This window comes from Polypterus senegalus, chromosome 17, assembly GCF_016835505.1.
Source record: "Polypterus senegalus isolate Bchr_013 chromosome 17, ASM1683550v1, whole genome shotgun sequence".
NCBI classification, from domain to species: domain Eukaryota; kingdom Metazoa; phylum Chordata; class Cladistia; order Polypteriformes; family Polypteridae; genus Polypterus; species Polypterus senegalus.
The window spans coordinates 91,559,867-91,631,955 of record NC_053170.1 but is presented as its reverse complement, the minus strand read 5'-3'; the positions used below and the strand labels follow the sequence as shown (position 1 = coordinate 91,631,955).

The window sequence follows — 72,089 nt, the reverse complement described above, 5'->3', positions numbered from 1 at the left end:
CTTGGCTGGGAAGCCCAGGTGACAAATAGGAAAGAAAAGAGACAGGAGGTTCCCTGCCTACACAAGGATCTGCGCATAGGATGCCATCCGAAGAGTGGGTACGTTGGCATCCCCACAGGATTAGAAGGAGGAACGTTACCTGACCTGGAGGCCAGCTTGAAGGCAGGACAGATGTAGATGACTCCCCCAAACTGCTAGGTGCACCAATGGACACCCACAGGGCATGCTGGGAGTTGTAGTGCAGTACAGCAGCCCTGTTGAGGTCCCTGGGTACCACCAGGGGGTGCTGCGAGGAGCTCTGCTCCGTGGTTTTTGGAACTCCCGACTGACCCAGAGGTACTACCCATCTGGCTATGCCCTGGCATCGGAAGTGCTCCCGGGTCCAAGATAAAAGGAGCCACCCTGGCACATGCAGGAGAGTCGGAGTCAGGAGGAAGGAGGACTCAGCTTGCCTGGAGGTGTGGAGGAGAGGAAAAAAAGAGAAACAAAAGAGGAATTGTGTGTATCGGAAGTGGCATTGTTGAAGGCATTGTTGTTAATAAACCACTTATTGAACCCGGGACTTGTGTTTGTGTGGTGATGTCTGAGGTTTGGGAGGCTGCAACGCCCTCTACTGGTCACACTGTCTAACCCAGAAACAGGCGAGCAGAACCAGGCACAAAGAACATTTCACAAACTGTAAAAAGAAATAACGTTTCTAGAAAGAAGACATTAGATCAGGCGCGGCAACGGAAACTGGAAAAATGGGATTTGGAGGAGAACGTTGAGTTTGCTGTAAACATTTTAGAATGACAAAATAAAGAGGCGCGTTTTTGACTTATTTCATTTCTGCAGAACAGCGCCATCTGCCAGGAGATACGAGGTAGTGTCCCACTTGACCCTAATGTAGAAACGCTGCTCGACAGTAGAAACACTTGATGGATGTCCGCTCCGGGAGACCCCTCCTGCCTTGAGCGCTGTGCTTTCTGGGAGAGGAGCCAGCTGCTCTGAGACCCCACTGAGGACAAAGTGGGCTTTAAAAATGGACAGAGGGAGTGCAGTAACGCCGTTTTCTTTGTGTAGGTTAGGGTCCCTACGCATTCACCCGCAGCACGTAATGGCTGCATGTACACCGTATATACGCCTCATGTCCAAACGGGGGTCCTTAAGGGTGCAGGTTAATCACCGTTATTACAAATTAATGAAAAACGCAGGGATGAACGGATGAAAAAAGATAGCATCAGAGGAATGCACAATCTCCAATAATAATAATAATAATAATAATAATAATAATAATAATAATACCCTTTAACGGGAGGAATCGGCGGCAGCCCGCGCCTACCTACCAACCTACCCATTGGCAGGACGCTGCAGCTGCGGCCGTCAAGGTGTAAATTAGCAGCGAGGCTGATGAATAGCAAAGGGGAGATTTGCTTTCCAAGAGCGCGGCGACACAATTCCAAAGGCACCTTTTAAATGCAAGAGCCGGCAGCTCAAAATGCAGAGGTGTCCATCAGTCCGACGCGTGCGGGGACAGGAGCGGCAAAGGGGGAAGGCAGGCTGCCGGCACAGGAAGGGAACTTTAAGGCGAATTTCCTTCGTGAATCTTCACAGACAGACAGGGGGTGGCTTCAAAAAACTGCTACGAAAGAAACATCTGGCATTAGAAAATCAAACAATAAACGACCCCCGTTATCTAATCGTAAATGAGCACCTGGAGCTTTTCTTCATGAGCACATACGCAAAGAAAAAAAAAAAAACAGAAAATAATCAACCGCCCCATCCCATCTTTCACTGGGACTGGGAACTACCGTCCTGTGCCCCCACCACTCCTGTCCAAGACCCGAGAACGCATTAGTCCACATGCAACACACATCTTCTTCAAGTTGGCTTCCACCTGCTTTCACTCACACATCTGCTCGAGATGTTCCTCTCTGCTCTGTCCTGTCGACCTTTTATCACGACTACACCTGTACAACAGGTACAATATGCTGAGGTGCTCATACAGCGGAAAACAGTTGAACTGCACTGTACCTGTACAGAACATTGAGATGGCATTCACCATGGTGGGGCGCTATATAAAATAACAGAACCTTGAGAAGGTGTTCACCATGTTGGGGCGCTATATAAAAAAAAGAAACTTGAGATGGCATTCACCATGGTGAGGCGCTATATAAAAAAAAGAAACTTGAGATGGCATTCACCATGTTGGGGCGCTATATAAAAAAAAAACCTTGAGATGGCATTCACCATGGTGGGGCGCTATATAAAAAAAGAACCTTGAGGTGGAATTCACCATGGTGGGGCGCTATATAAAATAACAGAACCTCGAGGTGGCATTCACCATGGTGGGGCAGTACCTAAAGAAGAACCTTGAGGTGGCATTCACCATGGTGAGGCGCTATATAAAACACAGCTGTGCTGTACTTGTATGGTACCCTGAGATGGTGTTCACAGTACAAAATACCAACTGTACTGTACCCAGCACCTTAAGATGACAAGTATTATGAAAGTCGCTATATAAAATAAAAAGGTCTCTGGTTCAGTCCCACCACAGACCCCATAAGACAGGCACCTCAGAAGAAGGAGACTCCAGTAACCATTGGAATACACGAGTCCCCCTTTTAGCTACTCTGGCTGAGAATTTCTGTCCTGAATCCCGAGACCCTGAGATTGAAGAGCAGCAGATTGCGAAGGTGTCCCGCTGAGTGGGCACACGGTCACTTAAGAGCAGACTGATGTCCACCCAACTGCCCTGCACATTACGCGTTTTAACTCGGCTAATGTAATATCAGGTCTGTCTTCTGCTCCGGTTTTGTTAAGTCCACGTACCCCAAATCTGCTGAGGACCACCGAAAATGTCCGGCACCTTGAGACACACACAGCCACCATGGAACTAACAGCTGTGTTTCATTATGCGGCAGGACCACCTCCTCCTCCTCTTCATCCTCAGCCTGTCTCCCCACAGCACTCCAGCCTTGCATTTGCCCCCCTCTGTTTATTAAGACCCGCGCTTCATTAAAAACAAGCTGACTTAAATGTCTGCGGATGAACATCCCGAGGGCGTCTTCGGAAATCGTCTCACTTCTCTGCTTCTTTATCAGGGAGAATCACCTGGCTGCAGCGACTGTTTGGATATTTAGGGTCACCGCGTGGCATTGAAGAACCGAATGCAAATCTCGAAGACGCCATCCTGCTGAATGCCGTGTGCCACACTTACGGTCACGCCGGAGCTCGGGGGAGCTGGAATGACCTTCAGTTTCGAGTAACCGCTATGGACGCAGAATGAATGTATGAATATGTTTATCTTAGAAGGCACACTGATCAGACAAAGCCCACCATAACTCCAAGCATTCACTATATTTGGGTGGCACTGCCAGGGGCTCATACTGCCAGGGACTACAGTTCAGTTCGTGGCTTGCTCAAGTGGCGGTGCCACCATTACAGTTAATCATGGGGGACTGGCTTGACAGCCGCACGGGTTAGCTACCGGACAGTCAGTTGGCACTCTAATAAGCTTAGCCCAGGGCGCAAAATAACCTAGTACTGGCACTGTATGCAGGGCAGAGGAGCTGCCAACTTGAAATGGACTCCTATGAAGGAGTGTAAAGCTGAAGCCCTGGTGTGTCATGTAGGGTGGTGTCCACACTTGTGCGTGAAGCTGTTGGGACTGGAAGGGGTGGAATGATTGACTCGGAGATCAGCAGAGCTTACGTGTGAAGTGTGGCCCACGCATGGCAAAAGCTCATTAAGTTGGCGATATGGCAGGCTGAAAAACCTGTGCGTCACAATGCAGTGCCCTCTAGTGGTTGAAGATTGAGACTGCAAGCTTCAAGGTCCCTGGTTCAATCGACACAACTCACCCAGCACGTGACCCTGTGCAAGCAAGCGCATGAAGACCTGATCTATAATGGACGTGAAGTGAAAGGTGCTCTATGAAATCATAAGGTCAGAAACTCACCCTCCGTGGGTAAGGACTCCCTCAGTGAGCCTCAGCACATCACTTGAGCTGCCAGTACTTACTCTGGTCAACCATGGGAATAAACTAAAGAAGCTAGTCATGTTGTTTGCAGGGGAAAGGCGCTATATAAAATCATAAAGTGGACAGACTCACCCTCCATAACACAGTGAGCCCCACCATGTCACTGGAACTGTTAGTGCTTACCCTGGTGAGCTCTGGGAACAAATGCAAGCAGCTAGCCATGTGGTTTGTCGTGGAAAGGCGCTATATAAACCCATGAGGTCACAGACTCACCCTCCAGAACAGAGTGAAACCCTGAATATCATTTGAACTGCTAGTGCTTATACTGATGAACAATGGAAACAAAAAAAAGCAGATAGTTATGTGATTTGTCATTGAAGGGCGCTATATAAAATCATAAGGTGGACAGACTCACCCTCCATAACACAGTGAGCCCCATCATGTCACTTGTGCTGTTAGTGCTTACACTGGTGAGCTATGGAAGCAAATACAACCAGATCCATGTGGTTTGTCGTGGAAATTCACTCTATAAAACTGTAAGGTAACAGGCTCACCTTCCATAATATTGTGAAACCCTGAATATCACTTGCAACCTGCCCGAGGTTTGTTTCCTTCCTTGTGCCATGTTGTGGCTGGGATTGGCTCCAGCAGACCCCTGTGACCCTGTAGTTAGGATATACCGGGTTGGATAATGGATGGATGGATGGATTTATATAACTTGCGCTCCTAGTGCTTACCCTGATTAAGAATGGCAATTAATGAAATCAGATAGTCATGTGGTTTGTCATGGAAAGGCGCTATATAATCCCATAAGGTGACAGGCTACCCCCCTCCCATAACACTCTGAAACCCCGAATATCACTTGCACTGCTAGTGCTTACACTAGTGAACTATGGAAACAAATGACAGCAGATGGCCATGTGGTTTGTCATGGAAAGGCACTATATAGAAAAATAAGGTGACAGGTACATCCGCCATAATTAGTGACCCCCTTAGTGGGCCTCAGCAAATCACTTCAGCTTGTACTACCATGTAGGTGTAAAACACTGTTCATAATGGAAAGGCACTATAAAAATGAAAGGTGGCAGACTGAACTCCAACTAGTGTCCCGTCACTATGTGACCCCAAGTCAGCCTCTTCACTACGAGCTTCCTTTGAGAAATCTGGAGTTATATTATGTTGCCATTATAAAGCATCTAAGGACGTTCACTGTAAGAAGGCGCTATATACTACCCCAATGTTGCTAGCTGACTCCTCACTGCTGACCCACAGACTTCCACAGAGCGAGTCGCTTTAAACGTGTAGGGTTCTTGAAATTTGAAGGTTGGTTTGTGATCTCTGGACAATTTCTGGTTTCTGACCCGGCCAGGCAGCAGTCTCCATCTTCTTGTTGCCCCATCCCTCCAGTTCATTTCGTAGAATCGCCTTCTTCTTGTGGCTTGTGACGCTGCTGCCCTGAGTCAAGTGCGCCCCCTTCGGGTGGGCTTTGTGTGATAATCTTGGTGCTTGCACACATTCAATTATTCCAGTTTTTTTTTTGTTTTTTTTTCATGCAGCCCCTTGGTTCTGCCCAGAGCTGTCATTTCCATCAATACCATACCAATATAGCACGGTGGGACAGCGGGGGTTTCTGTGTGCCGTTGATATTTTCTTTATGTTGCCTTTGATGGAGATTTGAATTCCGGCAGCGGAAGAACAAACGTGTGCCCAACTTTCCCCTCCATGAGCACAATGCATTCACGTTTCTCAGAATAAAGTCGATTTCATTCCATTAGGAATCTTCCCTGCCACGAGTTGTGACACGTGAGATACGGCGAAGGGGCGCCAGAGACGAGCTGCTGTTCTGTGGGCCTCAGTAGTTGGACGTTTGCACAAAGCCCATCGCCTTTCATTCAGTTTATAACAAAAATCAATGATCCAGCAGGGGATTGACTCCTCAGAGAAGTAGAACAAACGGCGTAGTCGGCAGGAGAGCAGGGAGGCAGGCTAGAAGGATGGAATGGGTTTTGAGCTGTGGTCCCCCCGCTGGAGCCACTGAGCGAGGCGCGTGCTTCTCTTGGTCAGTGCATCGATTGTCTCCAGGCATTGAAGGCTTTAGCCCCTCAAAATCAGAGGCCATGGTCGTGCGTGGCTTGATCCCTAAAGCTAGCGGTGCGCAGTTACCTCAGGTGGAGGATTTTTTAAGTACCTTGTGGTTTTCACAAGTGAAGGCAGAGATGGTCGTGACTCCGATTTTTTTTTTTTTTTGGATTTGTTCATATTTTGGGGGCAATCCCTGGACAAAACGTTTCACCTGGTGGTCAGTCCACAAGTCATAACCTTTAGTGGAGATGAGAAAAATGAGGCAGAGAATCAAAGCAGCCATGATGTGGTTAGGACACACTGGACCCCACACAGGGGCGTCTTAACAGCATCATAGGCCCCTGGGGTCCTTGTTTTGAACAGCAAAACAGAAACATACATAGGCATCAGAAAAAACGTGGGCCCCTATGCTCATGGGGCCTCAGGGCAACTGCCCAGCGTGCCCATGCGTTAGGACGACCCTGGCCCTGCATCTTGGGAGTGGTGAATCCCAGGTCACTCCTTTTGAGATTATGAATAGGCACTGGTGAATTGTAGGCATTCACACTGATGGAAGCCACCAGAACCAAATCCAGGATAAAAAACCCAGTTTTAGGGCAAATGAAGACCCTAGAAATGCTCTAACCAATGGTAACCACGTCAGCAGAAAGAAGAACTGTTTATGATCATTGACTGTCTGGGAGTTAGGGGGTTAAAGCTTGGTGCAACAGATGAGTCCATCCATCTTCTTAACTTGCTTAATCAGGGCAGAATCCCCCCCCCAACAATCATAGGGGCCAAAGCAGGAGCAACCCATGGAGAGGGTGAACACACTAAGACCCTCACAGGTCAATTCAGTAAAACACACTAAGACCCTCACAGGTCAATTCAGTAAATCCAGTTCACCAAATCAGCGTGTTTTTGGACTGCGGATGGAAAGCTACATGGACAAGGGGAGAACATGCAAACTCCACATAGGGACACAAACCCTGGTCTCCTCACCGTGAGGCAGGACAGCCACTAGCGTGCCACCCGTTGACATTTTAATAAACCTTAGGAGCCCACCTAAGGCTCCTCATACCAAAATGTCTTCTGCATGGGTGAAGGTGAAAGTTTCAATTATCGTGCAGATCAGTAAAGATTCGATTCCAGAACGAGGGGCAGATACGCCATCATGGACAGCAGCTAGATACTCATAAATGCAGGGGGCGGGGTCTTGATGTGTCAAGTAGGATTCTGCTCTCCCAGCCAATGAAGCTCTGCGGCCTTGTGATTACATATGTATGAGGCTGATTAGCATGCCCCATATATGGAAGTTATACACACTGTTCGAGGCGCATTCACAAGGTGACTGTGATGTCCAACTGGTAAATTGCATGGAAGTGGGCGTATGGCAGGTTTTATAAATCAGATTTTTTATTTTCTTTGTCGTATACATTTCCATGTTTTTTTTTTTTGTTTTATTTTGGAACGTGTGCTCGAATCCACGCAAAGTTTAATAAATTATTCCCCTATTGCTTAATGCAAGTGGATGAGAAAATACTCGCTCAATCATAAAAGGTGTCGAGCAAAAATCTACGGAGCGATATATGAGAATGGAGTGTGGAGAGTAAGAAGGAATGAAGAACTGGCAAAACTTTACATGGAACCAGGCATCGTTGCATACATAAAAATCGACAGAGTGAGGTGGATCAGGCATGCAGAGAAAATGGAAGAAGAGGCCAAGGAAAGAAGAGGCCAAGGAAATAACATAAGGATGTTGTTGTGGGGGATCTTTAAAAAACCTAGGAATTCATGGTTGGGGAAGAGAAGAGTGGGCACTCATCCTATACCCGGTCAACGTCCTCCATGGATAGACACGCTGTGGAGTAAGTAATTCAGTACAGTGAGTGGATGATGCTCACCTGCAAAACTCCTGAGCTCAACAATTCAGATCTGCTGAACAGCCAATCGGATTGCATGCTGATGTCACATGGCTTACACTGAGAAATCTGAGAAAGGTGTGGCTATGCACTACATGAGAGTGTCAACACGCCCACTACAAGACACGCCCACTTGACAGCTATCAGATAACCCTGCCCATAGTGTAGGTGTGATTTATGGGAACGGAGCGTGAGGTATGCAACACACTGTAGCTGCGGACCTCCAGAGCTCCGCTCCATTGAGGGGGCTGTGACATCACAGACAACACCTGGTTACACTATGGATAAGATTAGGGTTGGGGTAGGGTTATCTGGACTCAAGTCAAGTAAACCATGTGACCAAAGCCTGCAATCCAATTGGCTGTCCGGCAAAGCTACTAAATCATGGAGGTCTGCAGCTGGACCCACCTGGAGGTATGCTTTGAAATGGGCGCGTTGCGAAAGGCGCAGACGACTGGGCGTATTGCATGACATCACTGGCGTGTAACGCAACGGCCTCTAACTATCACTGGATGTGTGCATTATGATTGGCCCCTCAAGGAGGCGGAGCTTCGGGGGTCTGCAGCCTCACTGTATTGCTGTGTGCACAGAGTAACTGTGGCCCTCTAATGACCGGACAGTGTAAAGACTCTGGTCACAAGTTCACTCACACATCGTAGAAATATGGAAGGAGTTACGTTTGGCACAGAAAGTGCTCTACTCAGAACAATCATACACTCGAGTGCAGATTCGGAGAGGAGACACAAGGAGGTGTTTGCTAATGCCACACATATGAAGTCTGTCACGGGGCATGGCTATTCATTTTCTTCCATCTTAGTGGATAATGATCACTAAACAAGTGGTAGTGCTCCGCAGGAAGATGAGACAATCTTCAGGAAATGAACACCAGCCAGCTGGAATGATAGGAAATATTAAATAAACAGAGCAAGCGCCTGCTTTCGGAAAGAAAGTTTAAATAAAAAATGAGCCCCCTCTAACGTCCTACCGACGGGCATACTGATGTAACATTATGAAATAATCCAAGAAAATGTGAATACAAGGACGCTTGGCAGGTGAACGTTGGCGACGCTCCGCGAGCAAATGGCTTCAGGTAAATCAGCCGAATTGTCTGGATAACTTACTGGGGGGTCACGGCCATAAGTGTGACGGGCAGGTGTCACTTGATTAAGGATGATATGGCAGAGCCGTGGGGCTGCTGCTCAGGCACAGTTATATGGGGTGGGCATAAGACCCATATGGCATGACGTTATGGCGTAAGAGAGTCACAAATGGGGGGCTTTGTTAACTGTGATGACAGCTGTTGCACTCTTAGGTGTGTTTTTACGTACTTAGAGACAGGGATAACAGCATTTGTGTTTATCAGATACTTTTTGATATGCGTAGTGGTTAAGGCTGCACACAATTATTGTGAAATGAAACTCTATGTGTTTGTGTTACGACGTGGCCAGGGTTAGTGACGAGATTAGGTGGGCTGGAACGATAGATGGGTGGGTGGTGTATTAACCGGCTTATTGGTGACTTTGTGTGTTGTGTTGTGTTTAGTCCTCTCTTAGTTTTGGTACTTTCTGCTATTTTTGAATGATTATTTTAGGCAGCATTTACTGGATACCAGCCACACAATGAGCTAAAACTGGCAGAGTCTCAGTTGAGGCTTTGGGCACCGCTGGGAACGTTGGCAGCAGGGCTGGGCCGTTTCCCCAATGCCTCAGTATGAGAAGACCCGGGGCTGAGGAAGGCGTGAGAGCAGGCGATGGCGGGGACACACATGAGTAGAATGGGAGGCATGAAGCAGCAGAGTGGGGGGTCTGGACTAGGTGGGAGAGTGCGCTGGCCTGACATCTGGCGGGCATAACATTCTGGATCCAGACAGGCTTACCAAATCCGGCAAACCTTCACACCTAGGGCAAGAGTGGGACACCCACTTGTCATTTATAGGGGTCTCTAGAACATCCTCAGCAGCTGCCCAAAAGCCCTGGGAGACATCGCTATCGTTAGCAACATGACCAGGGGCTAAAAGCAGAGGCAAATACCGTATCCTCTACCAGCAAGCATCATCATCATCATCACCAGCAGCAGCAGGAATACCACCTTTGTGAGGGCAGGTGAAGAGCCCCATTTACAATCCAAATCACGGGCAGGCCTGCTTCACTCTGGGCAAGACTGGCAGCTAATGGCAGACCGAGGTAAACAACTCAAGTCACCGGTGCACATCACAATTACATCAATCACAATGACCAGAAGCCATGAAAACAGCCAGGAATCACAGAACTCGCTGGGCCCCGGGAGGATGGTATGGTGGAGTCACATGCAAGGAAGTGTGCAAAATACAAGCATCTTCTGGAGCAGTGCCAGGGGCGAAGATGACAAGCTCATTGCCTACTAGTGGAAGTGGGATGTAGGGGTTTTTCAGCATGTCAGGGGTCGAGAAGAGGAGAGCCATCACAGATAAAGTATAAAGAGGAGTGATACATGGACCATAGCTACTAGGACACAAGTTGGGGACAGATCATTCCCAGATGGGTTGCCTGGGTGAGGATGTCTGATGTTGCGAGACACAAAAAACCTATAATGATGCGTCCCGCTGCGTCCGTAGGCTGTATTTCGACAGTCATGTTACTTGTCGAAGACAGGTAATAGAATACATTTTAAAATATGTGCTATATCTCTAGCCTTACATGTACCTTTGGCAAAATATCCTCGGTATCTTCATGTGTCTGAAACCCTATTACGCAGCGTTCCCTCCCTCAATTGCATTCATGTAAACCCTGCTTCTCAGACTCCTCCATTTTGAGTCGTCTTTGACTCTCGGCATTCCTCCTACCCCGTACTCCTTGTGATTCTCACAGCCACACTTCCTCTTTTGATTGCATCACCAAAGCCAAACTGTCCAATCAGACCAAAGACAAACTGACCAATCGGACCAAAGCCAAACTGACCAATCACATTAAAGTCAAACTGACCAATCGCACCAAAGGGATGATTAAGGGGCCAGAATGACCAGGCCGTAGTGGACAATTTATCTAAGACATCAGGATACACTCAACTGTTTATGAAGGATGCCCAGAGAGAGTCAAGACCTCAATTTCACATCTTGGCCAAAGACAGACAGACAGACAGACAGACAGACAGACAGACAGACAGACAGACAGACAGATAGATAGATAGATAGATAGATAGATAGATAGATAGATAGATAGATACTTTATTAATCCCAAGGGGAAATTCACCTACTCCAGCAGCAGCATACTGATAAAGAACAATATTAATTTAAAGAGTGATAACAATGCAGGTATAACAGACAATAACTTTGTATAATGTTAACGTTTACCCTCCGGTGGAACTGAAGAGTCGCATAGTGTGGGGTCTCCTTAGTCTGTCAGTGGAGCAGGATGGTGACAGCAGTCTGTCGCTGAAGCTGCTCCTCTGTCTGGAGATGATCCTGTTCAGTGGATGCAGTGGATTCTCCATGATTGACAGGAGTCTGCTCAGCGCCCGTTGCTCTGCCACGGATGTCAAACTGTCCAGCTCCATGCCTACAATAGACGCTGCCTTCCTCACCAGTTTGTCCAGGCGTAAGGCGTCCTTCTTTATGCTGCCTCCCCAGCACACCACCGCGTAGAAGAGGGCGCTCGCCATAACTGTCTGATAGAACATCTGCAGCATCTTTTTGCAGATGTTGAAGGACGCCAGCCTTCTAAGGAAGTATAGCCGGCTCTGTCCTCTCTTACACAGAGCATCAGTATTAACAGTCCAGTCCAATTTAACATCCAGCTGCACTCCCAGGTATTTATAGGTCTGCACACAGTCACCTCTGATGATCACGGTGTCCATGAGGGGCCTGGGCCTCCTAAAATCCACCATCAGCTCGTTGGTTTTGCTGGTGTTCAGGTGTAAGTGGTTTGAGTTCCACCAACCCCGTCACCACACAGGTGCATTGGGATCGACACGCAGACCACAGGGTATGCGCCCCCTGCTGGCCTCACCGACACCATTTCAAGCAGCAACCCAAGCTTTTCCTATCCAAGTACTGGCCGGGACCAAACAGAAGGGTGACCTCTTCTGAAGTGCAGGTGGTATAGCTGCTAGCTGGTCCTCTAAAGGACATTCACGGAGTTGACGTGATGGCATTCCTCTCTTGTCTTTGCTTTGTGTCCTGTTGTAAGGTGAACTTTTCACCCAATCAGAGGTTCAGAGTGCTCTGAAGCAAATTTCCATTCAGGACCCCTCTGCACTTTGCTCCGTTCAGCCTTTCTTAGTCTCCCCCAAGCTGCTGAAAAAAACCCACCCCACAGCATGATGTTGTCACCAGCATGCGTCACTGCTGGACTGCCATTGCACAGGTGATGAGCCAGGGGGGCCTGGTTTCCTCCACACATGATGATAACCTTGGTTTCATCTGACCAGACCAGAGAACCTTTAGACCCCAAGAAGGCTTACATGTGTGGGAGGGGCTTCTCTCTGACCAGCCAGCCAGTATGAGGGACCATCTTGGGAGTGTTCCAATAATGCTTCACGATGGATTGGTATGCCACCCACAGTTGGTTCCTGCTTTGTGCCCAACGCTACCAGTATAGACCCTGGCCATTGGGTTAAGCAAGTTTTGGGGGGAACAGAAGGCCCGGAGCCAATCTTGCCTCTTTGTTAGCCCTCGGATAGGGAAATTCTGGCCCAGTGTGCCCCAACCCGTAAGTATGAAGAGCCACGGTGGACCACTGCAGTGCCCTTTGAGGGTACACTTCACCGTTAATCGGTCTACCTGGAGGATTTGCTGTCTGCAGTTCACTCCCCACTTCTCTCACTCTCACCTCATGTCTTTCACGCGTCCTTCATGCTTCTTTCAGTTTTTTTACACATGGGGTAATTATTTTCAATTAATAATGCATTTCTGAATACGGACAGGTTAGCAATGATTTAGAAATAAATGAAGAGAATTTTTACTGAACTAATTCAACCTACTAATCATGTAAATTGCTTTGCATCCGGCATAATTAACAGACTGACATGAAGATAAAATGCTTCTATTCACGGCTGGGCCCTGGCATATTCTATTATGCCCTCCAAGGTGGTCTGGACACAGGAAGAGTGACTAACGTGGAAGACATCAGGGGGCAAGTTGCAAAAAACTTCCTAAAATGTAAACTCACTGAGCAAATAATTAGGAAAAACCTATCAAATTAACCAATCACGTGGCGGCAGCGCCAACGCATCAAACTCCACCTCTCAGATTGCGCAACAAACAGTCCAACGTCGAGCAGGAGACCACGTGGGGTTCTGCCAAGAACAGAGAGTGGAGGTTCACCAAAATTTGGACAGCTGACAGGAGCCTGGTTTGATGAATCTCAAATTCTCCCGAGACACACAGATGGTACGTCAGATTGAATGAACCAATCTGCCTCGTGACAACAGTCCAGACCGCTGATGGTGTAGGCACACGTTTGGGCGCATTGACACCAGCGAATCATCGCTTGAATGCCATGGCCTATGTGACCACAAGCGTCCACCCCACGGCCACCATTTACCCATCTTCTAATGGCTGCCTCCACCAGTCACAAAGCCAAAGTCACCTCAGCCTGGCTGGAGTTGAGTGTTCTTCAGAGGCCTTCGCCGTCAACTCCTCCCGAATCCAAGTGAAGAACTCTGGGATGTGGTAGAGCACAATGACAACTCTGCAGAAACTGTGTGACACAATCGCGTCTCCATGGACCAGAATTTCATCTTGTGGAATCCGTGGCATGAAGAGTTGAGTCTGTTTGCCAAGCAAAAGGAGGTCCTGTCCAGTATTAGTGTACTGGGCCTAAAAATGCCCCCTGGGAGAATATTTTGATGTTTGAATTCTGCAACCTTTGCTCGGTATAATAATAACGCATTCCATTTGTGTAGCGCCTTCCAGCAAGCGGGGGTCACTTTATGGACCACCAATGTGTAGCATCCGCCTGGATGATGCGATGGCAGGCATTCTTGCACCAGTTCTCTCACGACACATTAGGCAGTGAAGGGGTGAGAGAGATAATCAATTAAGGACAGGGATGATTAGGAGGTCAGAATGACTAGGGTGTGGTGGGCAGTTGAGCCCTTTTTTATATAAAGTGCTAAACAAGTACAGATCCATAAGGTGAGGAGACAAGGTAGTCGTTCAATGGCTTCTTGGCCGCATACTGCTCTCCTGTAAGCCACTCACCTTCTGATGAAGTTAACACCGGTGACCTTCAGGCCGATCACTTTGGGTAACCCAGTTAGCTATTCTGCACTGCTCTTCGGTTTCTTTTATTTTATTTTGCATTTCTTCAGCTGGCAGTGGGGCCCTGAAGTCCCCAACAAGGCTACCCGTTCAGTTCTTACGTCTGACCCACCGTGCTACCCTTCTGCTCCAACTGTAAAATAATGCATGTAAAAAGAGTAACAATAGAAAATGATCTTCCCTGGAGAAATGTGCTGGGGACATTTGTTTTGTTCCGAACTCACAAATGGGAGGGGTGGGTCAGCTCTCCCAAAGCTTACTTTGGACACCCCATTTTTGATTCTCCATTCCCATTATTGACACAAACCAATTTTCTGGGATGGATGGCGGCCCCTCATCGCTTTCTCAGCAAGGCAAGCGCAGCCTTGATAGTGACACGTTTTATTAATACAGGGCCTTTGTTATAGTCCAGGCAGACAGCGAGTGCACATCCATACTAGAGCTGTCACTATCAATTACACTGATAATTCAGTAATCTGCCAATGGCTTTGACAATTCATTGATTAACTGCAGGTTTTTGTTTTTTTTTAAGTGGAATGGTATTGTGCAAGTGATGAGTGGAGGAGGGCCTGACTTCCTCCAGACATGACGCTAATCTTACTTTCTACAGACCAGAGAATTTTTTTTTTTTGCACAGTCTAAGAGTCCTTTGCGTACCCTTTTTTTTGGCAAACTTAAAGGGGCTTCTATGTGTCTTTTACTATGGAGTGGCTTCTGCCTGGCCTCTCTGTCATAAATCCCAGATCAGTGGAGTGCAGCAGTTATGGTTATCCTTCTGCAAGTTCCTCTCATCCACGTAGAGAATCTTCTGAGCATTCAGTTGATTCAGTAGAACTGAAAAGTTACCCGAGAATGAGTTGCACAATTCTCGGTAATGCGACTCTCATCTGTAATTTGACCGTCAAACTGAAACGCTACCCAAGAATGAGGTGCATGATTCTCGGTTATTTGATTCTTGAACTGAATCATTACCCAAGAATGAGAACGATTCACTTTTGTTACTCTTCTGCAAGCTTCTCTCATCCCCGTAGAGAATCTTCTGAGCATTCAGTTGATTCAGTAGAACTGAAAAGTTACCCAAGAATGAGTTGCACAATTCTCGGTAATGCGACTCTCAGATTACTCAAGAATGAGGTGCACGATACTTGGTAATTTTCTCTTGACTGAAACGTTACCCAAGAATGAGGTGTAAGATTCTAAGGTAATTTCACTGTCAAACTAAAAACACTACCCAAGAATGAGATGCACGATTCTCGTTAATGCAACTCTCAAACTGACACGTTACCCAAGAATGAGGTGCATGATTCTCTGTTATTTGATTCTTGAACTGAATCATTACCCAAGAATGAGAACGATTCACTTTTGATTCGCAAACAAAATGATTATCCGAGAATGAGATACACAAGTCTTGTTCAGTGGATTTGAAAATTGAATCATTGCCCAAAAAACGGGGTGCAAGATTCTCATTCATTTGGTTTGTGAACTGAATCATTACCCAAGAATAAGGTGAATGATTCGCATTGATTTGATTCTTGAACTCGGGAATAAGATGCACAATTGTCATGCATTTGATTCAGGAACTGAATCATTACCTAACGACAAGGTGCATGATTCTTGTTTATTTGATTCATGAACTGCATCATTACCCAAGAATGAGAAACACCATTCACATTTATTTGATTTGGGAATAGAATCACTACCTAAGACTGAAGCCCACAAGTCTCATTCATTTGGTTTTCAATTTGAATTATTACCTGCAAAGAAGTCGCACAGTTCTCAGTCATTTGATTCACAAAATGAATCATTACCCAAGGACAAGATGAATGATTCTCATTCATTTGATTCATGAACAGAATTTTTACACCAGAATGAAATGGAGAATTCCCCTTCATTTGATTTGGAGAACTGAAACATTACTTGCGGACAACGTGCACATTTCTTGTTCATTTGATTCTCAAACTGAATCATTACCCAAGAATGCAGCACATCACTTATTTATTTGATTTGCCAACAGAATAATTACCCGAGAATGAAGCCAATAAGTCTCGTTCATTTGATTTTCACCTGTGAACAAGTTGCACAATTCTCATGAATTCGATTTGTGAACTGAATGATTACCTGAGAATAAGGTACATGATCCTCCTTTATTTGATTTACAAAATGAATCATTACCCAAGGACAAGGTGAATGATTCTCATTCATTTGATTCGTGAACTGAATTGTTACTCGGGAATGAGATGCAGGATTCCTACTCATTTAATAACTGAAACATTACTTAAGAACAAGGTGCACAATTCTTGTTCACTTGATTCTCAAACTGCATTATTACCCAAGAATGAGGTGCACAATTCTCATTTACTCGGTTTGTGAACAGAATCATTACCCGAGAACGAGGCCCACAAGTCTCATTCATTTGATTTGTAAAGTGAATCCTTACCTGAGAACTAGATGCAAAATTCTTGTTCATCTGATTCTCAAAAGGAATCATTGCATGCGAACAAGTCGCCCAATTCTCATTCACTTACGATTTTACAAAATAGTTATTTGAATCAGACATTTTAACTCCGTTGACATGCTTTGCGTTTTCAAACATGACAATGTCATATGATTGGAATTATCTGTTTAATATTTAATTTATTGTATATACACATTATACTTACATATTAATTATTTGGTTATGTATTTGTGAATTTCCCCTTGGGATTAATACACTATCTTCAGGGGAGGGTTCAAATTTTATTTATTTATTTTTTAAAACCGCTCACTTCAGATTCTATTAAAGAATCAAATGAATCAATTGATTAAATGGGTAGTTCGAAAGAATCAAATCAGTCAAGTGAATCAAAATGCCCACCCATACAACTCGGCCAGGCACAGCACAGAACTTGTTTATTTGAAAAGTTTCGGAGGCGGGTGGGTTTAAAACAAATTCCTTTTTTTTTCAGGAAGGCCCACAGATTTTGTGCTATACAGTATGGACGCGTTTTGAAATTAATAAGGACCAAGAGATGACACAAAAAAAAATCTTAAAAAGAGTTATAGGTGCCCCAAAAGGAGGAAGGGCTTCAGCGGGTAGTACAGATTGGTTGGTTGAAAACACCATTCCCGATAACGTCGGCGTTAGGCTAAAGCCCGTCACGTCTCCTGGATTAGCAGCTCTCCGATTATTTCCAGAGCACACAACCCCTACATTTGCCCTTTGACCGCTTTCCTGCTTAAAATGTCAGACCACTTGTGCTCAGTGCATGGAAAAGCTCCTTGGCATAAAACAAGTCTTGAGCACTTGAAGTGTTTTGTCCGCATCCTACCGTAATGAGCACATTTTTCATTTACTGCTGTATTGATTTCGAACCTGGATAGTGAGCGGCATTAACACAACCGGTTTTCAATGTAATCACGGCTGCCTTGCAGGGGTATCACAAAGCACAGCTGATTCTACTTAGATCAATCTTTGAGTAAAATTACCACAAATGGGCCATCTCCCCTTCAGCAACATATTAGCAATTCAAAGGCTCGTTGACAGGGAGATAGCTTACTGTCAAATTATGTTCAATATCGGCAGGAAAATTGGCTGCAATACAATCCCATCAAAAACTGACCGCAACATGTGAGATGTTCTTTTCTCAGAGTCAAAAAAAGATAGCTGAGGTATGTGTGGGTTAAAAAAAGTAAATAATACGGCATAATCAGAAACCAATCAGGGGTGCTGGGGGCAAAACTGAAGTGCATATAAACACAACAGACCCGAGCCCACCTGAATGAAGAAGATGGCAAACTGGCCAATTTTCATATGGAATAGAAATGCTTTGACCCTGGGGATGACCCAGGGACCCCAGGGGGAGGTATATGAGAACACCGTCAGATCCTACAGCGTGAGTTGGCAAGTGTGGTTGGGGAATAGGAATACAAGACCCCAACTCCTAAGACCGTTGAAACCTGCGACCCGGTCTCGCATAAGTGGTGGAAAAATGGGACAAGATGCTTTAACAGAGGAACCCGACAGCCACGCCTTGGAGGAGAGACACCCTTTTGGAAAGTCACTCAAGTAAAAGTTAAATTTCCCCATGAGAAAACTACTCTGAATGTTCTCGTGTTAATGATCCAGTTCAGGAATCGAATGAATGAGAATCGTGCACCTCAATCTTAGGTAACAATTCAGTCTGCCAAACAAATCAGGGAGGAAATTTCCCTTCTTTTCTGGGTAAGAAATCACTTTAGAGAATAAAATAAACAAGAATCGTGTAGGTACTTCAAGAGTAATAATCCCGTTTGACTCAAATGAATGAGCATTGTGCACCTCGTTCTCGGGTAATGAATCTGTTCGCAAAACCAAATGACTAAGAATCATGTATACCTCGTTCTCAGGTAACAATTCAGTTTACAAATCAAAACACACAAGAATCGCTCTCCATGTTCTTGGTAATGATTCAGTTTGAGAATCTAATCAATGAGAATTGTCTCTTCATTCTTGAGTAATAACTCAGTTTGCAAATCAGAAAATGATTCAGTTCACAAGCCAAATTAATGAGAAATGTGCACCATGTTCTCAGATAATGAATCAGTTTGAGAATCAAATGAATAAGAACTGTGCACCTCGTTCTCAGGTAATGAGTCAGTTCACAAATCAAATGAATGAGAATTGTGCATCTCATTCTTGGGTAATGATTCAGTTTGCAAATCATATGATGAATTGTGTAACTCGTTCGGATAATGATTCAGTTCGCAAGTCAAATAAATGAGAACTGCACACTGTGTTCTCAGTTAATGATTCAGGCTGAGAATCAAATGAACAAGAACTGTGTATCTCGTTCTCGGGTAATGTGTCACTCACAAATCAAACACACAAGAATTGCACTCCAAGTTCTTGGTAATGATTCAGTCTGAGAGTCTAATCAATGAGTATCGCTCTCTTCATTCTTGAGTAATGATTCAGTCTGCAAATCAAATCTTTGAGAACTGCACACCTTGTTCTCAGATAATGATTCAGATTGAGAATTAAATGAATAAAACTGTGCACCTTGTTCTCGGGTAATGCGTCACTCACAAATGAAACACACAAGAATTGCTCTCCACATTCTTGGTAATGATTCAGTCTGAGAGTCTAATCAATGAGGATTGCTCTCTTCATTCTTGAGTGATGATCCAGTCTGCAAATCACATGAAGGCTTGTGCACTTCGTTCACAGGAAATGATTCAGTTTGAAAAACGTATCAGTGAGAACTGCGCACCATGCTCTCAGATAATGACTCAGTTTGAGAAACAAATGAATAAAATTGTGCACCTCGTTCTCAGGTAATGAGTCAGTTCGCAAATCAAACATACAAGAATCGCTCTCCACGTTCTTGGTAATGATTCAGTTTGAGAATCTAATCAATGAGGATCGCTCTCTACATTATTATCAGTTTGCAAATCAGTTCATGAATGAAATAAATGAGAATCTTGCATCTCATTCTCGGGTAATGATTCAGCTTGCAAATTAAATAAGTGAGAATTGTTCTCCTTCTTGAGTAATGAGTCGCTTTGAGAATGAAATGAACAAGAATCATGCACCTCATTCTTTAGGGTTGTGTGCACGAGAGCTGACGACCAACGAATGCCCACCCAGAAGTACAATGCATATAAATACAGTAACAAGGAATACGGAATGTGGGGGGGTTTTGGACCTTACAAACAGAGGAGAAACTCGTTTGTCTGACGTCTTGCGTTTGACATTCTACAATAGAATGGAAAAAAGATAAAAGGACCAAGAATGCAGCTGAACTTGGCGTATCTATATACCCTTCTTACAGCACCGGCTCCATCAGGCAGCCCGCTATTGGCTGCCAGAAAAAGCAGCAAGCACAACTGTTCTGAAAAGTCTTCACGCACTCACTAAATTTGACATAACCAGTGACTTTTGGGTGTGTAAACTGACACAGTCCAGCAACAAGACCAGTAACTGCAGTCCACAAGTGTTACTTAACGTATCCTACAACTAGAAAATTGCGTAACGCGACATCAGCTTTAGTTACAGTATTTCACTTCCGATACCCTGATAGCACTCAAAATCAGACATGTGAAGCTGAACATCAGTGAAGCCCAGTGAAAGGGTTAAGAGGTCATCCACATACCCACCTTGGATCTCCTTCTTTAGCAGACGCAAATTCCCAAACAACAACTGAAGGCACAAGCTCTTGATGAGCATAATGCTAATAAAACAGCTTTCACATCCAAAAATCTTATATAAAAAAAGCAAATTCCTCCCTTTATTAAGATGATACAAAAGTTAAAGCTATTCTACCATTTCCTGCATAGCCCAAATATATGAAAAGAATGCAAAAATCATTTCAATGAATTATGTCCAGTCACCTTCTCACCCAGAAATACCCAGAAAGAATTTATTAACTCATTAATCAAAGCTGCTGCCAAGCTCTCCAAAAGTCAGTCCCTCACACTTTCCTTCCAGATTTTATGAAACATCACTGCCAGACGTCTGTGGGAAGCCAAAAATCTTTGAAAGAATAAAAAGAAATATCTCCATTATCCACCACAGCAAAGGTCACCGGGACATCGCCACTCTGTTGTGCAAGTCTTTTCAAGGTGTGCAGACTTGGTACGGGATCTTCAAAGCTGCAACACAGAGATGATTAATGCAGAAAGACTGGAGCGAAACCAAAATCAGCCCAACAGGCACACTTGACTCCATACAGTCCCACACTGCCATCTGGTGGAGCAAACCTGCAATGCTCACAAATGTTTCCCTTCTCTGCAGTGTAGCCATTGAGGGTGAGTGAATGTAAACATTATTTATCTGGTATAAATGTATGACTTATTGACCCCTTATTGCCTAAATTTATTTACAATTATATAAAAAATAAATAATTTGTGTTTTTGCTGTCATGCAGATGTTAAATTAAGGGGAGATTGTTAATTTGAATATAACACACAATCAAACAATAAGCTGGTACGTATTTTTTAATCTTAGTACAACTTACCTCAAATTTGGACAAGTTCTCGAAATTAGTAGCCAAATTCTACGTGAATATTCACGTTTATTTATATATATATATATATATATATATATATATATATATATATATACTGTATATATATTAGTGTCTATGGCAGCATACCTGCCTCTCTAAATGCATATGTGGATAAATACATGGTTTTATATTTAAATATAATTGTGCCCTCCCCAATTATTGGCACCCCTGGTTAAGATGTGTTCTTAGGCTTCTAATAAATTCTTTTTTTTCACAAAAAATATAGGCTCACAACACAAAAAAGAGAAAAATCCAACCTTTAATTGAAGTATATTTATTCATTGGGAAAAAAATCCCACATTAAGAAATACATTTTTTACATGAAATCATTTTATGCCACAATTATTGGCACTCATGCTGTTAATATTTCGTACAACCCCCTTTTGCCAACAAGACAGCACTTAATCTTCTCCTAAAACATTTCACAAGGTTGGAGAATAGAGACAAGGATTTTTGACCATTCCTCTTTGCACAATCTTTCTAGATCGTACAGAGTCCTGGGTCCTCTCCTCTTCAGCTCACCCACAGGTTTTCAATGGGGATGAGGTCTGGGGACTGAGACGGCCATGGGAGGAGCTTGATTTTGTGTCTGTTGAGCCATTTCTGTGTAGATATTGCCATATGTTTAGTGTCATTATTCTGCTGGAAGACCCAATGATGACCCATCTTCAGCTTCAGTTCTCTAACAGTGAGCTTTGGAGAATTTTTTACTTCTCTTACCATCCTCCTCACTGTGCGCCGTGGCAAGATAAACTTGGGTCCTTGTCCATCATTGTTTGTCACTCTTCCTGTTGTTTTACACTTCTTTATTATTCCTCTGACTGTAGATACAGGCAGGTATTGGTGAGCAGCTATTTTCTTGTAGCCATTACCTGACTTACGAAGGTCGACACACATCTGCCTTACTTGAACGGCATGTTCTCTTGTCTTCCCCATGTTGAAGAGTGGCTATAGGACTCTGTGTCACGTCACATTTATACCCCAGGGACACAGGAAGTCATTAATTACTAGTTAAAAGTTCCAATTTACTCTGATCAACTTTAAAAGCTAAACTAGAAATTACATTTATTTTATAGGAATTGTTAGTGGTGTCAATAATTGTGGCACACATGATTTCATGTAAAAAATGTATTTCTTAATGTGGGATTTTTTTTTTCCCCAATGAATAAATGTACTTCAGTTAAAGGTTGGATTTTTCTCTTTTTTGTGTTGTGAGCCTGTATTTTTTGGGGAAAAAAATAATTTATTAGAAGCCTAAGAGAACATCTTAAACAGGGGTGCCAATAATTGTGGAGGATGCTATATTTTATACATACATACACACACACACACACACACATACATACATACATACATACATGCCAGAGGGGACTGGGCGGTCTCATGGTCTGGAATCCCTACAGATTTTATTTTTTCTCCAGCCGTCTGGAGTTTTTTGTTTTTCTGTCCCCCCTGGCCATTGAACCTTACTCTTATTCGATGTTAATTAATGTTGATTTATTTTGTCTTATAATCGTGTCTTTCATTTTTCTATTCTTTAATATGTAAAGCACTTTGAGCTACTGTTTGTATGAAAATGTGCTATATAAATAAATGTTGTTGTTGTGTGTGTGTGTGTGTATATATATATATATATATATATATATATACATACATACACATATATATATATACATACATAAATATATTATATATACACATCCACTTGCACACACAAGCACAGAAGACATCATCTACGAACACAAAGCACAATGAAGTTTAATAATAAATGTTCTTGCACTGTGGTGAGTTCTTCCGCTGCTGTCAAATCCTGCGGCGTTGTGACCTTATGATGTTGTAAGTTGCCCTTTAATATTTTTTGTGTAGGAACAATAAAATGTGTTTCGCTCATCTTCTCACTGTACTGGGTGCAAATAAAAAAGAGGCATTCATTTTAGCTTATTCTTCTGCTTAGTTTGACTTTTTGTTCTTTCCAAACTTAGCAAAGATCCTCTGTTTTTACCTGATTGTGTAGTTTGCTTGTGCATGGAGTTTAATTCTGTTACAAATTCCATTGCAGTTTCCTTACCCTCTCCAATTTAAAAAGTACTCTTCAATTTACAACAGCACTGCCACAGTTTCTTGGCAACTTGAATTTAATCAACTCTTATCTGGCCACCATTAAGCCATCAACAGAATCATATTCATTTTTCTCTTGCTGATGAACATTACTCAAGAGTAGATTATCTCTCCATTCTTTCTTCTCTGAATTAGCGGTGACATCTTTCTCGGATCACAAAAATAATGACACTGGCTTACATCTTTGCACAATTTCTCTTCATGCCTCAGTAGAAAATTCATTGGAACACCACCAGCACCAAAAAGGATCAGTTTGGCAATCAATTCAAAACATCTGGAAGGGTTCACATCATCACAGGACCCTTAATCAATAAAGGGGGCTGGCTTGTCATCACTTCAAAAGCTCCAACTTACCTGAACGTGCTTCACATTCTCTCTCTATTCTGAATTTTCCAGAAGTATTTTTTTAAATTATATTTTAACAAAATATAGTATGTGTTTTGGATGAGTTATGCATACACCGGGACGAATGACATGTGGACACGACTTGGATATTTTAACACCAACTGCTATTGTTCAGCACTGACCCCTGCTGGCTGCCACAGTTCAAAAACGTGTTATCTTCACCTGCTAGTAAACCAGGAGTTTCATTTTTTTTGTCTGTCATCACTAAAACAAATCACTGGGTATGCTAAAGATAAAATATAGTTTTTTTTATCATTTCACAGTCAGGTATCATATTGATTCACATAATGTAACATAACATGACATTCTCAGACCTATGTACCCCAGCTCCGGGCTGCAGAAGATGGACGTTTATCACAGTGGCACCACATGTAAGGCAGGGACTAACTCCAGGTAGGATGCAAGTCTTGTCATTTTAAATTTAAAATCAATGATTAATCCAACAAACACACACACTCACTGACAACTGAATGAAGAAAACATGAGACCCATAATTCTTTGTAGACATTTTCTTAGAAAATAACGTGTTGCAACATACCTGCAGACAGATATCCTAGAATAAGGTTTCCCCGGGTCTGATTTCTTGAAATCAAATGCTGTATCTGCTTGGTAAACATCAAAAGTGATCCTTTTGTCACAAGCGTCTTCCACAAGTCTGCCAGAGGATCAGAAGAAATTAATATCAGAAATTGAACCAATAAAGACCATTTACTCCCAAACCTAAAAAAAAAAGACTCAGAAGCCAAACTCTATTTTTGGGACACAAACACTGCAGCCTTGACCTTTCATTAGAACCATTTTTACTGGCACAACTAGCCAAGATTCTTAACAAATTATAATATTATATATATATAAAACCAGCATCTATCTGTCTGTCTGTCTGCTTTTCACTTAATAGAGTTAGATCGTTTTTTTTCTATTATTTGCTTAAACTTTCCGGTTGATTTTGCGACTTCTCTCATCAAGTATCATAGTTCGCTTGCAGTACCAATTTATTTGCACAAATCCTAGAGAGAGAGGCTGTGGGGCCCTCCTCACACACACGCCAGCCTCCATTCGAGTCACTCTACGTCTCACCACATGTTGGAGTGCACCTCGCCACCGCTTAGCTAGCAACACCTGTTTGTTCAACAGACATTATCATCTAGAAGATTATTAAGGAGTAAAGTTTGAAGTTTTTGAGAGAGAGAGATCAGAGATACAGTATGTGTGTTTTAGAGGGTACCTGCTGATTGGCAGAGATATCACGGCCATGTGCTTTTCTCCCCACGTGGGGGACGCTTTCCCGTCAGAGCTGAACATGATCAGATACAGTGGCAATGTTTGATGTTGCAGTGTAACTAATTTCCGCTTGGCCAGAATTATATTTTTTTCATTTTTTAAAGTTTGTCTTGTTTCACTACTATGTGGGAGGAGAAGCAGGAGACAGCTAGTATTATATATATACCTAACCCTAACCCTAACCCTAACCCTGGACGCAAGAGAGCAGCCCCCCTGATTTCCATCATGGGTCACGGATACGGAGCTTGGAAGCTCAAGCCCATGGGGGTCTGTGGCCCAACCAATGGGCTGCCTGGATGGTTCCTGAGCCAGGAACTGTCCATGCCTCAGATGTGCTCCAGGTGCTTGATGATGGTTTTCCGGCAGCACTTCCCTGTATGTTGGAAGTGCTGCCCTTGCACCCGGAAGCACTCTGGGCATACACAGTTCCTGGAGTGGCAGCACTTCCTGGTGTGGCAGAACTGCTGTCCTCCAGGGCTCGGGAACCATCCAAGCAAAATCCAGTTCGTATCGTGATCGCTCCATTCCGGGCCAACCGTACCATGCCCTCAGCACAGTTCAGTAGTATTCAGGAACGGTGTGATTGCTAAATGAGTCTGAGCACGGAAAACAGCCAGCCATCAATGATGCGACGAGTCAGCTAGCTAGTCCAATTCTCATTTCATTCGGTATCTTGAGAGGTAAAAAACAGGTTTCTATTCTCACCTTACACATGAACGTGAATTGTAGTTGGCAAGAAAAACTGCAAATTCCTCCGTTAGCATCATTTGTCACCATAAAAATCGTTGACAGCAAAACGCTGCGCTGCACACTCAATAAGCCTGTAAGGGGGCAGAGCGTCATCCTGCCCTACAAGACTCCAAAACAACCACAAAATAAGTAAAATCGTTTTGACATGCATGCTGTCACTCCGTGTGCAGATCTTGTTTTGGCTTTACACTAAGTTGCACGGTCATGACGCAAGCGTGCCTGGGCCCAGAACGTTAAGTGCAGTTTGAGCGCAGGCCAGCAGTGGAGCGGGGGTACAATAACGCTTGGGCACAGTACAGAATAAACGGGCCTAGTGTGAGTACACCCTTAAAGGATGTGTGTAATGCAACAAAAAGGCAAATTCAAATATTTGTGTCAAGTCAATTTATCCCTACTCTTAACCATACCAAAGTAGCTGAATTATCCCAAATGCCTTTAACAGATATTACCTTCACAATTCAAAGTATAACATACTATTCTTTGGCACTTCGACATGGGAACATTTAAACTTGCACTATTTTACCTCCATCTAGGCACTCATCCATGTCAGGTTTATGGAGAGCCAAGGCTTATGACAGTTATTGGGATCGAAACAAGAAGTGGGCCTAGATGAGAGGCTATCTCATCGCAAGGAGCAAACACATCCACAATCACATAAACGAAGCCAATTTAAACTAAGCAACAATTAAAAAAATGTGTGCTTTGTGGTTTTTGTGAGATGCTGGAAAACCTGGAAAAAGCAGGCATGCAAATTCCACAAACAAAGTGGTTTAGGGTTATCCAAGCGCAAATAGAGGAACCCCTTCATTCATACAAATGGGCATAAATAGCCTGCAGTGCTGTCAATCACTCAGGCGGCACATTTGCGCCAACCACAAACCAAAAGTGGGTCGTGACCTTGTGGTTGAGAAACGCTGCGATGAGGGATATGACAGGAAGCTGGAGCAGCTGGGAAAAATACAAATGAAGAATGCAAGCCACTAAAATACAGAAATGTCATTTGACACCTTTTAAAAAAAAAAAAAACATTGGCACATAACCACCATGTGAATTGAATTGCTGATTAAATTAATGCTAACCTCACTGACTGTTAGCCCTCAAGAGCTGGGGTACAATTCCCCAGTCTGATTAATTTTCTGTGTGGTGCTAACGCATACTCTCAGGTATCCCCAGGAGTTTTCCATCCACTTTCTAAAAACAGGAAAACTGGCAACTGTACCCTATTGAGGGTACGATCACGTATGGACGTATGCGTGAGTGTGCCTCGCTTGGAAACAATGCCTCTTGTCAGGGTTACCTACTCCCTTGTACTGCCAAGACTGGCTGCAGCTCTACAAAATCCTGGCATGCCAAAAGTGTGTTGAGAAGATGCACAGCCAAAAAATTACTGGCGTCCGATAAAGGCATTCAACACATTTATAAAAGAATAATACATTAGAACAATCGAGACGAGAACGGGACATTCAGCCCAACAAAGCTCGCCAGTCCTGTCCACTTATTTCAAGTCAAGTTTTGAAAGTCCCTAAAGTCTTACTGTCTACCACACTACTTGGTAGTTTATTCCAAGTGTCTATCGTTCTTTGTGTAAAGAAAAACTTCCTAATGTTTGTGCGAAATTTACCCTTCACAAGTTTCCAACTGTGTCTCCGTGTTCTTGATGAACTCATTTTAAAATAACAATCTCGATCCACTGGACTCATTCCCTTAATAATTTTTAACACTTCAGCTGTCTTTCCTCTTAATCTTCTTCTGCTTAAACTGTAAAGGTTCAGCTGTTTTAATCTTTCCTCATAACTCATCCCCTGTAGCCCTGAATCAGCCTCGTCACTCTTCTCTGGACCTTCTCTACTGCTGCTATGTCCTTTTTGTAGCCTGAAGACCAAAACTGCAGAGTACTCCAAATGAGTCCTCACCAGTGTGTTATAAAGCTTGAGCAGAACCTCCTGTGACATGTGCTCCACACCTCAAGGCGCTATATAACCTGACATTCTGTTTGCCTTCTTAATGGCTTCTGAACACTTCCTGGAAGTCGACAGCTTAGAGTCCACTAAGACTCCTAAATTCTTCTCATAAGGCGTACTCTCGATTTTCCAACCACCCTTTGTGTATTCAAACTAGTACTGGGAGGTACAGTAATCCCTCGCTATATCGCGCTTCGACTTTCGCGGTTTCACTCTATCGCGGATTTTAAATGTAAGCACATCTAAATATATATCACAGATTTTTCACTGGTTTGCCGCTTTCTGCCTTTTCGGTCTTTTAATTTAGGTTACATGCTTCCTCAGTTTGTTTGCCCAGTTGATTTCATACAAAGGATGCTATTGGCGGTTGGCTTAGAAGCTACCCAATCAGAGCATGTATTACATATTAACTAAAACTCCTCAATGCTATAAGATATGGTTCCCGGGCGGTGCTTGTTTGCTTCTCTCTATCTTTCTCGCTCTCTCTGCCTGACGGAGGGGGTGTGAACAGAGGGGCTGTTTGCACAGAGGACACGGACGCTCCTCTACAAAATGCCGCTTTATCGCGGTGCTTCTGTATACTTAAAAGCACGTATTGATTTTTTGATTGTTTGCTTTTCTTAGCAAGCGCTCTCTCTGACATTCTCTGCTCCTGACGGCGCTCCTTTATGACGGCGCTCCTTTGAAGATAAGATATGTTTGCTTTCTTTTAATTGTGAGAAAGAACTGTCATCTCTGTCTTGTAATGGAGCACAGTTTAAACGTTTGACTAAAGGGTGTTATTTCATGTCTAGAGGGCTCTAATAATGTTAACAGGGTGGGAGAGTTTATAAGGGCTTAAAATATATAAAAATAACTATACAAACATATGGTTTCTACTTCGCGGATTTTCACCTATCGCGGGGGGGTCTGGAACGCAACCCCCGCGATCGAGGAGGGATTACTGTATACCGATTCATACCGAAAACTGTTTATTTTTGTTATGATTTTTCTTATACCGCAATACCAGTTTAAATAGCCTAAACAACGTTCGGAATGTGGCGCAGCGGGAAAGTGTTTAAGGGGGGACATTTTTCACTGCTACACTGCTAAACACTCATGCAACAGAGTATATGCGTTAGTGGAGGTATTGAGCGGTGAAAATGGACAGAGAATTTTTTGAAACTGAAGCCGAAGCAGACGATAAAGTTGAACATGATGACAAAGAAGAACTTTTGTCGAAAAAAGGAGCCATGTCTGTTGTCTGGAGATACTTTGGTTTTAAAAGGTCGGATGTGGACGTAACAACTATTTACTGCACAGGCTGTAGAGCTAAAGTTGTCGCTGGAGGCGGCAACACAAGCAATTTGCTGCACCACTTTAGCCGCACACGTGTTGGAACTATATATATGGAACAAAGATTGGCACCCTCCACGTCCTCAGGTAAAACTGAAAAAAGCTAGAGGACACTCGAGTCAGACGTCACTTGTAGACACATTTGCTAGAGGTACTGCCTACGACAAAAAAAGCAAGCGGTGGATCAAGCTAACCAACGCCATTACAATCCATATAACTGGTGTGTCAGTGGACAGAGACTGTTAACATTAACAGAAAGTGTAGTTGGTTTACAAAAAATATTTACAATTTATTCCTTTTCTAAGACAAGTTCAGTCCAATGCAACTTTTGACAAGCACCTCTGGATATTTTACTAAGTCTCAATGCCTCTTTGGATGGTTGAAAATATGTTGTCAAAATTATAGTTTAGGCTGTTTGCAAAATTTGTTCAATAAAAAAGTTCTATATTTTGACTGCAACTGCCATGCAATGCGATTCCTTCTCTTCATTAGTGCCACCCCCTTGAAAAGTATCACTTTATGGGGCCATGCAAACCTGTATTAATACTTGTGTGCACATTAATATGTTTTTTTTGTACAATGTACAATTCTCATGACAGTGTAATAGATTATTCTTAGCCAGTCTACTGCAGTAATTGCAGTGGAAAATGTGGTTAACATCCACTCATGCATGGGAATAAAATACCGTCAATAGTGTGAAACTGGGATAATTTTGAAAAATACCGTGAAATAGAATTTTGGTCAAACCACCCAGCACTAATTCAAACCTAACATTTTTACTTCCTATGTGTAATACTTTACATTTACTGACATTAAATTTCATCTGCCACAAATCTGCCCAGGCCTGTATGCTATCCATGTCCTTCTGTAATGATATAACCAGCCTGCTACTTATTTTCCTGTCTAAATCATTTATAGATATTAAAAATAGCATAACCTCTATGTGAAGTGGACTGTTGATTAAATTCATGCTAACGCCACAGAATGGTAGGCCAATTAAAGAAACGTTTTGTGAGGTAATCTCAACAGTGCAAGTAACTTCCACTTACCCTACTGCATCATCAACCAGGTGGGATGCTTGCATGACACTGATTTGCTGCAGAAGATCACCTGGATGGAAAAAAAAAAAGAAAAGAAGAGTTCAGTAGGTAGTTGTGGGGATTCGATTTGCATTTACCCGTTTATCAAAAGCAACTAACTGAAAATTAAGGCATAGGCATTGCTCTTCGGAAATACAGGAATTCTACTTACACTTTAAATAATATATTTTTTATCCACCCTTCTAAAGCCAATGTATGTAGTATAAAATCAATAAAATGTCATTTTTTAAGATTCAGAAAGTAATCTGTACTTGTTGGCTTAAAACAAAAAAAAAAATTAAAAAACAACATTTATTTGTGGCGTCCCACACTTTCTCATTTTTTATAGATTTAATTATACTGACAATAGCCCATTGAGACCCTACAGCTCGTGCAGTCTCGGGAGAAAATGACTTGTCAAGAATTTAAAAGTCTCATTGTAACCGGGAGAGGGGCGATACCTTCCCTGGGGTGCAAGAGGACAGCACCCCTGGATAGCATTCAGGGCCACAGATATGGAGCTGGGAAGCTCAACCCTGCGGGGGTCCGTGGCCACCACCAGTGTGCGCCTGGACAGCTCCAAGGCTTTGGCATGCAGCACTTCCGGATGTTAATTGGGAAGCACCTGGAGCACTTCTGGATGCAGTATAAAGGAGGCCATTTCACTCCACTCGGGGCCGGAGTCAGGTGGTAGTGGACAGAGCTTGCGAGAGAGGAGTGAAGACGGCAGAAGGAAAGAAAAGTAAAAGGACTGTGAGCGGAGTTCATTGTGGCTGTGTTGTGCTGTACAAATAAATAGCGTGTGTTTTGGATTTGGCTGTCTCAGTGTCTGTCTGTGTCCAAGCATTTTTCACACCCTTATATAATTTTTGCATCCAATCAGATTTCTGCATTCTCACAAGAGGTTCCAGCTGTGATTTCTCTGGCAAATCTCTTGAACGCTCACATGACAATGCAGAAGTCCGTGTACACTTAAGTTATCGTTGTTCTCTCCTTATTCACGAGCTTCCCTCATGTTATAATAAGAAGGTGCGAATACTTGTGTTCATCAGCAAGCTTTAAAAAACAAAGTCTGTGCTGTAATGGTGACACCACCCCACCGATCAAAAAGCTATACAGATCAGTAGGCAAGAAACACTAATTGGTGAAATTCAATATTTTTAGTAAAACCCCGAAACTGATACTCGACTATGCAGAAAGTTGCTCAACCTGACAAATCTGTCATTCAGCACACATCAGAACTGGCTTTCCTCTGGGCACTCTGGTTTTCCTTCAATATCACAATGACATGTAAGCTGGGAAGACTGTTGATTCTTCCTTGGCCTCTGTGTATGTGTGTGTGTTTAGTGCACCCCATGATATACTGGTACATCTTATTGGGAATATGGAGATCAGCTTCCTGAGTTACACAATGAATTAGATAGGCTTTTAATATCCTGTGAAGATGACAAGCTGGCTGTACACAGTACAGCATACACAGTGGGTTTTAATGTTATCAGTCTTTTATGTAATCATTCTTAACTCCTTTAAGACATATCTCTCTATTAAAAAAAAAAAAAATCTTGGAAGGCTTGGAAGGAGACGATACGTGATTTTCTCGGAGACACTTTAATGTCCCGTGAGAGACACTTTTAACGTCACACGAGACAAGGCAGTGAAACAAAAGGACAGCTTCTGTACAGGCTTTTAAATGGCTGACACATAGCGCGACAGGCAGAACACGCAGCTCGGCAGCAGCAAGCCAGCAGCTGATCAGACCACATCTCCTTAGTGTGTGTTCACCCCCTGCACATCATGAACGGCAGAGGCGCAAAGTGGTTGATGAATAACATGCCCCTTGAGGGCAGGGAGGGGGTGGGCGAGCGAAGCGAGCAGGGGGCAAAGCCAACTAGTATATTATATTAAAAACGTTTTCCGTCGTGTCCGCATTATTCAGCCTTGATATTCCCCTTCACACCGCTCGCCCAGTCGTTACTCTTACTGCACACATCCCCTCTCCATCCCACCCCGTGACACTCTCAGTGCTGCTAACTTGCCCTTCAATGCAGTCGGTTATAATGTAAAGGCAGAAAAACAAATTATCTATTCAAGAACGTCGAATTTTACATCACGTTAGAAAAAGAGCGGCAAGAGCTGATAATGAATTTTACATCACGATAGAAAAAGAGCGGCAAGAGCTGATAATGAACATTGAAAAATAAGAAAAGGAACAAAAGAGAGCTGCATATAATAAAAATCAAGGACAACAAAGAGAATTGTCCAGTAAATGAAAAAGAGAAAAATATCCCCAACAATATGTGAACAGAAATTTAAAAAATCAACGTTTACTGAGTTAAGAGGATAAAGTAATTCATAATATTATTTTTGACGAGGCATTAATTTAATATTTTATTTATTTTTAATTACGTTTTACTTTTTTACTTCTACTTTTACTTTTTCACCTTCACTTTCTATTACGTTTTATTATTCGTTGGTATTTAAAATAGACAGTTGTAGTAAAACACTGATTTGCCACCTATAATAACTAAGGACCTTCCTCCCACGCCACACATACTCTTCTATTACCATCTCTTTAAATACAATCGCTTTCTCTAATGAAGGGCCACCCAGACTCCCTTCAAGTGGCTCAGCCTCGAGACAGCAATCGCCCAGCGCCCATCCTCAGGGGCTGGCAAGTGAAGGGAGCAGGGGCCGGAGCCCCCTAGTGTGAGTGTGTGTATATAGTCTTTACATTTGGGACTGAATCACATACTGACTTGTGCCAAAGGTGGCATCCTATAATAGTGCCACATTTAAAGTCACTAAGATGATCCATTCTACTGCCAACGGAGACTGCATGTCTACATCTTAATTTTACGTACCTGTTAAAAATTAAACATCTGAAATCAGACATTTGGTGGGTTGTCCACGTACTTTTTAGCCATACAGTGCATATCTGTCTCTCATTTCGCTTGAGGAAGCTGTTCCTGTGCAAAGCTGAACATGTTGGGCACTATAAAAACATTGATGTCTATGTCTCAGTTTTTTTAAGGTAGCTGTCCACATGTAGGTGAAGCCATACATGCAGCATACTATAAAGCAGCTGTACAAAGGACACACTTTGCATAAAACAGCTGTCCAAATGTGGGTCAAGCTATACACGTGAAATGCTATAAAGCAGATATAACTAGTATTCACACATGCTATAGTTATAGACTACGTGGCACAGGTGAACTTCTTCGACAATGCACCAGCAATATTTTAAATACACAAAAACATTTAGCGATGTTTTGTACAAACCAGCAGTGCAAATGAAGCAGTTGCTCTCATTTCCTTTTATTGTTCTCAAGGAAACCCTCCGTACCTGTTGAGCTAACCTGTCCCGGAGTCACAAGTGGACAGATGACATCGTTCCACAAATGGGCGGGCCGTTGTTTGGAGCTGCTCTGACTCCGCCTCTCCAATAGCTGCTTGTATTCCTGCCAGTTCTTGCAGGCCCGAACCTCCTTGTCTTCATTCACTCCTCTCTTGTACTTCTTCTTTTTCTCAAGCTCTTCCCTCTCCCGCCTTGTAAGCCGCATCTGTCGCATGTTTAGCTTCTCCCGCCAGGAAGAAATGTCACAAGCTGTGGCAGTCACGTTACTTGGCAGTAAGCAGGCGTCGGGAACCTCAAGGTTGGTGTGAAGACAGTCTCGGCCAAGGTTTGGGAAAAGCACTTTGTTTAAGTCACATTTGCCAGCCGACTGCTTAGAATAAACAGGTCTGCCAGGACTTGGTGCTTCCTCCAATTTTTTTTCCCACCAATCCGGCCTTTTTTGCTCAGAATTTGAAGGCAACTCATGGCACTCTTCCTCACTGCTAACTGCTGAAGAGGAGAAATAGTTCATGCCAACCGCTTTTTGAGAATCACTGGAAGTGCCTTCCATGAAAGCATCATCACCTGCTTTTTCCCTTCTGTTTTGAACATCTTGGCTATCTGGCTGGCCTTCTGAAATATCATTCGACCTGCTGGAAAGGACAGCGAGACACAGACTTAATTCCCAAGACGTGATTTTATTTTCAATACCCTTTTAATGTATTTTTGATGCTCAAAAAAGTAACACATCAAGCACACACTGGTGGCTTTAGCATTAATGTTGCCAGTTGGAACAAAACAGGACAAATTCAAAAAAGCACAATCGGTGCCTCTAAAAGGATATTCAGCAAATTTAAATGTGGAACAGCAAGACAATGCGGCCCTACTTGAATCCTCTCTTTCTTTTAGTGCAGTAAGCTTTTCTTCCTTAAGAATTCAGAAAAGAAGCCCTTTAATCCCACTTTATATGAAATCAGAACAAAAACAATTCTGAGGGGGCAGTCTGTCTAATTTGAATTACGATCCTGTTAATCCTCACACTAAGTGAAACTACATGTGCCAAGAATGATATACAGGCTAGGTGTCCTCCATGACCCACCTATAGTTCTTGTGCATCTGTGGTGAAATTCTGATATGTTAAGATATAGACAATTCAAGCAAATGAGATCATGGGTTTGCCTAATTTGCCTTTTACTGGCCATTCTTCCAGGACCTTGACCCCTGCACTACATTTAACGCAGTCAAGACCCTGTCTAAAGTGCTTCACATTTTTCTATGGTCACCACAGCAGCAGAGAGCAGCTTAAGGCTGGGATCGTGAGACAGCTAAACCCCACCCAGTCATGGAGCTTAAACCACTTATTCAAATGTCACCGTCAAGACGGCATGTGTCTGCAAGTTTCTAATCAGAAATCTGAACTGAAAGTATATTACATACACCACAAGCAAATCTCTTTGTTAACAATCAGAGCAGAATCTTCAAGATCGCTAGCTGTCCTGCTCCTTCTGTAAATTGCTGTACCTCCGATAATAAATGTCCGGCCTTCGACTGGCATGTGTACATTTTTTTGTTCGGTTCTGACTAATTTATTCTTGTTAGGATAACTCAGAATTCTGTATTTTTCCATGTAGGCTCAATGACCCAATTCTAATGTGCGAGTGAGGCCTTGTGTGTGTGTGTGCTGGTGAGACTGCTGCCCTGGGTTAATTTCAGGGCTGCACCCAAAGCTGTCAGGACAGGGTCTAGCACCCCACAACCCTGAATTAAATAAAGTGGGTGTAACAATTTTATGCTATTTTGGTATACAATCTTCAATAAGCAGAGTGTGTGTATACAGATTTACAATATAAAAAAACTACAAAATCTCACAAAATGCGAATGTTTTTGGGTTCTTTGAACATTAGGTGGGCAGTACGGTGGCACAGTGGGTAGCGCTGCTGCCTCGCAGTTAGGAAACCCGGGTTCGCTTCCCGGGTCCTCCCTGCATGGAGTTTGCATGTTCTCCCCGTGTCTGCGTGGGTTTCCTCCCACAATCCAAAGACATGCAGGTTAGGTGCATTGGCGATTCTAAATTGTCCTTAGTGTGGGTGTGTGTGTGCCCTGCGGTGGGCTGGCACCCTGCCCGGGGATTGTTTCCTGCCTTGCTTCCCTGTGTTGGCTGGGATTGGCTCCAGCAGACTCCCATGACCCTGTAGTTAGGATATAGCTGGTTGGAATAATGGATGGATGAACATTAGGGAAAAGACTAATCGGCTGAACAAGCTTGTCTGCAGTATTTAACTAGATTGTCCAAAATAACATCGAGTTCAGATCTGAAGGTCCTTAAAGTCCTGCTGTCCATCACATCCCCTGGTAATTAACTCACTGTGTCTATGATTCACGTTTGTGTGAAATCTGCCCTTAACAAGTTTATAACCGTGTCTCCATGTTCTCGTTGGTCTCTTTGTAAAGTAAAAGTCTCGAGCAACTGTACATACTTTTCAACACTTCGATCCTTATCACCTCTTACTCTCCGTTTGCTTAAACTGAAAAGGTTTGACTCCTTCAATCTTTCCACCTACATATTATGCTAAAAGTACATGGACACCCTTCCAAATTATTGCATTAGGGTATTTCAACCTTAAGAGATTGTTAGCAGGTGCATAAAATCAGCCCTGCAACCTCCACTAGCAGGTTTGTACTAAAGAGCTTATTGACTTTAAAAACGGCACTAATGCTACCACAAATCAGTACATGACATTTGCTCTTTGCAGGATTTGCCCCTGTCAACTCAAAGCGCTAGCATTGCGAAGCGGAAGTGTCAAGGACAACAACCACCCAGCCACAAAGTGCAAACTCACAGAGCGGGGCTTCTAAGAGCTGGAGCGCATAACATGTAAAAATCAACAATCCTTTGTGCAGTGCTGCACCTATCCAAACTAGGGTACCCTAATCTCTTTTCTGTTTCTTTTTCCGGTTTCTTTGTGGTGGTGGCCTGCGCCACCTCCACCTACTCAAAGCTTCATGATGCTGCAACAATGATGGATGGATTAAAAGGCAGAACTCTACATGACCATCTTCATCAAGCCCTTCCGTGAGAACCTTAAATCCAAAGAGGACTGTTTCATTTATGTTAGGTAGAATACCCAGAGGGGACTGGGCGGTCTCATGGTCTGGAATCCCTACAGATTTTATTTTTTCTCCAGCCATCTGGAGTTTTTTTGTTTTTTCTGTCCCCCCTGGCCATTGAACCTTACTCTTATTCGATGTTAATTAATGTTGATTTATTTTGTTTTCTTATTGTGTCTTTTATTTTTCTATTCTTTATTATGTAAAGCACTTTGAGCTACTGTTTGTATGAAAATGTACTATATAAATAAATGTTGTTGTTGTTGTTGTTGTAGGGCCCTAATCAGAATCTTCTTGGATTACAGTGTATTATCTATGTATATGAAGGGGCGGCTATGTCTCTGTGGCATTTCTTTACAACAGAGTTCCAAACTGCCTCTGGAAGCAGCATCAGTCCATAAAAACTGCGTTTCAGGAGTCAATCCCACATTGATGCCCTTGGTTTTGGAAAGGGATGCCTAACTTACTTATATGGCTGTGATGGTCAAGTGTCCACAAAATTTTGGCTATACAGTGTTGCTCGTCCCTCTCAGTCTCGGAATCAGCCTAGTGGCTTTTCTCTGGACTTTCTCTAGCACTGCTATGTCTTTTTATAGCCTGGAGACCAAAACTGTACAGCATTTCAGATGAGGCCTCACTGGTGCATTATACAGTGGTGCTCGAAAGTTTGTGAACCCTTTAGAATTTTCTATATTTCTGCATAAATATGACCTAAAACATCATCAGATTTTCACTCAAGTCCTAAAAGTAGATAAAGAGAAACCAGTTAAACAAATGGGACAAAAATATTATACTTGGTCATTTATTTATTAAGGAAAATGATCGAATATTACAGATTTGCGAGTGGCAAAAGTATGTAAACCTTTGCTTTCAGTATCTGGTGTGACCCCCCCTTTGCAGCAATAACTGCAACTAAACGTTTCCGGTAACTTTTGCTCATTCCTGCACACCAGCTTCGAGGAATTTGAGCCCATTCCTCCGTACAGAATAGCTTCAACTCTGGGATGTTGGTGGATTTCCTCACATTAACTGCTCACTTCAGGTCCTTCCACAACATTTCCATTGGATGAAGGTCAGGACTTTGACTTGGCCATTCCAAAACATTAACTTTATTTTTCTTTAACCATTCTTTGGCAGAACGACTTGTGTGCTTAGGGTCGTTGTCTTGCTGCATGACCCACCTTCTCTTGAGACTCAGTTTATGGACAGATGTCCTGACATTTTCCTTTAGAATTCTCTGATATAATTCAGAATTCATTGTTCCAAACATAACGCTTTTCATTTAAACCAAAAAGTTCTATTTTGGTCTCATCTGTCCACAGAACATTCTTCCAATAGCCTTCTGGTTTGTCCACGTGATCTTTAGCAAACTGCAGATGAGCAGCAATGTTTTTTTTTGGAGAGCAGTGGCTTTCTCCTTGCAACCCTGCCATGCACATCATTGTTGTTGAGTGTTCTCCTGATGGTGGACTCATGAACATGAACATTAGCCAATGTGAGAGAGGCCTTCAGGTGCTTAGAAGTTACCCTGGGGTCCCTTTGTGATCTCGCCGGCTATTACACGCCTTGCTCTTGGAGTGATCTTTGTTGGTCGACCACTCCTTTTGAGGGTAACAATGGTCTTAAATTTCCTCCATTTGTACACAATCTGTCTGACTGTGGATTGGTGGAGTCCAAACTCTTTAGAGATGGTTTTGTAACCTTTTCCAGCCTGAGGAGCATCAACAACTCTTTTTGTGAGGTCCTCAGAAATCTCCTCTGTTTGTGCCATGATACACTTTGACAAACATGTGTTGTGAAGAGCAGACTTTTGATAGATCCTGTTCTTTAAATAACACAGGGTGCCCACTCACACCTGATTGTCACCCCATTGATTGAAAACACCCGACTCGAATTTCACCTTCAAACTAACTGCTAATCCTAGAGGTTCACATACTTTTGCCACTCACAAATATGTACTATTCGATCATTTTCCTCAATAAATAAATGACCAAGTATAATATTTTTGACTCATTTGTTTAACTGGTTTCTCTTTATCTACTTTTAGGACTCGAGTGAAAATCTGATGATGTTTTAGGTCATATTTATGCAGAAATATAGAAAATCCTAAAGGGTTCACAAACTTTCGAGCACCACTGTATAACTTAAGCATAACATCTCTTGACTTATACGCCACACATCACGCGCTATAACCTGTGATGGACGGCCGGCAGCTCAATCTGGCCGGGATTCCCAAAGAATGGAAGGATGGGGGAAGGCAGCTACTTTGGGACACTGCCTCCCCCAAGATGGTAGATGGCGAGTTCCCTGCAACATACCGGTGCCCCAGATTCCCACAGGGCACAACAGGATCTGGAGTTCAGCTTCACAGCTCTGCTAGGTACCGTGGGTGCTGCCAGGAGATACTGCAGGGGAACCTGGGAGTTTTTACTGTCTGCATAGCCCGAAAGTATTCCAAAGTCACTGGCACAGAAGCCCTGCAGTACTTCTAGGCTAAAGAAAAATCATGTTCTCCATCTGACCTGGAAGTGCTGGCAAGTCACGGGGACATAAGAAATTCTGGGCTAAGGACTATATAAAGGACTGCTGTGAACCCGGCAAGCAAGCCAGAGCCGGGTGGAGGTGGACAAAGCTTGCCGAGAGGTGTGGAGGAAAAGAGAAAGAATACTGTGATTTTTTAATTGTTTATGGTGGCTGTGGTGCTTAGAGAGCACTGTGCGAAGAGTTAAATAATTAAAAGAACTGCTTTGAGCTTTTAGCCTGTGTCTACTTGTCTGTCTGTTGAGGTTGAAGGGGCAACAGCGACCCCTTAGCGTCTTACAAACCTAAACATTTATTACTCTTCTTGATTGCTTCTGTACAAGTGAGGAGTCCACTATTTCACTCATAAAATACTTTTTCCTAAACCACTGACACTGATGCCAAAGCGCTTCCAGATATCATCACCATTGCAACTAACACATTAACAGGAAATGAGTTTCTTCAATTGAGTGATATTCAAACAGATGAAGAAGTAAACTAACAAATTCCAAAGTACCATTAATGAGTGGACAAGACTGCGTGCTGCGACAGGTAGAACTGCCCGCTGCACCATGCAGTCCCTACATTGATGGATTGAAGGCAGGACCCCAGTGGTTCACATGACCATCACCATCTAATTCTTTCATGCGAAGCCCGAAAACCATGAGGAATGATTAAGATCACTGATGTTAAGTAAAATGCCCAGTGGGGGTTAAGTGATCTCGTGGCCTCGGAACCCCTGCAGATTTTGGTTTTTTTTTCTTCAGCCCTTTGGAGTTTCTTTTGTTTTTCTGTCCCCTCTCGGCCATCAGACCTTACTTTATTCTTTTTGTTTTTTAGAAACCTTTCTTTCCTCATCCTGTAAACCACTTTTGAGTTATACCCTTTGTATGAAAAGTGCTATATAAATAAATGTTATTAAACAAAAAAAGGCAACCTTGAGTTTGGAAGGCAGCATAAAGTCTCAGTAATCACGTATTTTGTATCCGGTACCTGGCACTGACACTTCTCTTCCGTTTGCGCTGCTGCTTGCTCTGCTTTTCACGCTTGTGCACCAGGTTTAGTCGTCTCTCATAAACGGAAGGAACAGCACTGAATGAGAGAAAAAAACTCTGCTTTTTTATTTCAATTACAGTTATGACAGACTTCTTATAGCTGTACAGGTCTTACTTTAACTAAAGAATCATAAAAAGACGATAACTTTACAAAATGCAGGATCACCTATAATGGACTATATACAATGTAATAAAAAGGCTCACCTCCTACTGTAAGTAATTTCCTTTAGAACGTTATTTCTACAGTCATGTGAAAAAGTACGTACAGTAAAACCTCGATTATCCATCACTCGATTAACCATCAGGGCCACATGTCATGCCGCAGTTACATACTTTCGAGTTTTAATAGCATTTCATAGCTTTTTTTCTTTTGCTATAATTAATCTATACATTGTTATGGCCGATAAACGCATGTGGGTGATGTTGGGATTGTCACAAAAACCAGAAAATATTAAACATTTGCGAAATGCGAAAAGTGTTTCAAGTATTTCTTCAATTTACAGAGTAGGAAAAATAGTGAACGATAAGCGTGATGCTGACAAAACTAAAAAACGTGTTGAAAATGGAAATCACTGACGGTAAAGTTATTTTGTATTAATGTTCTTCTGTATTGTAATTTTCTTTGTAAATTCTGTTACGTTTTGTTAATTTATTGTGATGTGCAGGCAGATTGTAACGTGCCATGTGGGAGCAGAAAGGGTGGAATAAATGCTGTAAGTGATGGGACTGGGCAAAGGGTTTCTGTTCCATGAGGTCCGGACACGCCTCTTAGGAGATGACTGACAGGAGATGTTAGAAGAAAAAGGAAGGTGCGGCAGAAGGAAGTTTTGAGTAGGGAGTAGGAGTGTTTACGTTATAAGTGGCAAGAGATAAACTGATTGGTAGGGAAAGCTTTCTTTTATTGTTTTGGAGGTGTGCTACTTAACCCAGATAATGGAGTATAAGAGACAGGACACCGTTTGTTAAAGAACAAAGACTCTAAATAAAACACAGAAAACTCCAGTACCTGCAAGTTGTATTTGCTTATTTCGCTGGTCATTACAATACTACAATTAATTAATTTTGTTAATAGAGTTTTGTTTTGTAGAAAAATACGACTATTCATTAAACTAAACTACTGTATATCATTTTTAAAGTAGCTATTCTGGTATCTGTCTTGACTTGGATTCTCCACCCTGAACTGATAATCGAGGTTTTACCATACCATTACATTTATTTTCTTATTTTTGACATATGTGGATATATCAAGAGTTGATCTTCATTTAAACAGTATTTACAAATAAAGTTGATATAACTGAAAAAAATAATACATTTTTGAATTTGCAATAATTTAATGAAAAGTAAACAGATACACATTTTCCATTTGAGGAAAAAGTAATTGCCCCCTAAAGAAGGCATTTCCTATGGCTGTCGAGTAGACAACGACATCGGTTTAGTGAAAGTTTTTCCCACTCTTCCATGCAGAATTCTTTTAGCTGTGTGATATTTGTAGTTTCTTATGTTCAGCATCTCAGTAGGAATCAGATCTGGACTTTCACTTGGCCATTCCAGAACCTTACATTTCTTTCCTTTCAGCCTCCTTGGTGGATTTACTGGTCATGGTTAGGGTCGTTGTCATGTTGCAGGGTCCACTTTTGGTTGTGCTTCAACTTTTTGACAGATGCTCTCATGTTATTCTTAAATACCCTCTGGTACAATGAAGAATTCATAGTGCAGGCTATGACGGTGAACTACCGAGGCCTTAAAAGAGCAAAGCAGCTCCAAACAAGAACATCTCCACCACCATGCTCTATATTTGGTATTAGGTTCTTCTGGTCAAATGTTGTCTTTGGTTTTTGCCAAATATGTCTTCTGTTACTGTGGCCAAAAATTCTATCTTTGCCTCATCTGTGAAATGCACATTGTTACAGAAATCCTGGTCTTTGCCTAGGTGTTCATGGGAAAAACTTTAGTCTTGCCCTGATGTTCTTTGTGGACAGTCTTCCTGGAACATCTCCCACATACAGGGTGGTCCAGATCTAGTTATGCAGATCCAGATTGCCTGGATGACTTTGAGTTATTTGGGGATGATTCCAGTTCAGCGTGAAGACGATTCTTCATGTCGTCAGTTCATACACTTCTCGATGGTCCGGGATTTTTTGGGTGATTTTCTATGTAATAAACTTAATAAGTTATAGCGTAATGAAAATTGCATAATTACAGTAGATCTGGACCACCCTATAGATCTAATTTGTGCAGCCTCTTTCTAATGGTAGACTTGTGCACCTGTAGGCCGCATGATGAAATATTGAGTTTCTTAAGAGACAATTTTCAGCTTCTTACATTCAGCTCTCAGGTTTAACTTTGTGAGGTGGCCTGGCAGTTCAAGATGGCAGAAATCTTCTCCACTTGCAGATGATCTTCCAGAAAGTGGAATGGATGATTTCCAATCGTTCAGAGATCTTTTTAAATCCCTATCTAAACATAGGTATGTAGAATCTTCTTTCTAGAGACCTTGGAAAGCACTTTCAATTTCAGAATGGTGCTAAAGCACACACGTCCATGATAAAGAACAAACCAAACAAAATGCCCGAGGCACAGCAATTCAGCAGTGTTAGTTACTGTGCTCCGTAACCACCAACAACTATTTTATTTCATTTCTCTCAGGCGCCATTAGAATGCAACTTGAATACAGACATTACCTTGAATCAAATCTGTTCACTATATAACCCAGTCTCTTCAAATGGCTGAACACCTTTAGATAAACAGGGAAAGAGGCAGAAGTAAGGGAACTTAACACAAGCTTCTGTTTGTCATTAACACTCGGCAGTGACAGCATTCTGGTGCACGAACACAGTTTCAACATGGACACGATACACCAAAAACAGTGACAGAGCCTAGTAAACAGGGTGTTGGAGAAATGAACAGAACTTTTTGGAAAAGAAAAGGAATTTTCTTCTAATTTTTAAGAAATGGCCCTCTGTAACTACCTATTTTTGCTTTTTGATGATGAAAATACCTTGTTATTAAAAAGCAGCTTATCCACTAATGCTCTGACATTTGCTTAAGAATTATTTGATAATTAGTTTAAGTAGAAAGTGTAATTACCTCTGCTACTTGGCTAAGCATGTTCTTGGGGACAGCGGCTACCATAATGCACATATAATATCAAAAGCTTTTTCTAAGGCAGTGCATCCCAAACTCAGTCCTGGGGACCCATGGTGGCTGCAGGTTTTTGTTCCAACCAGATTAATAATCAGTGACATCACCTGATAACACTAATCTCATTTAATTAGCTGGTATTTTTTCCCTATTGCAGTCATATGAAAATGTTTGTGGACCCCTCTCAGCCTGCATAATAATTGACTCTCCTATTCAACAAAAAAGATAACAGTGGTATGTCTTTCATTTCCTATGAACATCTGGGGTGTTTTCCAAACAAAGATTTTTAGTGAAGCAGTATTTAGTTGTATGAAAATTAAATCAAATGTGAAAAACTGGCTGTGCAAAAATGTGGGTCCCCTTGTAACTTTGCTGATTTGAATGCCTGTCACTGCTCAATGCTGATTACTTGGTTGGATGAGCTCATTAAGCCTTGAACCTCATAGACAGGAGTGTCCAATCATGAGTGCTCAAAGGTATTTAAGGTGGTCAATTGCAAGTTGTGCTTCCTTCCCTTTGACTCTCCTCTGAAGAGTGACAGACAGCATGGGATCCTCAAAGCAACTCTCAAAAGATCTGAAAACAAAGTTTGTTCAGTCTCCTGGTTTAGGGGAAGGCTACAAAAAGCTATCTCAGAGGTTTAAACTGTCAGTTTGAATTGTAATCAGGAAATGGAAGGCCACAGGCACAGTTATTGTTAAACCCAGCAGGTCTGGCAGGCCAAGAAAAATACAGGAGCGGCATATGCGCAGGATTGTGAGAATGGCTACTGACAACCAACAGTTCACCTCCAGAGACCTGTAAGAACATCTTACAGATGGTGTATCTGTAAATCGTTCTACAATTCAGCGCAATTTGCACAAAAAACATCTGTATGGCAGGGTAAGGAGAAAGAAGCCCTTTCTGCACTCACGCCACAAACAGTCGCTTGTTGCGTGCAAATGTTCATTTAGACAAGCCAGATTCATTTTGGAACAAAGTGCTTTGGACTCATGAGACAAAAATTAACTTATTAGGTCATAACAAAAAGCGCTTTGCATGGCAGAAGGATAACACCGCATTCCAAGAAAAACACCTGCTACCTACTGTCAAATTTGATGGAGGTTCCATCATGCTGTGGGGCTGTGTGGCCAGTTCAAGGACTGGGGCCCTTGTTAAAGTCGAGGGTTGAATGAATTCAATCCAATATCAACAAATTCTTCAGGATAACTTTCAAGCATCAGTCACAAAGTAGAAGTTACACAGGGGTTGGATATTCCAACAAGACAATGACCCAAAACACAGTTTGAAACCTACAAAGGCATTCATGCAGAGGGAGGTGTACAATGTTCTGGAATGGCCGTCACAGTCCCCTGACTTGAATATCATCGAAAATCTATGGGATGATTTGAAGCAGGCTGTCCATGCTCAGCAGCCATCAAATTGAACTGAACTGGAGAGATTTTGTATGAAGAATTGGTCAGAAATACCTCCATCTAGAATCCAGACACTCATCACAGGCTATAGGAGGTGTCTAGAGGCTGTTAGATTTGCAAAAGGAGGCTCAACTAAGTATTGATGTCATATCTCTGTTGTGGTGCCCACATTTATGCACTTGTCTAGTTTTGTTATGATGCATATTTTCTGTTAATCCAATACACTTAATGTCACTGCTGAAATACTACTGTTTCCATAAGGCATGCCATATATTAAAAGGAAGTTGCTACTTTGAAACCACAGCCAATGAGAAACAAAAATCCAAAGAATTAAGAGGGGTTCCCAAACTTTTACAAATGACTGTATTCTACATTAAGAAAAACACTGCAGCATGACTTTTAAATTTATAAGACATTTAGTAATAACAGGCTGAAATTTTAAAACAGAATACATATGAGTGCTCAGACTCTGCCAGTACCAATCCTACCTCTCACAGTTAACACAATGAACACTGGGAGAGGCTCACACGAATGACGTAACATAAAATGGCGTGTTTTTGATTGTTTTTTGCAAGGCGAGTGATGTACTTGATAATTTGGACATCGTTAAAACAACAATCAAGATATTATCGTGGACGATACATATCACACACTGTAGATTTAATTTTAAATGGATAAATTTGACCAATTTGTCAATTTACATTCTATATTTCAAAATGACACAGTGAAAATATATTTTCAGAAAGCTTTGCAAGATTTATTACAAATCAAAATATAAATATTACGAAATCTAACTCAGTATCAAAAAAAAACAAGATTAAATCCATTGTGATTCAATGTTGTATAACAATAAAATGTGAAAACTATCAAAGGGGGGGGTGAAAACTTTTTATAGGCGCTGTATTTTCATGCAGTATTCTATACTCCTGATTCTTTAATTAAGGTGAAGTGCTGAGTCAGATCTTACAACATAAAATGCATCTCTAATGTAACAGACACTTGGTTTAAAGAATTACCAGGTACTCTAGCAAGGAGATGGTCTTGTCACCCAACAGCAGCTCATACCCTTCTTGTATGGACAGAGGCAAATCCCTGTAAAACACCTCGACGCTTCCCTAAGAAACAAAGCCAGAAGAGAAAGAAATTACCAGGGTTGTATACGTCACCTTCAGCTGGAGCAAACATCCATCCATCCACTATCCAGCCCGCTATATATCCTAACTACAGGGTCACGAGGATCTGCTGGAGCCAATCCCAGCAAACACAGGGCGAAAGGCAGGAAACAAACCCCAGGCAGGGCGCCAGCCCACTGCAGGGCACACACACACACCAGGGACAATTTAGAATTGCCAATGTATCTAACCTTTGGACTGTGGGAGGAAACCCACGCAGACACGGGGAGAACATGCAAACCCGGGCTTCCTAACTGTGAGGCAGCAGCGCTACCCACTGCGCCACCGTGCCGCCCCTGGAGCAAACACTCTAAAGTAAACCAAAAAAAAAAAATATGGAGCACAATATAATTAAACATTGTATAAACACTTAGTTTAGCTTAATAAAAGACAACAGCAGCACTGGTTAAGCCTGTTTATTGGATATGAATGGCAAAGAACTTTATGGGGATTAATACACTAATTGTCAAAAACTCACACATTCCATTAGGAACAGGGCTTCCTCTGGCAGGAGAAACTGCTTTCCTTCATCAGCATAGCCCATTGTCTGCCAGAATTTACCCTAAGGAAAAGGGAAATAATAATTATCTTTATGCTCTTTACTGACAAATATGCCCAAAGCTGCAATAACATAAAAACATAGCTTTGGGGATCAGTTTTGTTCTTACAGGTATGTGCATAATTCATTCAAATACATTCTAGAAGGTGATGTAGCATGTTATGTTATCCTCACATACGCTGGAAATCCTATACCTGTATAACAATATAAACCTTCCTTTACAACCGACAAGCTAAACCTCAGAGAAGTAGCCATGGACCTTCTAACTACAGTGCAGCCATCTGATTAACTTCAATGCACCAAAGATGTATCTTTACAGTGGACCCTTGACTTGCGAACTCAATTCTTTTGCGAGGGCTGGTTGTAACTCAAGTTGGTTGTAAGTCAAGACTATTTTTCCCATAAGAAATAATGGAAATACCCATAATGCACTCTGAACCTCCCACAGCAACACTTACTTAACCTTTTCATAATAAAAAAGGGTTTGATAATGTGCATAATCTACCAAAATACCAATAATTTTTCTAATGTACTAACCAAAAAGTTATAAAAAGTGCCTAGCCTACCAGAAACAATTTCATACTGTACTCACCATTTAATTTGACATCTTTGGGCTGCAGGAAGGGAGGAGGAGGAGAATGAAACGGAAGGTGGTTATTGTTTAGAAGGAGCTTCCTTATGCAAATCTTTTCTTTGTAAAATTGTCGAGATGGTGAATTTCGACATGCTGTACATATTAGCGAGATCGGTCACACGAACACCACTCTCATATTTCCGTACAATTTCCTTCTTCGTTTCGATTGTGATCGCTGTTTCTCAAGCTAATAATGACAGTAGTCGAGCACTCAGTTCAAAGCTGGCCGTGTTGTGAACTGCTGTAATAATACAGTCCAAAGCAAGCCGGTGCTGACTCAGCCTGATGATATCATCATGTGCCGCGCCAGCCCGCTAGCTAACATCCCTTAACAATCACTTTCTTTACCTTCGTTACCTTCTCTTCTTTCCTTAGCAATTATGCGGACTTGCTGGCCATGGTCTTAGTGAATTATATATATAGATAAATCACTGCACTGACCGAAATTATGTCCACAAACACATGTATCTGGGCTCCGACTGACGCTTACGAACGCTCTCGGCTGTTTGTTTACAATCGCACAAGCGGATACACGTGACCGCATTCGGGTCGTAACGCAAGATGTTGGTCATAAATCAAAACAAAAATTTTGGTCGTAAGTCAAGTTGTTTGCATGTCAGGCCGGTTGTATGTCAAGGGTCGACTGTATTTATTAAAATAAACATTCCTGCAGCCATCTTGAGCTGGTGCAGTACAACAACACAGTGGTGCTGCCTCACTAATCCGGCATATTTTGTTTGGAATCCCACAATTGGCTGCTGTCTCAGGAACAAGAAAGAAACGATTGCGACCAGAAGATGAAACGTTGTCAAAACATAAGATTGTTCAAACAAAATTGAGAGTCAAAACCAAAAATCAAAGGATGGATTCTATTTAACCCAAGGATCCAACACAAATGCACACACCAGTAAGGGAAGGTTTTCTTATACAATCTCGGGAACATAAAGCCTGTCAGAAAAGGACACCCTACCCTCCATTACCAGGCAAACCGCACTCATTCAGACCAGGCCTACATAAAGTTTCCAATCAACGTATCAAGCATGACTCTGGGATGCAGCAGCATAGTGGAGTAACCAGATAAATACAACACTGACAAGGGAACAATGTGCATACTAAACATGGACTGATCCTTGAACCCTAGATCTATGAGTCAGCAATTGCTAAACAATAAGCTTCACAAATTTATAACAAGTAAAATGAAATGTTATGTAACAATTGAAATCTCTTTAAAGGAAGGTATGTTCGGGAGGCAAGCTGGTGCAGTGGTAGAGCTGCCACCTCGCAGTAAGGAGACTAGCGTTCACTTCATCTGGGGGTTCCTACGTGGAGCTTGCATGTTCTCACAATGCCTGTGTGGGTTTTCTAAAACAGTGGTAGTTTCACCCCATGATCCAAACAGATGCAGATTGGGGGAATTGGTGTTGCTAAATTGTCCCTAATAATAATTATTTGCATTAATATAGAGCTTTTCTCATTACTCAAAGCGTTCAGCAATTGCAGGTTAAGGGCATTGCTCAAGGGCCCAACAGAGCAGAGTCCCTTTTGGCATTTACCGGATTCGAACCTGCAACCTTCCAATTGCCAGTGCAGATCCTTAGCCACAGAGCCACCACTAGTGAGTCGGTGAGTGTTAACCCTGTGATGGACTGGCATCCTACTCAGGTTTTGTTCCTGCCTTGCACTCTGTGATTGCTGGGATAGGCTCCAACTGCCCCGTGACCCTGCCCTTGATATGTTAGGTTAAGAAGATTAATGAATGAATGAATGAATGAATTGTCAGCTGCTTCAAGCGTGGGATGGGATGCCTAGAACATTTAGCTCTTTCATTTTTCCATGTTCATAGAGGACAAACAATTCCTCTCTATCTGAATATTTTCCTGATGTAAAAACCATAAATTTGCTACCTAGAGCACTTACTGCAGGAGTCTTCAGCGCCACTGTAACATCCTCAGGTTTCCATTCAGCTTTCACAAGGCTGCCTCTAGTGGAGAAAAAAAAAAACACACATGGAACCAACGTTGAGTGGCCTGGGGAATTAACACAGTGCCAAATCTAAAGCCATGGGGAAAAAACAAGGTTGCGGAAAAGTGCTTCATTTTCTCCGTGTCAGCTTGAACAGCTTACTAGGTAAAACTGTCAATCGTGTTTACTCACTGTCTCTCAACCCGCTCCTCTGAGAGCAGTTTCCAGTGTTCTCCCAGGCTACATTGCAGTCTTTCTACCTGCTCCTCTGACCCATCATATAGAAATTCCTTCTGGCCACGAGTAGGAATCTTGTGGTCTCGTGTTCGGACTGAAAACAGTTCAGAAGGGCTGTGAATGTAATAATAATTTTTTTAAAATTAGATACAATATATACAGTACCTACAAGGTTAAATCAAGAAGTATCCACACTCTTCTGGTAATTCTGCTCGGGTTGGCTATACAGGTTTCCCTTGCACATGTGGTAAAGATTTGGCCGTGATCGGTCAATTTTACTCTTGACATTTTCTGGAAGTAAACATGGCTGGTCTACTTTCTGTTTGCACCACAGAAAACCAGTGAGCAGTGATCTGCTTTCTATGGGCTGAAGGTGAACCAGGGGGCTGAAAAATCGGGAAGCTGATTTAAACGTTCAAGGCCGCTCATAAAAATCTTAACAAATGCCTCATAGGCAGGGCAACCAACACAACTCTGACTTGTAAAGGGGAATCAAAACATAGAATCTTTATAAATTAGAGAGTTTTTGGGGTATAATCTGATACTATTGGGGTATCTATCAAAAAAAAAAAAATTTAAACAAAAGCAAAAAGGAACTGCCAACAAGACAATCCAAGATTAGCAAATCCCAAAATACACTTTCATAGAAAAACCAAGAAACTGAGCAGAAAGTTCAAATCAAATCCAAATCAAAAAGCAACACCCTTACTCAATATCAGCAGCAGTGACATCATGGTGGCCCCGCCTCTTGGGGAACCACCCACAAAGAACATCAGCATAATTAAAGGGATAAAGACCAAGATATAACCTTCTGGCATATAACAACAAAGAAAGGAACCACATCCCCCTTGTCGTCACCTATAACCCACATCTTGAAGAGCTTGGCGAAATTGTAAAAGAACTTCAGCTGGTACTAAATAATGACAGCACGCTGAGAGATGTATTCCCAGAACCAACATACAGACAACCACCTAACCTAAAGCAACTAAATTGCCTTAAGCTACCTGAGTGAACCAAAAAAAAAAAATGATACATCTCCCTTCCTATAAAAAAAGATGTGAAACCTGTGCTCACCTTTATAATACACATCACGTAGTTATTCCACACTGCTGACAACATTGCATAAAGGGACTACACTTCCCAGCAGGCACCACAGTGTTATGAAATAGCAAAAACAAAAAGAAACGAGGAAGGGCCAAATACTTTTTCAAGGCACTGTATAAACCTGGCCTAAAACAAAACACCAAAGTTGTAGATTTTCATTTGAATAACTGAAATGTGTGCACCTTCGTTGCAGAAATATATGTTGTGAGCCACTGATGTATCTCCTAGTATATTTTATTCATTGTAGAAATTTAAAATGTAGTACAATTTTAATCTGGTGGCATCAGCTAACATGTACGTCAATTTGTGGAGTTTTTTTTTAATTTACATAGTTTGGAAGAATTGTGCAAATTAATATTTACATATGTCTCCTTTTCAGGTTCCTCTTTTATAGCACTTCGTCGTTATGGTGTTGGTGAATGGAAACTGCCCATCCAATTATTTACCTGACTGTTATCTCTACGAGGGGACCCCCCCACACCCTCGAGTACCACTTATTGTGGTACAACAGCCCAGTTACATAACAGGCTTTAGCCTGGTCAACCAAGATTCAACACGGACATTATCCATCTACTTTCTGACGCAGCTCGGTGCCCATCTGGAATGCGATGGACACACTGCTGGAATTATCTCGTGCCACGCTCGCTCACGTGCCCGCAGGCATTGACGCCGAGCTGATCAAACCCACCAGCTTACAACCCTGGATAACTCATACTATAGCCCAAATTATGAGGCTGGATGAATTAAACTGAACGTAAAACTGCGAACTTCATGGATAAACAAACCGCACACACAGCTAGCAAACGAAAGCGATGGCAGCCATCTGACACAAGAGCGCGCGCGCTCTGCAACACCAGGCGGGCCCCAGCAAGCACGTGGCTACCCTCCTGCACGTGACACTCGTTTAGTACGAAAGACCGCCAATCACCTCAGCAATTCGTCAGTCCACGCGCCGCCACTGTCGACGGCACTTCGCTCCTCCGCTTCTGCCATCGTTCAGCGGAGACTAGATGGCTGTCAGCCGCCGCACCGTCACCGACTCCCGTGTGCCGCCTCGCAAGTGTCGCGTTTCTACAACCGGGTCGTCTCGGCGAGAGTCTCCGCCTCATGCGGCTTGCCCGCATTCTGCTGGGTCCTAATGCGAATGGCTGCCTAGTCAAAAAATGCGCTCCGACACTGCAACCAACTTTGAAGATGCGCCATCCCGTTGTGACAAAATGAAATAATTAAATTCGTAAATAAATACTGTGAAACGTGAGAATAAATAAATACGAACAACATGAAAATGTGAGTACAAGCAATTGTGTCGAATCATCATTTATTTTGATTATTTCTTTTTATATCAATTTAATTAGTTTTTCATTTATTTATTTCAGTGACACCGCACACAATATGAAATAAGTCCTGCAATCTCAAGTCAAGTGGCTTTATTGTCATTCCATCCTTACTCACTACTGCAGCATATAACGCCCCTTGGACTGGTGTGCAACGTATACACAGACAAAAGGACAAAAACAATACAGGTAAACAAAATACTTTACTATAAAAAGATAAATAAATAATAAGTAAGTGAATAGATAGTAATCATTTTGAAAAGATAGCAATAAATAACTAAAAATAGTAGTAACCAGTGTAACAAATGTTCAGTACAGTACAGTGTATAGTTAAGCTTCTAATATCAAATCTGAGGGCAGGGGGCAGTAAAGAGTTCATTGTCTGGTCAGCCGTGGGGTAGATGCTGTTACAGAACCTGGAAGAATATTGGTTCAGATACTGTGGTGCTTTCTGCCAGATGAAGGTGAGACAAAGAGGCAGTATGAAGGGTGGAAGCGACCCTTCACAATGCTGCAGCCAACACTTTATAAAGATGTCTTAAATGGAGGGCAGAGAGATCCCAACGATCTTTTCTGTTGTGTGTACAATCCGTCGTAGGACCTTATGGTCAGAGTCGCTGCAGTTCCCAGACAGTGATGGAGCTAATCGGAATGCTCTCAGTTGTGCCCCTGTGGTGAGATCAGGGGAAGGTAGGCTTGCCTTCTTCAGCCACTGAAGGAAGTAGAGACACTGCTGTGCCTTCTTGGCTATGGAGGTGGTGTTAATTGACCAAGTACGGTCAGCTGCCAGCTGCACAACGAAGAATTTGGTGCTCTTGATGAATTGCACCACAGAGCCCTCAGTGTGTAATGGGGTGTGGACAGTGTTGGCCTTCCTGAAGTCAACAATCATCTCTTTTGTCTTGTCAACATTTAGAGACAGATTGTTGTACCTGCACTTCATTCTATAAGTGGGCTCATCCCCATTGCTGATGAGATCAGTTCCATACCACCACCACCATTATTGTTGTGCCATCCTCAAACTAGTTGATGGTGTTAGCACTGCATACAATCAGAGTAAACAGAAATGCGCTGAGTACACAATTCTGGGGGGCAGCAGTGCACAGCATGACGGTACTGGAGAAGGTATTTCTGATGCCAACTGCCTGGAGTCTCTCTGTCAGGAAGTCCAAGATCCTGTTGGTTAAGGAAGTGTTGTAGCCAAGCAGATTCAAGTTCCTTGTGTGTGTCTGAGGGATGATGAGGTTAAAAACTGAAGTCTATGAAAATGAAAACTGTCATATCCACTTATCAAAGTTAAGTACTATATATATTGCAGTGTTTCATAAACTTTGTAGGACTGCAGAAAAGTATTTAAAAATATTTTGATCCTCAGAACCCCTATGAAAATTAAAAAGGGAAATTATAAAAGGTCAATTTATCCATCCATTTTCTAACCCGCTGAATCCGAATACAGGATCACGGGGGTCTGCTGGAGCCAATCCCAGCCAACACAGGGCACAAGGCAGGAACCAATCCCGGGAAGCGAACCCAGGTCTCCTAACTGCGAGGCAGCAGCGCTACCACTGCGCCACCGTGCTGCCCAGGTCAATTTATGTGAAAGCTATTTAAATCAATAATATATTTATAAATATATACATATACAGTATGTTTTTATGGTAAATGATGTAACAATAAAAACTGATCTGTGTTTCAAGCATTGTAAATGTAATTGAGAAGGATGGGTTGCTATTGTATGACACAAATCATCATGTAAGGTTTGCTAAAGATAGCGTTAATGTCGGTGTCATACAGTATTTAGCCTATTTAGAGTTTTGTTTTCATTACTGTGACAGTTGAAAATCTACTTTCATGCATGCATGTAGAAACAAACTGGAGCAGGATCCCAAATGCTTATTCATTTAAACAACCTATAGTTTTCTCAAAGTAGACTCATCTTTAAATATTTTAACATAAAGTCCAAGGAAGGATCAGTTAACCGTTTTCCTTCCATTCTTAAACTAAAAATCGAGAACTCACAAAAACAAAAAACTTCTCTTTTGTTTGAGCATTTAGGAAACGTAATCTTGAACTACAACTAATGACATTTTGTAAATGATTGATCACAATAAGTTTTGGTTGTTTAAAATCGTTAACTTCATTTCTTATTTCTGATTCATTCATTTGGTCAGTTTAATTTTGAAGTTACCACAACAGTTGAGTTCAATTCTTGGTATGTCTTGTCATGTCATGCCATTTTGTAACCCACTTAATCCAGACCAGGGTTTGTATCCAGAGTTGTATTTTGCTGTTGAATATTGTTTTGTGTGTTTCCTGAAGTGTTAACTATTTTTTTAAATGCTGAGGTATTCCTGCAAGATAACATAACTTCTAATTTGAATCTGTATCTTTTTAGAATTGCACAAGATCACAGTTTTTGTTTGACAGGAATATAATTATTTTTGACCTCACAAAACTAGTAAACATCAGCAAATAATAATAACAAAAAGAAATCTAACTTGAGTTGTTTGTTTGTATTGGTAATTAAAAAATGTTATTTTAAAGCATTTAGTTTAATTAATGCACAGACGAACAGTGATACCTACCACACTGCATGCATCAAACACCAGAGATGCTTATTGACTATCATGACAGAGAGTGGAACCTCTGGTTTCTGGTTTGGCTGAGCTCAGATAAGTGCAGCAAGAGATGTATTCAGTACTGCATCAAATTCAGGCTCTTCATTGATCATCCCTAATTTTTTAGTAGCTACAGCTCATACAAGACATTATGGAACTTCAAAAGTAATTTGCAGAACCCTAGGGATCCACTGATCACAGTTTAAGAAACACTGCTGTAGCATTCACTGATTTAGCAATCAAGAAATAGCAATTGTTAGAGCCCGACCTTGTCACTTTGATGAGTGAAAGTGATTATTTCATGTGGCATGTGGTGTCACATAGAAAGAACTTTATTTGTCCCCAGGGGAATTTTGGCTTTATACAGAAGCTCTTTAAATAAATAAATGCATAAATAAGTAAATAAATACACATAAACACACACATTGGTCTGAACACACACTGGAATGACTCTAAAGCAAGAAAATTCAGAAGAAATAGAGTTCTGACTTGGCTGTCATAGTCAGAGTGGGGCATTATGCAGACTTATTACTGTTGGTATAAGGAAGCCCCCGTAGTGTTTCTTCACACAATTCTGCTGAATAATTTGTAGAATGAAAGTCCTCAGTGTTACTCTGTCGGAGAGAGGATGTGCAGCATTGTTCATAATGGCACTCAGTTTTGTTTTAATTCTGGCCTTTGCAACGACCTCCAGGGTGTCCAGAGTGTGTCCCATGATTGAGCCTGCCCTCTTAATTAGCTTGTTGATTTGGTGGGCCTCTCTTGAAGTAATGTTACCAGATTAGTACACCACAGCACAGACAAATCGCACTGGCCACTACAGAGTTATAGAAAATGTAAAGGATGTTGAGCCTTCTCTTGATTGGATTAAAGTCACTTTCAGTTACAAAATGAACGTCTTTTAATGGTGGATTCTTTTGTTCATCTTATTTGTCATCCCTTTATTTATAGGTTTTTGTCATTGCTTGAGTTCACTTTGCACCTTTTGGCTCAGGTGTTCTGCAGAGTGGCCCCTGGAGAGATGTCACTTCACCTCCGATGTAGACCTTAGTTATCAGATAAAGTCCAGGCAGATCCTGGTACAAACTGGAGTTCCATAACTTAGTTTGGAATGCAAGTTGACGGAGGCGCAGCTGGATGCCAGCATCCCTGTTAAATCTCATTTCTTAACAGGCCTGGTGTACCACAAATGCCTAGCAGAATGAACAATGCCCATTTTGTTCTATACCTTCCAGTTCATGTTCTCTGTATCTTGAAAACTAAAATTCAAAAGTCTGAATTAGTGTAAGCCACCCTTGGTGTGTTCATGAGAAATGTGATGATTTACTTAATGATATACAAGTACATAATACACATGAGTAGTTGTAGTAGATATTTGAAATAATAAAATGTGTGCTTCAGTTTAATTGTTTAAAGTCTAAATATTCTTGTTTATAATAGAACCTTGTCATTTTTCACCCTCTGATGGAGGTCCATATTGGGCTAGATCCCCAGTAAAGGATCAAAAATCAATAATAACGCTGTATTCGTATATACTGATCATGAAATAGTCTAAAATGATACTCCACATGCTTAGATTTAAAATGTGTCATTTGTAACCTTCTGAGAGTGGCTTTTTGGAGGGCTCGGATCACTGGTAAAGAATCAAATATCAAAAATATTATCCTGTTCTTGATCAGCAACCTCAAAATGGCGTAAGATGACACCTTACATGCCTATATTATCAATCCCAATTTTTTTCAAAGTTTTGTGAAACTTTGACTGCTTATTTAACTATAGGGGGTGAACCCCTGGGGTCTGTTGATGTGGCCCGCACAATTTGAATTCATTCTGATCATTTTTGTTGAAGACACCTTTTGTTTTACTCTTTAACATAAGGGTGTAATTTCCTACACAAAATTTGGCCCAAAAATGATGTAAAAATTAGGAGTTTTCTGGTCTGTAGGGGCAAACATTGGGGGGAACCCCAAAAAGCTGGACATCTTGCATAACTATACATCAAGATGTGTTGAACAGTATATCACGAGGGGGTGTTTTTATCATTACAGTGCATCATGAAGTTCTGGACCAAAAAAGAATGAATTGATTTCAAAGCGTTCATTCACTCTTAACAATAAAGGTGCAAGAGCAGTTCTTCAGAGTGATGCCATAGGGGAATGATTTTTGGTTCTCTAATGAGCCATCTACATGAAGGTTCAGGAAAGATCCTTTACTTATTTACAACTTCAAAAATAACAATGACTAGATAATAGTAGATGTATAACGTACTAATTGCAGATGTTAAAATGACTCTCGCTGCATACAATAGCACAGGCTTAGCTCAAACTTCTTGAACTGTCAGTACCCATAGGTGGCATACAATATTCTTAAGACTTCTGTTTTTTCAACATATTAAGAAGCTTTATGAACCAATAAGAATACATTTTATAAACAAAGAACCCTTTGCAGAATTAAATGGTTCTTTATCAAGCAATGATTCTATGAGGAACCATACAACCTAGTAAAGTGCCATTTTAGACCCTTTATTTTTTTAATCTTTTTTTTTTTTTGTAATCAGCCCTTTATTGGTGTCAAAAACAAATTAAAAGTGTGAGTCACTTTTATTAACACAACAGGGGATCAGAATCAGGGGAAATTATCTAGTTTGTGTTTTGACTGTTAAGCAGTGTACGTTCTTCGCACTTGATCGCGCACGTTTCGTGCAATTTCCACATGTGGGCACTAGGTGTCACCAGTTCAAAAGAAATGACACCGAGATTGCCTAACCTGTTGGCCGGTCGTCTTCCAGGCTCTGATCTTAAGCAATGTCGTCTTTCTAACTTTTGTCAGCTCCTACTCACGGCATTGTTTTTCTGAGAATAATTGTTGTGAGGAAAAGTTTGGCGCTGGCCTTACCTGCGCCGTAATTCTTCAGGCTGAAGTGAGTGAAGAACACGCTGTTTCCCCAAGCTGGTCGACCCATTAGGTAACGGTGGCTGACGCCTCGGGCGCCTTCCCTCAAATGAGGGAGACCCATGCATACACTTTTTAAAAAAATAAAGGTACCAGAGTTGTTCTTCAGAGCGATGCCCTTAGGGAACCATATTTGTCTCTCAAAAGACTCGTCCACCTGAAGGTTCCAGAAAGAACCTTTATTTATTTGGATCAAACAAGCTCCATACAGTAAATAGCCATGACTAGATGGCAACAGATTTGTAAAATACGAATGAGTCTCTTTATCAGAGTCTTGCTGTGGGTAGCCTACACACATTAAATATTTCATTCTTTGCTACATATTAGTAGATACCATGTTAGCCGTTATGGATGCAATGAGAATTTAAGCAAAATGACACCTTTTATTGGGTAACTAAAATGATTACAATTTGCCAGCTTTCGAGGCAACTGAGCCTGAGGAAGCGGCACGAGTTGCCTCGAAAGCTGGCAAATTGTAATCTTTTTAGTTAGCTGATAAAAGGTGTCATTTTGCTCGATTTCTCATTATTACATATTAGAAAGTTTTTCAAAGCACAAAGAACCAACTTAATATGCAAAGAACCCTCCCCAGAATGAAATGGTGCTTTGTCGAGCAAATGCTCAACAAGGAACCGCACAACCCACATCCTTGTAGTGTCATTAAAGAATTATTATCTTAAAGAGTGCTGAGCTCAATATGGAGCTTATCTACTCTTTAAATGGTTCACGGGTGATTTTGCAGTGCACGCGCTCAGCATTGTGAATGCTTGAGCACTAACGTCGAGTAATTTTAATTAAGTTCAATCCTAAAATCTTCCGAATTAGTGATTCCTGTCGGATATTGTTACTCCTATTGTCTGTCTATCTATCCTTCTATCTATATCCGTCTATCTCATTTCAACGGATCGGCACCCCACCAAGGACTGGTTCTTGCCTTGAGCCGATTGTTGCTACGATACATTATAACCCAGTACTGCAATAAGCAGTTTCAGCAAATGGATGGATGAATGAATGAGGCTTTTGCGAGCTCATAATTAAAGGCTTTTCGTGAGAGGAGCGGTAGCGTCAAGCGGATACGTTCAAGTGCGCTCAGCCTGCGGGGCTCGATGACCTCAGATCGGCCAGTGTGGACACGTGCAGCCGAACACCTTCAAACAGGTAGGGCAAGAGGAGGACGCCATCAGATGTTAATAGGGGTAGCGGAGGAATTCAGGAAGAACCTGCTGTCTTTGAGTTAAGGAACTGCTACTGCCTTGAACTAAATGTGATTTCACACGTTTATTGCTTGACCAGTATCAGGATACTTCCAGTTCAGCCATAGTGCCTTGGGTGTTATTACTACAGGGGACATAAATACTGAGACTTAGACACACAGCTTTATCAGCTTGGAGACTGGAGACACCTCACTTGCCAGACTGAGGAAGCACAAACCTCTGTGATGCCCCACAAGTAACGGCTTTGGAAGAAAGGTTTGCACTATTGGCCCTTGTGTGTGTATGCGTGTGTGTTTTCGTGGTGACCCAGTGATGGACTAGTGCCTGGTCCTGTCTTGTGCCTGATTCTTGCTGGGACAGGCTAAAGCTTCCTTGATTAAGTAGGTTTTAAAATGAGTAGATGGGTGGATGGATAAGTATATGTATTTTGAGTATTTCAGTTTTTCTCAGAAAAACTCGTTCCTTGACATATGTGCACAATGAAAAATTTTGCACATGTTGCAGTGCTATTAACAACAACCAAATCTAAAAAGTAAAAGGTTCCATTTTGCCACTGTTTAATTAGCCAGAAATGCAATTACCAGGGGTAGAAAAGCTTAGTCGACACTTAGCTCAATGATTTTGTAAACTAATTACTGTTGGCACTATTCAGAGTAATATGTCAACGATTGGTAAATTATTTTAGGGAAATATAAAGGGACTAGCTTTACATAAAAGTAAAAGCATTTGGCCCAGTTTTGGTTTAAGCGCAACAGGTGATCAGTGACACCTCAGGCCGCCATCCACCGAGCTTCCAAAGGGCCTCAGAAGGAACTTTAAAAAGATTTAATTTCTCTGTATGATTAGATAGATAGATAGATACTTTGGATAAACAGAGAAAATTCACATCACTGGTCACCTCAAAGAGCCATCCATCCATCCATTTTCAAACTAGATTATCCTGAACTGTGTCATAGGGATTATGGAGCCTATCCCGGGAGGCATATGGCCCAAGGCAGGAACAACACCTGGACAAGGTGCCAGCAGGGTGAACACACACACACACACACACACTATGGGCCAATTTTAGTGATGCCAGTCTACCTAACCTGCATGTCTTTGGACTGTTCAGCCCACAATCCATCTATTATATTTTTGATCTGCTCATCCAGTTATTTATAGCAATTAAACAAGAAACCAGTTGGCAAACCTTTCCCATGACAATAAATAGGACAGATAAGCATATGCTGTAGTAGGACATTAGAGCAGTTGTGATGAGAATACACCATTCAGTCCCAAGCTATTCCATCCTTTCCACCTTGAATGTCCAAACATCGTGTCACGATCTGAAGGTCTCTAAAGTTGTACTCTCCACCATGGTACTTGGTCAATTATTCCATGAGTCTGTGCTCTTTGTTTTACTGGAATGAAATCTGCCATTAAATTTCCAACTGAGCCCTGTGTTCTGTTGTGGAATTACTTTAGAGTAATAACTGGGATCCACTGTTTTAATTCCTTTAATAATTTTAAACATTTCAATCATGCCATTACTTAACCTCTGTCTGCTTTAGTTGACAAGGTTCAGCTCCTTCATTCTTTCCTCATATCTCACAGTCGCTCTTTAGTTGATCTTCTCTGTTATCTCTAGCACTGTTATATCTTTTTTGTAACATGGAGGCCAAAATTGCACACAGTACTGCAGGGTGAGGTCTCAGGAATGTGTTATAAAGCTTAAGCATAACCGCTCATGACTTGTACTCTACATATTAGTACACTATATAACTTAACATTGTGTTAGCTGTTTTAATGGCTTCTGTCCACTGTAGGTAGTGATCAGTCAACTATGAACCCCAAGTCCTTCTCATACGGTGTGTTTTCAGGTTTCAGACCTCCCATTGTGTATTAATTCCTATGTCCTACATGTAATACTTTCATAAGTTTCATCTGCCCAAGACTGTCTGCTGTCCAAGTCTGTTTGTAACAATTTAGCTGATTCTACATTATGTGCCATTCCACCTAGTTTGGTAGTAGTTGGTGTTGTATTGTCACATTGTCACACATGTTATTTAATAGAGACCCAGATCAGCTGGCTACTTACATTTGTTTCCATACCTCCTCACTCCTTTACTGAAATTTTAATGTTAAATAAAAAAATACTAACAAAATCTCAAGTATAAAAAGAAACTTAAGAAAAATCTCACACCACTTTTCTGTTCTTTCTAGTCTGAGAAGGAGAAAATAAAGTGAGGACAATGTCAACAGAAAAAACCACATCAGATCTGGGCATCGCCATTTAATAAACCGTATATAAAGGTACATCTGTTAAAAATGAGTCTTGTGGTGGACTGGCGCCTTGTCTAGAGTTGGCTCCTGCTTTGTGCCCAATGCTGCCTGTAATAAATCTTGGCTGCACCTGCCCACAACTTGAAAATTGAATTCCAGATGATTTATTGATGGATGAACGGATCGATGGAGAAAAAAAAAAAAATCTTCTTCCTTTTCATCTCTTCCCACTTCTGTGTGGGTTTGATGTGTTTGTTTAGACCTCTCCATACAGTTCAAAATAATTACACACTGAGGAGTCTGATATTGGAAAGTGTTCTGTATGAAAAACTTAAAGAGTCCTAGTAGACTTGTTACTGTCCATAGGCAGTATGAAGGGGGTCAATAGCAGGGCTGGATTAAGACGAAACTGGGCCTGAGGCTGCAGCGCAAAAAAAGCATATTTTTTCTCAGCATTGATGCGTGTGCATTCGACACTCACCGTACACGCGCACTCATACTGACCAAGGAGCCTTAATTGCTTGCGATGCAACCAGCCAGCCTTTATTGAACATGAATAATAATAACGACTTAGTATCGTAACAACTCGAGATTAACATCGAACTATGTAACATCAACATTCAATAGCCTGAAATTTCAATTGTCTGAAAAGTGCACTTAATGCAGAAAACCTAACAATGAAATACACAAAATTTCGCAATTCTCTTACGAAACAGAGTAAGAAAAAATTCATTTGCGGAGACAGTGGGTCAAAGCGACTCCATTCAGGCTCTTAAGGGTAAAAATTTGTCCACGATTTAAATTTCATAATAGACCAGAATCCTGTCGAGGATTTTAAAAATTCTAAACATCCATACCGGGCCCGCAGGCCGGCTTTTAGCTTTTACCTTTACAGATAACCATTTAAATAGCCATCGATTTTTACTGTACAACTAACTTTCAAGGTGAAAAATTTACTACGTGGCACTTACCGAACAATAATAAAGTGGCAAGAATCCCCAAGATAGTGCAAAAAACGCAGCTAAATTACTAAGGAAACTGTTTAACGTAAAATTGATAGCATTAACTTGAGATCTTCGGTTAACAATAAACACGACGTTATAGTTACGTCACAGCGCAAAGAACAATGGTAACTGTATAATAAGTAACGCTGTGTCTAGGCGTCCGAAAGTCAGACTCCAAATTTCATTCTAAGAATTATTTTGAGATTAATATAGCAAAGGAAAACTGTTCAGCTTCCGGAAAATTCTCGTCTGTTTTCATCTGGGCCTATTTCAGGGCCTAATGCTGCAGCATCAATAGCACCCACCTTAATCTGGCCCTGGTCAATAGGATTAAGTATGACCCCCTAACCCCTCCACCCCACATCCCAACTATTCACAGTACAAGTCTAGAAAGGTGTGGCGAGCTTTGTTGGGCTGAATGGCCTGTTCTCGTCTAGAGTGTTCTAATGTGAGACCACAAGTTGGAGTTTTGGTTGCAGTTTTGGTCACCAAATTACAGTATGTGAAGGACCTGAGCATTTAGAGTTGATAGACATATTTCACAACAGCATGGTTTGAGCTACTGTATAAGGAAGTTAAAACAGCTGAGTAGAAGGCATAATAGAAACATTTCAAATGAGCAAGGGGGTAAATAAAGTGTGTTGCTCACTCCAATGAACTGGATAAGCGAGTTAGAATCTGAATGGAATGGACTGAGACTGGACCTTAACAGCACATCCTTCTGCCCATGGGGACAAAAGGCTGCCCTCTTCAACAGGTGCACAGTACAAAAAAAGGACGACACAATGGATACATAACTGGTATACTTACATGCTTGTGTGTATACGTGTAACTTTTCTGCTTAGATGCTTACATACCTGTATGCTTACTCATGTCCTTATTGAATTACATAACATATTTAAGCAGTGAATACTTCCTTATACACAATATTTTGAGTAAACACTCGGTCTTCATTGGGAATTAGTTGTCCTTGCTTTTCTATTTGACGAACTTTAATTTTTGCTCTTCTGGTTGCTCTAGTCTAAGTAACGTATTTCACCATGTGTGAAAATGAAATACCAATAATATTTAAAGATTGCCTAGTGAATGAGACAGAGGAAATGTCACACGTGCTTGCATGCTGAAATGTAGCGCTAATATGGTTATTAATGCACTCATCTACATCAGCCTTAATATCACAAGTCGTCCACATTTTCTGGTGTGTGCTTAGTATAATTAAATACATAGTCACTGTATTTAGTTTTGCAGATTGTATATCTTTTTTGTGTTTGCTATATGCTGGTTGGGAATATACGCATGAGATTGAAACTTGTGAAATCTAAAATGTCATTTGAGAGATGATGAAGAATCAACAATAGAGTTGTTTGGTCCCAGTAACAGTGGATATGTTTAGCGCAAACCGAAGACACCATTTCAAGAGCTGAACCTCATACCAAAGGAGGAGCATGATGGTGGAATTGTTCTTGTTTGGGATTGCTTTGCTGCCTTAAGGCCCGGTGCAGCCTGCAGTCATTGAGTCAACTGTGAATTTTGTATTTTGTCAAAGAATGTCAGGCTGTCCATCCAAAAGTTGAACTTGAATTGGAAATGGACCTTTAAAACATGATAATGATCCAGAGCACACTGGCAAATGCACCAAGGAATGGCTCATTAACAAGAAATAGAAGGTTATGGAGTGGTCTAGTCAAAACTCTGATGTGAATTCTATTTGGGTTGAAACAGGCAGGGCATGCAAGATACACCACAATCATCTTGCAACTGAAGAAATTTTGCATGGAGGAGAGGACAGAAATGTCACGAGTCAATGTCAGAGACTGGAAGCAGTTATGAAAAATGCCTACAAGATGCCATTTCTGCTAAAGGGGGCGGTAGCAGCTTCTGAGGCCAAGGGTGAGCTTATTTTTCACCCAGTAGACCAATACTTGTTTGTGAAATTTAATGACTGAGTAGGCAAATTTTCCTTATGTGTTTGTTCAAGTATTTTACTTTGTATATAGGCACTGTGTGCATGAAGAGCTACTGTTTGCCTATTCAAATATGTTGACAAAGCCGATAGTTTCTATTGGGGTTTCATACTTTTAACATAACTATGTCTGTGTGGGTGTGTGTGTATGTATATATATATAGTGATGGACATCCAGCAGCTCAACCCAGCCAGGACACCCCAAGAATGAAAGGATGGGGGAAGGCAGCTACTTTTGGACATTGCCTACCCCAAGACACTAGATGGCAGCTCCCCTGGAGTATAGTATATGTGATTCCCACAGGACATCCTGGGACTTGGTGTTCTCTATCTTAGCCCTGTTGGGTGCCATGAGTGCCACCAGGGGGGTGCTATATAAGGACCAGGGGAGTAGTGCTTCCCTTATAACCCAGGCTGACAAAAAACTTGAATTCTCCGTCTGACCTGCAAATGCTGGCAAATCAAGTGGGATGAAGAACAGAAGCAATTCCTGATCAAGAACTATATAAAGGACAGCATGCAAACCAAAGTCGGGAAATAGTAAGCAACGCTTACTGGGAGGTATGGAGGAGTAAAAAGAAAGAGAATTGTGTTTATTGTTATTATAGCTACTTGTACCATATTAGTGGTGGATGTGGTGCTTTGGGCACTACTGTATTTAAAGAAGAGAAATATTAAACGTCTTCTTGGTGGTTTTAATCTGTGTCCTGAGTGTCTGTCTGTTGGGTTTGAAGGGGCAAGAGCGACCCCTAGTGTCTCACGATATATATATATATATATATAGGGGAGAACGGGCATCCTAGATGAGACCGGGAAGAAGCCATTACCCGGACAGGAGGTCAGTTCGACAATGCAGATGGATTGGCTGGCAGAGCAAATAAATAACTTTGCACCCAGCCAGTATAAGTTAATGGAAGGACCAGCAGAAGTTGAGGGTCAGGAGTGGTTCCATTCCCCATGTGCCAGGTGGCAGTGGTCCTCGTATGGGAACCCAGTTGGGACACCCGCATGGGTGCTTGGGAGATGGAGTTCAGAAGTGCAGTCCCGTCGGGAATCGAAGGAAGTCTTCCCAACTTTCCATCAACTTGTACTGACCGTGTGCATCCCTCTCAGGGTGTGAAGCTGTACACATCTGTTCAAAAGTGAATTAGTCACTTTGAATGAAACTTGGCACACTTACTAATGCTATAAAATACTAGAAGTAGATTTTGTCTGCTGAGATAACAACTTTGGATTCTTTGGGCACACTTATGCCTCAGTTGCAATTCGATGAGGGAAGCAAGTTTTGATACTTCCATATCTTGTGAACTGTTAATTTTATTTCTAAAACCTCAACTTTATGTAGATAAAGTCATGTGATGAACATATGCGAGGTATTGTGTTTAATGTCTGTGCTTTGTTTTGTCAATACCCAGCTCACTCATAGCATCAAGGTGCAGCTTCAATACACTTAAGGGTGTTATCACATATAAAGATGATATAGTCCTTTGGGCTTTACAAGTGAACAATAACTCATTTTCTCCCATTTTTCTAATTTTTCTTTATTTTTTTATCACTGACTCCCAGGCAGATGAACTGATTTCCATGGGTCATCCAGGTTTGGCCATCCTGCCCAGCACCTAAAGCTCACCATCTTCATCAGATCTTCTGGCAGTTCGTCCTTCTCTAATGCGTACCTCTCACCCACATGCACACATTTCAGAGTTGATGGCCCTGGGCTAGAAGACTCCCCGCAGTGTGAACCAGGTGCAAATAGCCACAAGCCAGATTACACAAGCACTGACCGCCTGCCTCATTTCACAGCTACTAACCAAAGCCCTCCTCTTCCAAACGAGATGATGAAGCACCTTCCTCTGTCGCCTTTCTATCTCCTGTTTCTTAATAGTGTGAGAAGTGTGCACCCAATTTGGGGAAAAAAAAAAAAAAACGAGGTGGGGGGTTAAACAGGGCACACACTAATTAGCAGGTATCCGTCATGGTTTCACGACATCTTCCTGAGATACAAGGAAGAATCTGGAAAGATGAAGTAACCTCAAAAATTGAGCCCAAGTCCAAAGGTGAACAGCGTCTTCATTTATTTAGCATATTTTTGTAGGTGTACATGTTCATACGGTTATTACTGTAATGTGCACAGAAATGCTTCCAGTGCCTACATGTGCTGATCAACATGCCACACATCTCCAGTCTTTGGTGCCATCATTGGAGAGCACAACTGCCTTACCTCAAAACTTCTCTCTTACTTACCCAGACAATGTCAGAACAATATGTTGCTGCATGCATAATCACACCTCATGCTGGGAAATGCATGAAAACCCATTGAAACTGAAATTTTATGTAGTAACAGTAACTTTTTTGGAGTTGTAGTATTTGAATGTTTTAGTCTTTCATTTTTAAGTAGAGTATAGCAGCTTAATGACCCATTAGAATTGTAATAAGACGTCTATTTAAGAATTTATTTCTTTTCTTGTGTTGTTTTTTTTAACTATTACAGTAGATAAGAAAACAATAAGACATAACTCTCTTTGCCTAATATGGATTTGCGCTTCCCTACACCTCATATATTAAAGGGTCAGGGTTGGGTCCTTTACAGATTTACAGGTCAGTACGAGGATTTTGACCATAAACTTAACTGGAAGCCAGTGCAGTGATGTAAGATTCTTGGTTTTATTTCTTAATTCTATTTATGACCCCTGCTCCCAAGTTTTGAATGAACTGTAGAGTAGTAGCTGAACAATGTGAACAGTTTGACAATAAAGTGTTATAATTTTCTGACAAAAATTGCCACTGAAGCTGTTGTGTATGCTCTTTGTATGGCACTACAGTTACTAACATGACCATGTCGCCACTAGTGTGAGGGACCAATGGGTATCCCTTACCAGGTCCAGAGGCCAAGGGATTTGAAGCACAGTTTGGGAGGTGGAGAGCAGTGACATTCTCCTGCCGTGCCAGGACAAGGCTGCAGGAAGATCCTACCGGGTTCTGTGTGGGCTGTCCACAGGGGCTGGGACCAAACAAGGACCGTTGGGGTCATGCCAGACCCAGAAGTGATTTCCCAGGGTAATAGATTGAGCACAGGATGTACTCCTGGGTCTGGAGTTATAACCGAGCCCTCCACTCGACTCAGAATCGGATGGAAGTTGATGAGACTTTGTGGGAGATGTAGGAGGAGAAACTGAATGCCTGTTGTATATATTGAAATAAGGAAACTGGGAGCCTCGTGAAGGTGCTGTTGAATAGACACCTTTTGTTTAAATCCCCGACACAACTTCACGGCACAGTCCTGGGTTAGAGCGCTGTGATGCCCCATACTAGCCACACTAGGGAACAGCAAAGACTTACTTTGAAGCTTTTGGTTTTCTTTACCTGAAAAATCCCAGAGCACATTTCTCAGATAACACACTTCTAACTGTATATTGTATGCACTCGGGACCTGGCTGGCCAAGTGCTTCTTTCTACAAGGCCCTTCACCTGAAGCCTCTGGTTAGTTTTACCTGTGCACAGCATAGGCTCCGATGCCCACCACCTTGGGCTGTGGCACTCACAAGATGCTTCAGTTCTCCAGGTAAACGTGAAGGATTGCCGCCAACATAAAAGCAGCTCCCATTTAACAGTCCCCTTTAGTGTGTATAGTGCCTCTTGAAAGCCTTTCGTAATGACCACTCTCACAAAAGAGTTGTTTTATTATACAAGCAAATAAATGACACTGATGTCCTGTCCAGGTATTATTCCTATCATGGGTCTGGTGATTGCATGGATAGGCTCCAGCTTCACTGTGACCCTGCCCTGGATATGTAGGTTAGAAAGATGGATGAATGGATGGAGGGAAATGAAATAACTTCCTACATGAAGACTGCAATTACAAATTAAGATGTATCCTATAGAGTGCCTTTACAACAACAACAACATTTATTTATATAGCACATTTTCATACAAACAGTAGCTCAAAGTGCTTTACATAATAAAGAATAGAAAAACAAAAGACACAATAAGAAAACAAAAATAAATCAACATTAATTAACATCGAATAAGAGTAAGGTTCAATGGCCAGGGGGACAGAAAAAACAAAAAAACTCCAGACGGCTGGAGAAAAAATAAAATCTGTAGGGATTCCAGACCATGAGACCGCCCAGTCCCCTCTTGGCATTCTACCTAACATAAATGAAACAGTCCTCTTTGGATTTAGGGTTCTCACGGAAGGACTTGATGATGATGATGGTCACGTTAATAGTAAGTAATGCCTCTACTCAGTTTTATACAGCACACATACTATAAACTGACTTCAATTATAGGTCTGTAGGGTCATTACTGTGATGTGCACATATTCCAGTGAAAATTCTTTCTCATCAAATTTCTGTGCTCATCAACATGGCACACATTGCCACTCTCTGGCCCTATGATTAAGGAGTAGATCTGCTTTACCCCAGGACGTCTGGCTTCCTTACCTGAACAAATCTCCAGACACATTTGTCATAGCAGATATGACACTTCTAGTTATAGGAGCTCTCAAGAACTGGCTGGCCAGTGGCTCCCCTATACAAGACCCTTTAACCTGAACTTTCTGCTCTGTTGCCCCAGCGCCGCCCACCTTGGGTTGTGGCACTCATGAACTGCTTCAGTTCTCCAGGTAAACCTGAAGGACTGCCGCCAGTTTAAAGGCAGCAAACTTCCCTTCTTACACTCCGTAGTACTGTAGTGTGTATAGTGCCTTTTAAATACATCATTATATTTTCAAGTGTTTACACAACAAGGAGATACATAAATGAGTCTTGTATGTGGCCTGCAATTACAAATTAAAGCGTTTTTTCATAAATTGCTTTTTTTGTAAGTAATTAACTTTACACAGCACATATAAACTGCTAGTTCAGGCTTACAGAATCATTATTGTCACAGTAAAGAGTTGTAGTGATGGTCTTACTTCCACGTCCAACCAACATGCAATACGTTGCCATGATCAGTGACTATAACTACCCTACCTTGAAACTTCTGTCTTTTTTATTTTATACACACATATATTGTACATATACAGCAGATTGAGAAAGTATTGAAACCCCCTACATACCCTTCCTACCCACTTTATGGTGTTGTAGGTTTAATTTTAAATGAATCAATTTGCCACTTTTGCCCATCAATCTACACTCAATACCCCATGATGACAAAGTGAAAACCTGCTCTCAGAAAAGCTTGCAAATTTATTAAAATCGAAAACTGAAATCTCTCCTTCACTGAACTGTTCAGATCCTTAATTCAGTACTTTGTAGAAGCCCCCTTGGCAGCAATTCCAGCTTTGAATCCTTTTGGTAAGTCTCTTACAGGCTTTGCACACCTGCATTTTTGGCAATTTATCCATTTCTTCTTAGGAGATCTTGTCATGCTCTGTTAGACTGAATTGGGAAGCGTCTGAAAATGACCATCTTCAGGTTTCTCCAAACGTGTTCAGCGGGGTTTAAGTCTGGACCTTGGCTGGGCCGCTCAAGGGCCGTCAGTCAGACACTTGTCCCAAAGCCCCTTCAGCATTGCCTTGGCTGTATGCTTCAGGCTATTTTCGTACTGGAAGTTGAACCGTCACCCCAGTCTGAGGTGGTGTACACTCCAGGGCAGGTTTTCTTCAAGGGATTCTCTGTATTTGGCTGTGTTCATCTTTCCCTCCATTCTGAGCCTGTAGCACCCCATAGCACCATACTGCCACCACCAGGCTTCACCTTACAGATGGCTTTAGTCAGATTATGAACATTGCTTGGTTTTTACCAGACATAGTGTTTTGAGTTCTGCTCGAAGAGTAACATTTTTGTCTTATCACTATCCAGAGGATCTTTTTTCTCGTGCTCTTCAAGTCGTTCATACTGTCAAATGTCTTTTCATTCATTTATTTTGCTGACTTACAACACTTTTTGATTACATTTCATTGGTTGTTTCAGTTGGAGCACAGGCAGGTGAAGTGGTCACACAGTATCAGTAGTGGGATTTGAGCCCACAGCCTCAGGACTTGAACTCCAAAGCCTTAACTGCTACACCACACTGCCTGTTTTTTACTCAAGAATGGCTTCCATCAAACCACTTTGCCTTAAACACCTGGTTGATGGAGTGCTGCTGAAATGGCCCATCTTTCTGACAGCTTCTCCCATCTCAGCTTTTGATACACTGTTAGAGAGACCATTGGGTTTTTGGTCACCTCCCTGACCAAGGCCCTTTTTGCCCAGTTACTCGTTTGGAAAACTCTGGCAATAGGTCCTGGTGGCTCAAAACATCTTCCATTTTACGATTATTGCGGCCACTCAGAACTTTCCAGATTATTTTATCCCCTTGCCCTGATGTACATCTCGCCACACACAATCTCATTTTGGAGGTCTAAAGAAAGTTCCTTTGACTTCATGATGTACACTGCGAGTTTGGGAGGCCTTACTGCATATACTTCTAAACAATGTGTCACAGTTGGCCTCCAGTCAAGTTCTAGAAACATCTCAAGAAGAATTAAAGCAAACGGGAGGGGCGTAAGCACAAACTGGAGCAGAGGTGGCCTTAGGGGTGTGCAGGGCCTAGGGCTGACCAACCACCACGCGGGGCCAGTTACTTCAAACGCTGTTACCAGTATGTGTGGACTGTATAAACTCACGCATGAATTTAATAAAAATAATGTTAACATACACCGGATTTTCTCATTACAATATTCAGCTAAATTTTTGCAAGATAACACATGGACTTTATCAAAATATAACGATATCTCTCAATTATAATCAAAAAATCATGCGACCAGACAAGACTTTTTGGAGGATTTTTTCAAGTCCCGCCCTCCTCTCAACCATTTTCAAACACGCACACAGTAATCTCACCTCTCATTTGTGCGAATGCTTTTAACAGACACATTTTCTGCTCTCTCAGCATTTATCAATTTTAAAGTTGTCCTCACTTTAAGTTCCCAATTAAAGAAGACGTATTACGTACAAATCTTATTGAAGAATTTCATCCTGAAGGGTTATCAACAGAAAAAATGAGTACATGGGCATCGAGAAATCACACAAATGAACACCAAAAATGTCTATCGGTTACAAGGCAAATTGGTTAAATGCGTATCAATAGAATATGCTGAAACAGTTGGTGGTGATCGTGTGGAAGATGAAAATATCAACTTACAATATCCCATAGAATATCTACAACTGTTAACACCGTCTGGTCTTCCACCGCACAAATTACTGTAGAAAGAAGGATGTATCCATCCATCCATCCATCCATTTTCTAACCCGCTGAAAACAAATACAGGGTCTGCTGGAGCCAACCCACCGCAGGACACACACAAACACACCCACACACCAAGCACACACTAGGGCCAATTTAGAATCGCCAATCCACCTAACCTGCATGTCTTTGGATTGTGGGAGGAAACCGAGCGCCGGAGGAAACCCACGCAGACACGGGGAGAACATGCAAACTCCACGCAGGGAGGACCCAGGAAGTGAACCCAGGTCTCCGAACTGCAAGGCAGCAGCGCTACCACTGCGCCACCGTATGCATCCAAGGATGTATCCAAGAAAGATAATGTAGTACATCTTCAGGGGATAACATTAGACAGCAAAGGAGATCTTGACATGCCATTTGTATTAAAACGTTTACAGTTTCCCATTAGAATAGCTTTTGCAAAGACAATTAACAAATCACAGGGCCAAACGTTCGAAAAAGATGGTTTATTTATTAGAGAGAAAGAAAAGAAATTCAATCATGGGCAGTTATATGTTGCGTTGTCACGATGAAAGTCCAAACACAGAATCAAAATTCAATGCGATATTGGCGAAAATGTAATTCAAAAAATTATTTTTACTGAAGTTTTACAGTAAAAGTGTAAGTTTAAAAAGTACTTGCGCGTTAATTTCAAAGCCAAACAGAACAAAATCGTATTATCAACAAATAACTCTTAACGTAACATGAAACATAATTTAATTTCAAATTATTACGTTTCACTCTTTTTTTTACTATGGTTAGTTACTCGCTGTAATGTAAAATAGTTATATTATGCATATGTAACAATTCCCATGAAAATAAAAATCTGTTTAAATTGTACACCGCATCCTCTTACGCGAGCGACAGAACCGCAAAGAGGCCAGCACGTAGCACAGGCACGGGGATTGGTGAGCAAAGCGAGCAGGGGGAAGAGCGCCCTCGTAGTCTATTAAAAAGGTGCCAAACAATCTCATCCACTCATGGCGTCAACAGCAACACATCTAAACCAGTAATAAATCGTTGCTGCGCGTCCCACTACCAAACACTTCCTGCACTGTTTCAACTAGGCCTGCTGTAGCAAACTGAACCAAAGACTCGACTAAGAAATGATAGTAGGCTCTCCGGACACAAACGAGTCATAAGTGACAAGCCATCA

At 41.9% G+C, this 72,089-nt stretch overlaps 1 protein-coding gene and 1 long non-coding RNA gene across 4 annotated transcripts; one reads left to right on the top strand and one right to left on the bottom strand.

Moving 5' to 3' along the window:
- Positions 1-20,400: 20,400 nt before the first annotated feature.
- Positions 20,401-51,453, bottom strand: tsen54 (TSEN54 tRNA splicing endonuclease subunit). Of its 3 annotated transcripts, none has more exons than XM_039739935.1 (11): positions 51,306-51,453; positions 49,229-49,387; positions 48,992-49,055; positions 46,360-46,443; positions 45,726-45,824; positions 42,835-42,887; positions 40,092-40,190; positions 33,480-34,123; positions 30,107-30,167; positions 24,269-24,385; positions 20,401-20,791 (listed from the first exon to the last, which is right to left on the bottom strand). In XM_039739935.1, the coding sequence occupies exons 1-11, from the start codon at positions 51,368-51,370 to the stop codon at positions 20,641-20,643; spliced, it is 1,596 nt and encodes a 531-aa protein (XP_039595869.1). In that variant the 5' UTR covers positions 51,371-51,453; the 3' UTR covers positions 20,401-20,640. The 3 variants fall into 3 exon arrangements, with proteins under 3 accessions (XP_039595869.1, XP_039595870.1, XP_039595871.1); XM_039739936.1 differs by having other exon boundaries at positions 33,480-34,120; XM_039739937.1 differs by lacking the exons at positions 49,229-49,387; positions 51,306-51,453 and having other exon boundaries at positions 48,979-48,997.
- A 63-nt stretch (positions 51,454-51,516) lies between these two features.
- LOC120517541 lies at positions 51,517-61,259 on the top strand. Its single transcript, XR_005631048.1, has 3 exons — positions 51,517-51,664; positions 51,754-51,900; positions 60,698-61,259. It is a non-coding gene; the product is annotated as an uncharacterized LOC120517541 (long non-coding RNA).
- Positions 61,260-72,089: the final 10,830 nt, after the last annotated feature.

Coding starts and splice junctions, on each gene's coding strand:
- tsen54 (XM_039739935.1), bottom strand. CDS start 51,370: ATGGCAGAAGCGGAGGAGCGAAGTGCCGTCGACAGTGGCGGCGCGTGG. Junction 40,191..42,834: donor GTGAACAGATTTGATTCAAG/GTAATGTCTGTA, acceptor TCTCTCATTCAG/TGCTGTTCCTTCCGTTTATG. Junction 20,792..24,268: donor TCTAGGATATCTGTCTGCAG/GTATGTTGCAAC, acceptor TCTGTGTTGCAG/CTTTGAAGATCCCGTACCAA.